Source organism: Phoxinus phoxinus (genome assembly GCF_949152265.1).
Source record: "Phoxinus phoxinus genome assembly, chromosome: 4".
NCBI classification, from domain to species: domain Eukaryota; kingdom Metazoa; phylum Chordata; class Actinopteri; order Cypriniformes; family Leuciscidae; genus Phoxinus; species Phoxinus phoxinus.
This window is the reverse complement of record NC_136879.1, coordinates 2,080,016-2,152,104: the sequence shown is the minus strand read 5'-3', so window position 1 is coordinate 2,152,104 and position 72,089 is coordinate 2,080,016. Positions and strand designations below refer to the sequence as shown.

At 39.9% G+C, this 72,089-nt stretch overlaps 2 protein-coding genes across 8 annotated transcripts; one reads left to right on the top strand and one right to left on the bottom strand.

Annotated features, from left to right (window-relative positions):
- Positions 1-14,604: 14,604 nt before the first annotated feature.
- On the top strand, positions 14,605-24,176 carry LOC306997372 (uncharacterized protein). 6 transcript variants are annotated; one of them, XM_079610671.1, is made up of 15 exons: positions 14,605-14,796; positions 15,087-15,185; positions 15,390-15,622; positions 15,719-15,897; positions 16,026-16,077; positions 16,184-16,261; positions 16,389-16,514; positions 16,647-16,763; positions 17,046-17,109; positions 20,656-20,710; positions 20,887-20,971; positions 21,783-21,900; positions 22,028-22,382; positions 22,494-22,664; positions 23,575-24,176. In XM_079610671.1, the coding sequence occupies exons 8-13, from the start codon at positions 16,731-16,733 to the stop codon at positions 22,294-22,296; spliced, it is 624 nt and encodes a 207-aa protein (XP_079466797.1). In that variant the 5' UTR covers positions 14,605-14,796; positions 15,087-15,185; positions 15,390-15,622; positions 15,719-15,897; positions 16,026-16,077; positions 16,184-16,261; positions 16,389-16,514; positions 16,647-16,730; the 3' UTR covers positions 22,297-22,382; positions 22,494-22,664; positions 23,575-24,176. The 6 variants fall into 6 exon arrangements, with proteins under 6 accessions (XP_079466797.1, XP_079466800.1, XP_079466799.1 ...); XM_079610674.1 differs by having other exon boundaries at positions 16,647-17,109; positions 22,028-22,135; positions 22,223-22,382; XM_079610673.1 differs by having other exon boundaries at positions 16,184-16,514; positions 22,028-22,135; positions 22,223-22,382.
- Positions 24,177-36,182: 12,006 nt separating this feature from the next.
- Positions 36,183-48,809, bottom strand: LOC306996662 (uncharacterized protein). 2 transcript variants are annotated; one of them, XM_079609401.1, is made up of 10 exons: positions 48,160-48,809; positions 46,634-46,790; positions 46,329-46,421; positions 46,109-46,183; positions 45,718-45,804; positions 45,248-45,328; positions 45,118-45,144; positions 44,803-44,879; positions 43,101-43,144; positions 36,183-36,254 (listed from the first exon to the last, which is right to left on the bottom strand). In XM_079609401.1, the coding sequence occupies exons 1-10, from the start codon at positions 48,373-48,375 to the stop codon at positions 36,218-36,220; spliced, it is 894 nt and encodes a 297-aa protein (XP_079465527.1). In that variant the 5' UTR covers positions 48,376-48,809; the 3' UTR covers positions 36,183-36,217. The 2 variants fall into 2 exon arrangements, with proteins under 2 accessions (XP_079465527.1, XP_079465528.1); XM_079609402.1 differs by having other exon boundaries at positions 45,718-45,795.
- Between the last annotated feature and the right edge of the window lie 23,280 nt (positions 48,810-72,089).

The window sequence follows — 72,089 nt, the reverse complement described above, 5'->3', positions numbered from 1 at the left end:
TCTCTCTATCTCTCGTTACTGAAAAACTGTATTTCACTTGAGAATGATTTCACTGATGACAGATGAAGTCATGAAGGAAGACAAAAACAAGCAAGCTTCAGACAAGAACCCACAGTGACCCCAAGTGGTTGGTAGGAGTATCCATAAATGCATGACAACTATATTAACAATGTTAAATAAATATAACTTCTAAATTAAATCTAGTTAAGTATTACTCGTGTATTAAGTGTCCCTATTATGCTATTTTAAAGGTTCCTATTTTTGTTTTGGACGTCTCCAAGACACAAAACACTCCAAAACTTGTATTTTCTCATTATATAAATTGCAGTCCCCGCTCTGTCTGAAACGTTCAAACAAGGATTCGGTCTCTTTAGACCTGTTCTGCTTTAATTGGTCACTCAATCTGTTGCGATTGCACTGAAAAAAATGTTCGTCAGTTCAACTTAGAAAATGTACTTCATGTGGTAACATTCAAAATAACTGGTTTTACTGAGGCATAACTCTCAATAGACATAAGCTGATTTCTCCAGCAAGGTAAGTGTGTGTGTGTGTGTGTGTGTGTGTGTGTGTGTGTGTGTGTGTGTGTGTATATATATATATATATATACATATATATATATATGTATGTGTGTGTGTGTGTGTGTGTGTGTGTATAATGAATGTCCTTTTATACATTGATGTTAATATATTTGTTTTATAATGTCAATTGTGATTTTCACTTTGATGCAACTTTATAATAAGCTCAAATCTTAATTTCACTTTTTTTGTGATGTTTTGTAACCTCAAATGACAACCATTATGATGTAACCTAATTTCTTTTATAAACGTAAATGTCATTTTCATATTGATGTAACTTTATTTGTTTTATAATCACAATTCACATTTTCATGTAACTTCAATAATTTTACAATGTCAAATCTCATTAATTAAATTTTTCAATTAAATTTACATTTATTTGTATAGCGCTTTTCACAATACATATTGTTTCAAAGCAGTTTTACAGAAAATGCATTTCAGAATTAAAAAAAATACAGTTAGTTATTCATGTATTAATTTAGGGCATAACATATCGCTGGCGTCGAGTTGTCTCTTCACAGGCGTCGAGTTGTCTCTTCACAGGCGTTGGGGCATCTGAAGTCTCCATAAGAGGCTGGAGGATACATAACTGTCTAACTCTAGTTTAACTCCACAAAATATGATCACAACATATGACACCACCCCCATATTTGCACGCCGTTTAATATGTATACCAACTCCTATTCCTTAAAACCACTAATGCCATGTAATGAGTGAGAGTTTACAGATTAAATAACTCTTTTTTTTTTTTGTCATTTATCAAAATTGTAACTTATTTATACAATTTAACTATACTAATAGTTCAACAAATCCAACTTTTTTTTGCAGACAAGCGATTGCGATGGACGACAGTCTCTTAATAGGCATTTTCGTTTTAACCAGAGCTGTTATTTGACTAGATGCACAGAACTGTTTGTGTTGTTTGCTGAATATAAAAAATCCTTCGGACTGAACGATGCATGTGGTGCGGGCGCCGGCGTGGGTGCCCATTTAGCGCCCTGAGTTCACAGGACAGGTATCCAATATCCATGTTGGAAGGCAACCCAATAATAAGAAGGGGAACCAGAAACAGCACAAGTGCTAAAGCCTTTGAAGTGTTGGCAATAGCCATGAGATAGCCAGTTATTGATGCGTTCAAGTCATCTCGTAAAGATTGTATTCACGAGTTGAACGCACACAAACGCTACTACAATGTCGTAAATACGACTTGGAAGCTCTGGATATTTTTCTTCAAAACAGAAGCACCCGTTCACTGCCATTATAAAGCATGAAAGACATTTCTTAACCCTCTGGGGTCGGCAATCACGCCGGCGTGATTTTTTTCACATAGCAGCTGAATAGACTTAAAATACTCCGTCATTTATGGTCATACAGACTTAATAAATATGAAAAAAGAACCTGTGAGATGTTTACTTTTGTATGTATCCACTTACAATCAAAACAAAATGTGCTTTTGTAAAATAAAGAAATTAAACAGGGTGTGCTTTCTGCCTCTCCGTCTCGTGAACTTTTTTTTCTTGATCATGTCTCTAAACATAAACAAAACTCAGCGAATACTTGTCACACATTTATGAGCTCTATATATTTATAAACATTTAAGTGTGTAGTTTTAAATGATCTGATTCAAAACAAAAACAAATATTCTGTTTAAGTAATTTGTATAAAACCAACAAGATATCCAGTTTCTCTAACGCTTGCTCATTAGTTTTAATGTGACCACACCCACACGCGCAAAAGATATTGACATGCAAATTGTCCATGCGTCGCGCCCATTACCTCAACAACAAAGCGCCGCCAAACTTCATCAGTCCTCTGCTGTCGTCAAGTTTGGAAGACACGCTGTGAGATTATTGGATTTACATCAGAAGAAGAAGAACACGATTTGAAGACAAGAAAGATTTTAAGGTAAGAAATAATTCTGAATTATATTAGTTGGTGTTATTGTTGCATAAACTTCAATTGCCATTGAACTGTTGCTCGATGCTTCAGTGAATGTTCCCTGCACGCGCTGTGAGTTTGAGTCAGACGTGCGTTTTAACCCTCTGGGGACTGCAAACGCGCCGGCGCGTTTTGCTCGTTTTTTTACATAGCAGCAAAATAGATTTAAAATACTAATACAGACTTAATAAATATGGTCATACAGACTTAATAAATATGACAAAAATAAGCTGTTAAATGTCTACTTTTAGCGTGTGCGCCTATTACTATGAATACGGTACATAGAGAGAACGCGCTCTCAGAGAGTTTGAGTTGCCCAGATCGATCTATCTATTTTTTTCCTTTTTTCTGTTTCTTATATTCTATTTATATCTATCTTTCTTTCTTTCTTTTTTCTATCTATCTATCCATCTATCTATCTTTTTTCCTTTCATTTTTCTTTTTTTTTTCTTTTTTTTTTCTTTTTTTTCAATCTATCTATCGGTCTAATATTTGTTTTTTCTTTATTTTTATTCTTTCTTTTTTTTCTTTCTTTTTCTTTTACTTTTCTATACATTATTCTACTTTAAACACCTATAAAAAACCTTAATTCTAATTAGTAAAAAAAGTAATGGGTACGTTTAGTTTAAACATTTAGCTATCAATAGGGGACGTCCCATACAGTATACACACCACATTTGAAAGCATTTTACTGAGCATTTTGGAGATATGTCACATTATTAGACTTCAGAGGCCTATCAAGACCTCATTTCTAATAAGTAGAAAAAACCAATGGTCAGTTCCTATAGGGGACGTCCCATACAGTGGGCACAACTCATATCAAACCATTTTACTGTAGCATTTTGGAGATATGTCATATTATTAGACATCAGAGGCCTATCAGGACCTCATTTCTAATGAGAGAGAGAGAGAGAGAGACTGTCAGTAATATCATTACGCCAATAAAATGTATGTTGAATGGCTTGTTTAGACTGCAGTGGAAGGATGTGACACGTCACTGATGGAAGACAATATACATAGACACCCAGTCTGATAAAAATAAATGTGAAAAGGTATGAATACAGTGTTGACACTTAACAATTATGGACTAATACAATTATTGGACTGCACATACATATATAATTTCATAAATTAATTAATTACTTATTCATACCTTTAAAAAAATTACACAGCCTATAAGCAAGATTGTTCAAAATGTTATTGGTGTTTATATGTATTAATTAATGTACGGCCATGTACCCATGGTACGGCCGCACAGTTCCTTGATTCTTTTGCCGGAATGAGAGTAGTTCCTAGCCATATAGGCTTGGAAAATCGCAGCTTTTCATTTTCCGTCGATCTTAGTAAACGGTTTAACTACAGAAGAGTCAAGTTTTAAATAGGAAAAATATTGAAACTCGTCGGTCATTTTGAAAGAAATGCTACTGGTCCCATCAGAATCAATTATCTATGCTAAGCTATGCTAAAACTGGTACCGTCAGAACCGGAGTTCGGCTGAATGGATTTGAAAACGGTAAAACTCAACTGTTTAACTCTGGGGGAGTTGTAAAATGAGCCTATTTCCAAAAAAAGTGGAGTATCCCTTTAAGATCGCTAAATTCGAGGCTTCTGGTCGTACCTAGGATAACTAAGTCCACTAAAGGAGGGAGGGCGTTTTCACATCTAGCTCTTAAACTCTGGAATAGCCTTCCGGATATTGTCCGAGGCTCAGTCTCGCTCTCCCAGTTTAAAACTAGATTAAAGACGCATCTCTTTAGCCAAGCATTCACATAATGCATCTCATACCTTTTATACTACAGTTAAATCAGATCAAATGCATTCATATTATGAACAGCAGCTACGCTAATTATTTCCCATCTGCCTTTTTTGTTGTTATCTCGGGACGCCAGATTGTTCCAGCAATGAGACGCCTGTCCCGAGATAACTCAAATAGAGTTCGTCAGCTCCAGTTATATATCCAGACTCTCATGGAGACTTCAGATGCCCCAACGCCTGTGATGAGACGACTCGACGCCTGTGAAGAGACGACCCAACGCCGGCGATATGTTATGCCCTAAATTTATGATTAACTAACTGTATTTTGTTTGTACATTTTTGAAATGCATTTTCTGTAAAGCTGCTTTGAAACAATATGTATTGTGAAAAGCGCTATATAAATAAATTTGAATTGAATTGAATAGATAGAGAGAATATAAGAAACAAAAAAAGGGAAAAAAGACAGACAGATAGAAAAAAGAAAGAAATATAAGTAGAGATATCATATAAGAAACAGAAAAAAGGAAAAAAGAATGGATAGATAGAATAAAAGAAACAGAAAAAATTTATAAAAAGAAAAAAGATAGAAAAAAGAAAGAAAGATAGAATATTAGAAACAGAAGAAAAGGAAAAAAGAATATATAGAGAAAAGAAAAAAGAATGAAAGGAAAAAAGATAGAAAAAAGAAAGAGATAGATATAGAATATACACTCTTAGAAGAAAAGGTTCTATATAGAACCTTAAAAGGTTCTATAGGCGCTTCGTATTTGGAACCCCTAAAAGGTTCTACACTCTTAGAAAAAAGGGGTTCATTGGGGTTCTATATAGAACCATAGGGTTCTTTACTCAACTCCAAAGAACCTTTTATGCTAAAAAGGTTCTATAATGACAAGAAAGAACCCTTTCTTGGGTTCTGTATAGAACCTTTTAGGGGTTCCAAATATGAAGCACCTATAGAACCTTTTAAGGTTCTATATAGAACCTTTTCTTCTAAGAGTGTAAGAAACAGAAAAAAAGAAACAGAAAAAAAGGAAAAAAGAATGGATAGATAGAATAAAAGAAAAAAATAAATAAAAAGAAAGATAGATAAAAAGTGTTACGTTGAGGTGTATGTTAGTTGAAGCACAGATGAAACAAGATCCAGTTGCAGCTAGTGATGTGACATTTGAACCGAGGCGTCGGAGCTTGTGTCGAGAAAAAATGGGCGTGCCAGATGAAGCCGCGATTCGAGGCTTGTGTTGTTAACGTGAAAATCACGTGACTCATGACAAACGAGGCCTCGGTTTGTGTGGATACGTCATCGGTTCGTTCTGAGTGTCGCTTCAAGATAAAGGGGGTTCGAAACTCGCGCCACCTTGTGGGTGTTGGCAGGAGTAGTAGAAGCATGTGTAGTGTCAGAGTAAGAGCGTTAGCTCTCATTGTCATTATTGTCATATATGTGCTAGGGCTGTATATTATTGAATTATATCAGGTTAGAATAGTTATAGTAAATTGTTATTATTAATTATAGTAGCTATATTATAGGGAGTAGCTATATTATTAATATATTAATTAGATAAGATTATTCTGTTGCAGTTTACTTTATTACACTCCCTCCAACATAAGCACTGCACCCGTTTCACTTTTGTTGTTCATACTGGCACTATCCAAACAAATTATGAATAATTAATGAATTGTGTGTGTGTGTGACAGTTGTTTCTGCACAAGTAAATTCAGTCAAAGAAAGATACATATTGTATTTTATACCCAGGCAATGGACAAATGTCTGCTCATGTACTTTTACTATTGCAAATGAAAGGTTACAGATATTACAGTGAGAAGAAAATACATAAATAAATGAAATGGGGGATCGGGATACGGACATCATAAGTCTGCTCAGGTCATTGGTTCAGAATTACTTAATTTGTCTGCTATATCATTGCACAGTAGCTAGGTGTCACTAGTGAGCAATAATAAATGAAGCTTCGAGTAATGAACCTTTGGGTGAAGCAATGGGCTGCGAGGTCTCAGTGGTTCAGGAAGCCTCATTTTGCCATCACTAGTTGCAGCACACTTTATTAATTAAATTCTAAACTTAAACAAACTAGGACAGGGACACAGGAACAGACCAACCGAACGACAGCATAACTCTAGACACGTAAACAGTCCAACAAGAACTCACAAAGACAGGGCTGAAACACCGGGCTTAAATACAGGGGTAAACGAGCTAGACAGGATAACAAGGGGGTGTGGTTAATGGGAAACACCTGGGATGATTAATAGACAGACAGGGAACCGCTGATCATGACAAGACACAAAACCCAACACTGTAACATAGCCCACCCCCTATGGGCGGCTCCTGACGCCCATAAGAACAAAAACATGAAAGTTCAGGAGGGCGGTGAAGAGGAGGCGAACTCGGGGTAGGCGGACTCGGGGGAGGGATGGAGGGCCAGGTCCGCACATGGAACGGGACTAGGGCCTTTCAATGGTGTGGCATGGACGGGCCTGGCAGTTCAGGTGGCCAGGGCGGAGAAGGATGCGCAGGAGAAGCCACGGCGGAGAAGACCCTTCGGGCGACCACTCGGGCGGCCACGGCAGAGAAGACCCTTCGGGCGCCCACGGTGGAGAAGACCCTTCGGGCGGCCACGGCGGAGAAGACCACTCGGGCGGCCACGCCGGAGACGACCACTCGGGCGGCCACGGCGGAGAAGACCCTTCGGGCGCCCACGGCGGAGAAGACCCTTCGGGCGGCCACGGTGGAGAAGACCACTCGGGCGGCCACGGCGGAGAAGACCCTTCGGGCGACCACTCGGGCGGCCACGGCGGAGACGACCACTCGGGCGGCCACGGCGGATTGATTTAATTAGTGCACTCTGAAATTGTATGTTCATTAATTACGATTAGAATGATATGTTGCACCCATGCATCTTGCATGTGAACATTTTTAAAGAAGGTACATTTGTGTCCTCATTGACTATTATACAAAATGGTCCGAGGCATATGCAATTCCCAATAAATCTGCAGCAGTTGTCTCACGCTGCATTATTAAATTTTTCTACAGGTTTGGGGCACCAAAGAGAATACTCACTGACCAAGGCACTGAGTTTGTAAACCAGGTTTGTAGTTTGTTGAATGAACTAAATTCAATCTGCACAAGAATTTAATGGTTTCACACATTTATTTTTTTTGTAGATTAATGTTAATGTATGTTTTGCAAACAGATCAACGAAGAGCTCTGTGCCTTCTTAAATGTTGAGTGAAGCCTCTGTGCCCCATACCATCCACAAACAAACGGGCTCGTGGAAAAACTAAATGGAACCATTCAAAGGTGAACCTTCATTAACTGGTTGCTTTGTGGGAATGCAATATTCCGGGAAATATTGGTGTCTTTGAAAATTGGTTACTCATAACTTTCAACTCCTTTCTCCTTATGACTCTAGAGCCTTGTGCAAATTAGTGGATGCAAGACCAGAAAAATGGGACGAGTACCTAGATGCAGTAATGTTTGGTCTTAGAACCAAGACACAGCTGACAACTAGGTACTCTCCATTTTTCTTAAAGTTCGGCATGGAGGCACGATATCCTTGTGAGGTGCCTGAGATGTATGAGGTATGTGATCATTTACATTGTTCCATATAAATATCTATCAATTACAAGTTAGTGAAATAATTTCAATGTTTCCGAAAAGCTCAACAGCACAGTGGAATCTGTGATAGCAGAGGACACCGTATCAAATGCCATTTCTCTGAAGGAGAAAATGCACAACATTGTAAAAAAAAATGTAAGAAAAAAACAGGACAGGAGACAGAGGGTGGCAAATGAGGCACCATTTTTTGTAGGCCAGAAGGTCCTACGAAAAAATATAAGGACCCAGCAGAGGAAAGGGGGCAAGCTTGAGCGCAGCTGGTTGGGACCTTATGAAATTATCCATCTGCAAGAAAAAAGCGCTGATTTAAGGGATGAAAATGGCAAGATATTCCCCAAAATCAACACTGACCATCTCAAACCATTTAATGAAGACACACCCCGGATACCCCATAGAATTACCCAAGAACCACAACATAAAAGAACACGTAAAGAAACGTCACCCCCTCCACTCACACCTGTAGACCTCACCATCACCAAATCACATGAAAACCAGCCCCCACCATCACCTCCATCCTCACCAATTGACTTATCAATTGGATCAAAATATTCTATATCCTCTCCCCTGTCTCCATTGAACTTTTCAATGAAAATGCCACTTTCCTCTCCTGTGTCCCACACCACTACGACGACGACAGAGGTACCAGCTGACACCACAGACACCGTGCATGGCTGTAAGTGTTGATGTAAAGTCAGATCTTATAATTTATCATTATTAGTCTAATTTCTAATATATTTGTGAGATGGTTGGTGCAATGCTGTTTTTGGTTATCCTCTGTAGGTATCAAGAGTGCCTGGGCTGGAAACGACAGTTATGTCCTGCTGTCCAGAGTGGGACCCTATAAATTATTTTATAAGGACCTACGGATCGGCCCTGGAAGGGAGTTGGAGAGTGAGCTACACATTTTATTGATTTTGACAGACAAGACTTTCATCTGCTATGTTAATATTTTGTATTAATGTTTAATTTTGCAATGTTTGTCAAGGTTATAAATGCGTATCTGTCCCTGAAAGTAAGGGAGCACAATTTCACCTCACCGGGCAAAGCATTCCATATGGACACATTTGCCATGACAGACATGTGGAAAGGCAAATATGAAAGGATCAATTAGCAGAAAGGCCTGCTAATTTTATCTATTTTGCATTTTATTACTTGTGCTAATGCCCATTTTGTTCAAGGCTTTGTGTACATTTGTTTGTGGTGTTGGTACATACTCAAGGCTTTGGTTAGCAAGGTCATAATGAGGTGGTTTTTTGTTGTTGTTTTTTTTTCCCAGTTGGACCCAGCAAACTATGAGGTCATAGTGGGCGTTGTAAATGAGGGCCACCACTGGTTCCTAGTTGTAAGTATTTGTGGTATAGAACAGTTTCCCTTGAGTTTTCCCTTATCCCCCTGATTTACAATATTATACCACTATCGTGTTGTCTGGATATTTTTGCATGTTACTTAGGCTATATACCCATCCCAACAAAAAAACATTCTGCTTGACTCAATTGGAGAGTCAAACATAAAGAAGAAAAGGTGTTTGGAGACAACCAGGTATTTGTCATGCACCACAATCATATGTAGTGTTATTGTACAATATGTAGCTACTTTATGCTTGAAAGAGAACATACAATCTTGTTTGTAGAGCCCTGATGATGGCAAAGGGCGTTTCAGTTACAAAGTGGGTGTGTGAAAGCTTGCCTCACCCCCTTCAGAGGGATGCAATATCATGTGGTGTGTTCGCTTTGAAGGTGTGTGATTTATAGCATTGTAGCAAATATTAAATGTTAATTAAAATGGGATGGGATAATACTATTATTTTTCTTGTTACTTCCTCAGTTTGCAGAACTCATTCTGCAAAATACCAGAATTGACTTCTCCAATGAGCCACAAGAAATAACCCGATTCAGAATAGAGATTGCTTTAATTCTGCTCCGCCAATCTGGTATGGCTTTATAAACTCATGAATGTTATTGACATGCCAATCTGGTATGGCTTTATAAACTCATGAATGTTATTGACATGCTTTTTGATGTGCATCACTTTCATTAGTAGGGCTGTAACGATTTACGATATTAAACCGAAATCGCGACACTCAGATCCACGAACCTGTGTCGCGGTGTGAGAAGGCAGATCGCGATCGACACACCTCTTCCCAGACTTATCTTTCTCGTCCAGAATAGATCCTAGGGCTGTGACGGGGTCTTTTACATATTAGGTATGGGAATTTCAAGCAAAAATAATATTCGAAGATCGCTGGGTATCATTTGATAATTATTCAAAAATCGCACCTCTCCCCCACACGCACGCGCGAGCACACACACACACACACACACACACACACACACACACACACACACAAGCAAACACCAGAGCAAGTGAGCAAAGCGCGCGGTGTGTGTGTGTGTGTGTGTGTGTGCGTGTGGCACCGGTGCGCGCGTGAACTGGAGCTCACCTCATAAACGAATCGAAACTTATATAGAAAGCTTGAAATACTTTTACTTGATTTAACGTTAATTCAAAACATAAAGATATGGCTGCTTATGCTAATTCGTAGGAAGTGTGCATTTCTCTATATAGGCGCGTTCACTTTGTGGCAAGCGTTATTCCTGCGCTTGAGATGCGGGTCATGCGGAATAGGCAATATATTATTTGTGGTTTACAGCACAGACGCCTCGGTTACCTCAGAAGAATTTTTAACATGCTCGAATCATCTCCACAATGGAGTATAGTTCTGTTTGTTTTTCAAAAGTATTTTGTTACAAGACAACAGAGTTATAGCTTTAGCTATTTATTTATTTATTTGGCTTTTAAAATCCTCCCTCCTCGCAAGAATCGCGGTTTGTATCGAATCGTGGGTCAGAAATCGGGATACGAACCGAATCGTGGGTTTGCTGTATCGTTACAGCCTTATTCATTAGTGTTGTACTGTACCTCATAGATGACCTAAGTGACCTGTGGCACTTTTGTGGAGAGGCAGTAATGTTTGATGACTCTGAAGGAGAGGTAGAAACAGTTCATATTTATATATATATATATATATATATATATATATATATATATATATATATGTGTGTGCGTGTGTGTGTGTGTGAGTGTGTATTTTGTAAATTTTAAAAAGCAATTTTAACCAGAACAAATCTAAAATGTATTCCAAAAATAGTCCAGCCCTAGTTTCTTTTGATATCAGCATGTTCACAGGTTTTATTTATTTTTTAAGTACCAGTCCTGCTGACTTCAACATGAGCATGAAACTAAAATAAAGTGAAAAATCAAACACCTGGAAAAATGACAGGTATGCACTATGTTTCAGGAATGGCACAAATGTGTGTGACTGGTTAAGTCTCTGTCTTTAGTTCAGTGTGTTAAATACAACCTGATCTCACACGGAATCGCCGAAAATTCCGTGATGTGCCCACGGATGTGATGCCTATTGTAAGTCAATGACAGGCAGCATCCGTGGTCCACACACGGACTGTTACAACACATGCGTTCCCCCACTAGACGTCGTTTTATAATTTGGAAAGGTATCGCTTTAAATATTCTTAGTTCACTTAAAGTACTTTACTTTAAATATTTAGTTTTAAAGTGATTTTAACTTGATATTGCATTGTTCTGTCGTCGTTTGATCGCTAGGATAACTTCTGGTCACCCTTAATTCCGTGACGTTACCACGGAATATTCAGTGGTCGCCACGGATTGTTTCACATTCACTGGACGATATTACCTGCTGATTTTAACACTTTAAGTAGGCTATTCCAGTTGACTGTGTTTGCAATGCAATGCAGCTTAATTAAACTGTGAACCTATTCTCCCCTGATCAGTTTGTATAGCCTTTTGCTTATTGTCAAATTCTGTGATGGCACCACGGATTCTTTTTCCGTGACGGAACCACGGAATATTCAGTGGTCGCCATGGATTGTTTCACATTCACTGACTGGACGATATTACCTGCTGATTTTAACACTTTAAGTAGGCTATTCCATATTAGTTTGCAATGCAATGTAGCCTAATTAAAATGTGAACCTCTTATCTCCCCTGATCAGTTTGTAGGCTATCCTTTTGCTTATTGCCAAATTCTGTGATGGCACCACGGGATTCTTCTTCCGTGACAGGACCACGGAATATTCAGTGGTCGCCACAGATGTTTTCACATTCACTGGACGATATTGCCTAAATTGCTGATTTTGACATTTTAAGTAGGCTATTCAAGTTGTCTGTGTTTGCGATGCAATGTAGCCTAATTAAACTGAACATCTTATCTCGATCAGTTTGTATAGCCTTTTGCTTATTGTCAAATTCTGTGATGGCACCACGGATTCTTTCGTGGTGGACACACGGATAACCGGATCACTAGAGGCAGGCTTGATCAATCAAACTCCCATCCATCATCTTAGTGTAAATAATATTTGGACTAATTTACTATTTTTTTTTAAATGTTTTAATTGACAGATAGGCATATACAGACAACGAAAACAAAAAACAATGAAGACTAATAATAAATTAATATTAAATCGGACGAGTCTGTTGCCATGACGGCGAGACGTCACACTTCCTTGCGCGCATCCTAGAATTTTGCGGTTTTTCCAGTCATTGCGAGGATCCCATCTACAAATCGGTATGTATCTCAGACCTGCGTTGCTTATTTACTATCTATAAATGTTGAGTTATAAGTTTTGATTCGTTTTAGATGGGTTGTATTGTTCATTACTAAAGATTTGACAAGATATTGTGACTTTTTACATTACAAACATCTCGGCCTATGTAGCACCTATGTACACCAAACTTTCCAGTTGTTATATACTTAGCAGTATTCTTATTATTTTCTTAGTATTCTAAATATTCTAAGATATTTTCTAAGGGATTTGTAAATCATTCCTGGCCTGATTTATGTGACATTTTAATTAAAACAAATATGGCGAAAATAGATTTTATTTTTTGTTTTAGTAAGTTATATTTTTTGATTTCCTAAGTAATGGAAGCATTTAGGCCGGATCCTGAAATCCATCTGACATTTATTTTTTCATCTTGTGTGTAAACATAAGTTTTGCACCTGGCTTTATCATATGTTCAGATTTATGTTACCGAAAATATATGCAAAATTGCGCATTTTTAATTAGATAATGCCTACTATGCATAATTAAACATAAAAATTTCAAAAACTTGTAATACATTGTTTTTATATACTTGTGTATAGTAATCAACTGAGGACGTTTCATGGTGATATCTATTATTTTAAAATTGTACCCTATTCACCTGTCTAGTGTCTCGCGTTAATGTAGACATTATTATATTTTTTCTCAGAGATATATCTAATGATGCTTTCTTGTCTGTTCTACAGATTTTTTGCTGTTCTACATCATATCTCCATATCTCTATCTCTTGTATACATAGAACACAAAGGCACTTTTAAGAGCCACTCTTTCAATCTCTCTCTGTCTCTCTCACTCTGTTTTTCTCTAGTTCTCCCTGTCTCTCTCTCCCCCACATCACCCCCCTCCCCCCGCCCCGCCCCCTCTCTCTCTCTCTCACACACACACACACACACACACACACACACACACACACATCTTCATATCTGTATTGTGTGTCTATTATTGTCTGTATTTTTGTATTGTATCTGTGCATGTACCATGTCGGAAAACCACCCAGTCTTTGAAGATCTCAGTGAGGCCAGGGTAAGACATTTTGATAATTTTACACCCATGTCTATGAAAATCACTATTGGTATTACATATTGTTCTCATAGTGTAATAACGATACTTATCTAAATGTTGTGAGTGAAAAGATGGTTTGAGCTCACTGAGCCAGATGTATGATTGAATTTTGTGAATTTTCAGGACTAAAATATATGATGCTTTAAGACCCTGATAGAATAGATAACCAAATGTATTGGCCTTTACAGCTTCCGAAATTCAATTGAACACAGTGTCTGAGGAAGTCCCTTAGATAGAAGAAGAGATGACTGCAAGTCTTGGTGAGTATGTCTATTTTATGACTATGACTACATTTCCTATTCCTCCATATCAACAACTTTTCTAATGACTTTGCTAAACTTTTCCTTGATTCATTGTTGTTGATGTCTCACACTTCTCCACCTAACTACATTAAAAGTGGATTGTGTTTGTATTTTGTTGTTGTAGACGTGAATGTGCATTATATAAAGATTTTTGACAATTCTGCACTTTTTTCAGAGCTTTTGGAGAGGAGTTAATTCTTGCCTAGTTTGGGAAGTAATAGACACTCCAACTCCCCTTCATTTCAAACTGGTCTATTATTGGAAGCATATTACATGGTTTGTGATAACATTGTGATACAATGGTTCGTGATACCATGAGCAAGGCCATATACAGTACATTAAACCAACATTGAATGGACACTGTAGTGTTTGGCAAAATGTAACCAAATCAAAGTCAGTTTTTAGTCATAATTATTGTCGTACCATTCACTATTAAGTATCTTTTATCTATTGTGCCTTCACTCAATCGAAGGATTGTTTAGTTATTTATTTATTTTCATTTATTTTCAGAAACACGTCTTCAAGAGTTGAGGGACACTTTTGACTCAGTTGAGGTAAATGTGGCAGCAGAAAAAAATAGAATGGGCACAGCGGCAGCTACACGCTGATGCAAGGGCAAAAGCAGCAAGGCCAGTGCTGCTCGATGCTAAACTGTCCGCTGAGAGAGATGTCAACCAAAAATGCCACAGGTGCGGTGCTGGAGAGGCAGTAATTAGGTGCCTGGATTGTGTGCCACTGGACATGGAGTTTCTATGTGGAGAATGCGACTTGGAGGCTCACAAAAAGAATGTGTTCCACGGCAGGGAGGCACTATTCCATGGCTACCTGGAGCCTATTCCCCCCACTAAGGCTGTGGTGATGGGTGAAAATGGCCAGCCTCACTTTTGTGAGCAGGGTATGTGTTTATTATTAATTTCTGTTGACTAGTAAAGAGTTACACACATATTCTTGATTGATAGACTTTGTCAGTGGAAAAGGTTTAAACTCTTAATTTGAATCACTCTTTGACTGAAGAAATTGTTTTTGTTTTTCTTTGACTATGAAACGTGCTATTAGTAAGAAAACGGTGATAATGATATGGTAGAGTTGTCTATTTTGTACATGTTGGTTTTGAATCACTAGTATGACAAGTATAGATATACCTTCTCGATTGAGGAAAAATGTAACAACCTCTTTGCATTGCAGTATGTCAGTTGCCATTGCCTGCACGTAGGGCAATATGTGAGTGCACCCATGAGATTGAGGTCACCGCTGGCAAGCATATTTCTGTGGTCACCATGAATGGTAACTTTGGAATGTCCTGCTTTTTGTTTTGTTGTACCGCAGAAGTTAACAATTGCAATCAAGGCAAAGCTTTTCTCTTGAGAAATATGCCAATTACCAAATGTTAATGTGCCATATGAAATACTACAATGAATGTTTACTGGTCAGTTGAGTTGGAAAAAGTTGATTCTGTGAAACACGTTTAATGTGTCTCTTTTTTCACAGGACGATATGATGTCTGTTTGCCCCGTAAAGTTTGTCCTACCTGCCTTGTGGAATGGACCCCAGGGGTGAAAGAGCTCCTTAGGTACCGTTACTGGCCAAGCACAACAAACTGCCAGACACTATATAGTTTTGACGTCTTCGAAGCTTTTGCTCACAATTAAGTATCGGCTCCTGCGATGTCAAGGCATGCCTTTTTAAAGCTACTGGAGCACCGTTCTGTTAAGGCTGGAAGGGTAAATCTGCTTTAATCATTGTAACACATAATCATATTACTGTGTCTGTAATGTAATATTTATTTTCTGTAAACACAAATTTTTTTTATGTCATAGCCGGGGAATGTCTGTGCAGATACGTTACAGAAAAGCTTTTTCAAATATTGTTTTTGCAAGCATACAAAAGAGGTGATGTGTGAAGTAAATCACTTTTATTGTCCAGCATGTCACCCAGACATGTTGGCAGTGTGTTGCGATGGCAATCGCAAACATTATCGCTTCAAAAAATCAAGGAGGTATGTTAATATTACACAAGCATTAATGTCAATATCAAAACCACAGCATTGTCATAGAAATAGTTGCATGTAGAGTAATGTTTGGTCAGTTAAACGTGTCTTTTTTTGTGATCAATTTTAATGGACAGGAATGAGGAACCCTCTTTGTACAAGGGGTTATTTCTTGCCAAAGATGAGGAGGTATCAGCCTTTATCATCAAAGTCAGAGGCTGCAGCCTGACAAGAGTATGTCTAATATTGCATTGACTTTATAGGCAGATAACAGTGGAACATGTGGTGTTTCAAGGTTCAGGGCGAGTAAGGAGACGTCAAAAAAATCATCATCCAAAATAGATGAAGAGGGGATTCAAGTGGCAGTCTGCAGGTATGTGGGTAGAGTGTGTGTGTGCAAATGGAATTAAGCTTTGAATAGAGGGTTTTGATTAGCTTTGTTTTCCACAGGTCTTATTGTGTAATTTGATCATTAACCATATTGTCCTCTTGTGTATCAGACACAGGATATTGCTGCGAGGACTGAACCACTACCGTGGCGAGGTCTTCGCCTACCCATTGTTTTTACAGAGGGAATTGTCAGAGAAGGCCAATGTCACTTTCTTCTGCATGGATGTTGTCTGCAGGTCATTTTTCTCTGTCATATTGAAACTCGGTCAACCTACTGTACATTAAATGACAGTTTTTTTTCAGTCGTTTTATATTGATGGCCAGGCAAAGTGTTAGTTAATGCCTACTAATGCTGTGCTTCTTTTTAGGTACTGGCCATACCTAAGCAAAGTGACTAAAGAATCATCAGATCTTCAACCGCTGATGGAAATGAGGCCATTTCTCACTGCGTGATGCATGCCAAAGCTCATACAGCAAAATGCGAGGTACCTCAAATTACTGAAATTCAGATGCAACAGTAGCCAGCAGGCAGCTAATGCGAAAAGTCGGGCAAGGATTGTTTTTTATTATTTTAATCTGGTATTAGTGGCAATAGACTAAATTGTTAGTCTGTGATTATGATATCTGGTGTAGTTTATTATGCAGATAAAATATGACATTTAATGTGAAAGTGATTTTAATGTGCATTTAATGTGCTTTAATCCATGATTGCATAACATTAGATTTTTAAAGTTATGGTATGAAACTAATCAAACACTATGTGTCAGGTGAGATGGGGCGGCAGGAATCAGGATGGAGCAGTGGAGCACTGTTGGAGAGGAAGTCGAGCAAGTATGTTATTACTGACATTATTGTAAATATATATAGGAGACTTCACTGATACATTTATGTGAGAGACAAGCAGAGTGTGAAGGATAAAGTACATCAGGGTATCAAACAAAGATATATGCTTGCTCGAATGACCATCAGAGCACGATCTGAACTATAGTTGCAACACACATTGGCCCTCATTTATCAATCTTGCGTCGAAACGGGCGTATATGTTGGCGTAAGATTATGCTTACACTCCTCTCACCGCCTGATTTATGAAGCTGTGCGTACCTTTGAAATTCAGGTGTACGCAAACCTGCCTCTTGATAAATGCCGCGGCTGAAACCGATCGTCATAAGATTAACACGCCCCTATATATTCACGTCTCCGCCTCCCCCACGCCCTCATTTTACGCCATGGACACACGGAAGACGGCAAAGAGGAGAAACTTCTCCGGTGGAAATCCAGTTTAAATCGCTGGTTGGTTGAGCAAATTACCTATCACAAACAATGCATTATTTTACAGCACGTGTTTTGAAACTATTAGCGTTGAATTTCGTATGACGTCACATGTAATAGGGTGTACAATAGTGATGATGATGTGAATAATTGCATGACAATTTGTAATATTTTTCTTATTAGTAGCCTATTATGATTTTGATTATTAATGATGCTTATTGTTATTTAGAAGAAGAATGTCTTTGTCATTATTATTATTTGTATTATTATTATTATTTAAAAGAAGAAGAATGTCAAATGTTTTGCGCTATTATTTAAATATCGATAAAAAACTATTGCGAAATGACGGCGTTTCCATTAACCGATGTTATGCAACTAAAACGTCCTTTTTTCTCTCGCGATAAGTCATTCCAAAAATCACGGCAACGGACGTTGGTTTATATAATATCACAGCCACCGCATTAAACATTATTATTATTAATGGAAGGAGACGTAGGCTACGTGTTATCCAAGCATTAATGTCAGGGCCCTTATAGGCTACTCCGAACGATATATAAGGAGTTTCTGGGTGTTTCCCCTCATTTCTGCTCTGAGGTTTTGATTGTGACATTTCTTTGAGGTTTAGAATCCAGTATTCCTATAGGCTAATTATTGTTTATTTTATTAATTTAATAAAGAACTCTGTCTCTTATTCCAAAAGATCCATGTAGGCTACTTTTGTGTCCATTCGTTTTTCCTTTTTAAACCCGTAATTGAAAAACGAAAAATTAACGGTTGTCTTTTTAAAACGCAAAGTTGAACACCAAAAGTTTAATTTGAACTGGCAACACACACTGCTGCGCAAAAAAGTAAATATCGACGAATTTTCAGATTTTTGTTTAATGACTTTTTGCCCCTTTATTAAACATGTAAAATATACACAAATTAATATGGAAAACATGTCGATTTTACTGGTTTTCTAAGGCCAAATTAGAATCTGGAATTGATATTTTCCCGCAGTGATGAATGAGAAGAGCCAATATTAAACTATTGTTTTCTAACTGCACCCACACACCGGACGCGAATAGCGCGTCAGGCGCGAGTGATTTCAATGTTAAGTCAATGCAAAGACGCGTTTTACGCGCGTAACGCGTCTTTGCATTGACTTAACATTGAAATGACTCGCTCCTGACGCGCTATTCGCGTCCGGTGTGAACGCACCATAAGTCGGCTAAGATCTCCATCTTCGCTGTTAATGCGCTTTTAGAGAGAAATGCACCTTTCATACGGATTACTTAATCAGAACAAAATGTATTAGCTTTCGATTCGAATTTGTTCGTTTTAAAGTGGACATTTCAAGCTTTAGATAGGCTATTTTGTTTCAGTTCTCGCGCTCCAGTTCACGGAGATCATGAAACTGATTGTTTTATTTTATTTTACAAAAGCACAACGTTTTCTTGTAGTTACAAATAATGTATTATTATTTTCAGTATGACCAGAAATGATGGAGTATTTTAAATTGTTTCACTATTGATAGGAAAAAGTGTTCGCGCGCGCGCCTCCGTGCCATCCAGTGCGCGTTCCACACTCCGCTCCACAAACCCTTGGATATGCGTCAAAATCTTGTGTTTATTTGTGATAATCTTAGTCCTGTATTATTATTGTCTAACCCGTATTATGAATGTCATTTGACGAATTGCTTTGTTCCTTTTTTGGATAAAAGCGTCTTCTAAATATAGCCTAGTAATAATGATGATAATTATTATTATTTGCGGACACGGACTTCAAACACACCGCGTCTTCAGGTGACTGTAAATGCGCAAAAACTGTTTCCATTGCAGTTTTGCGAAATATTCCTTTTTCGAATTGCCTGAAAAACCACCTCATGCGAGCGTAAAAACTTTTTTTGCGATAAACGCGAGTTTTTGCGAAATTGACGTGTTTCCATTGGGCGTATTTTCAATTCGCAATTTCAATTTGCGCAATTTGAAGGGTAATGGAAACGCATTACTGAACCCAGTCCGTGCGCACATGCCGGGCTTAACTCACAAAAATAAACACTGAAGTTTATAATTTCTGTTGTTGTTTTTTTACAGGGTCATAATATATCATATCTTTAGTTTGTCAGTGCGTTTTGTGGTGTTAGGAATTGTTTTTCTGCGCATTTCAGCACTAACTCAAAACGTGCGTACATGTACACCACCTCCTGAGCTGGCGTAGGATTTGAGCGTGCCGTACGCCAACGTCCATATTGATAAATCGCAAAGTCACCGTGGTTTTGGGTGTACGCCAGGTGTACGCTGGAAATTTGGTGTACGCACTTTTGATAAATGAGGGCCATTATGTCTGAGTAAAACGTGAAGTCAACAGTTGTGGTGTATGCATGATGCATCACTATTTCAAGCTATGTTCCCTCTGAGCTGCACTATTTAATTATATACACTCTTTTGATCCTGTTAGGAAAATTCAGTCTCTGCATTTAACCTGTGAATTAGAGATGCACATACACTGCACACAGTGAGGTAACACACACTAACTCCTAACCACTAGAGCAGTGGACAGTCAGCTGCAGAAGGGTTTGGTGCCTTGCTCAAGGGCACCTTAGCCGTCGAGGTGGACGGGACAGCGATGTTCAACAACTTTCCCCACTCACTTTCACTTTCATCCTGGTCGGCATTCGAACAAGTAACATGCCCGAAGCCCTAACCAGTAGGCCATGGTTGACTTTCCAACCTACCAGTAGGACCCCATTTAAAATACCAGCCTGGTGACAGTGCACAATCATCAAGTTTCATGGGTTTCTATGAAAATGCCGACTGTCACAGCTCTGGCATGCCATAGTGAGGTTTTAAAATGTAGACCCAATTGGCAAAATCCAGCGTTGCTCCCAACTTTGAAAAATTGGGCTCGATCTTTCCAAATTTGCTGTCTATGTCTATGGCTGAAAGGGTGTGTTGTTTTAGTTTCCATGGCATTCTAAGGTGGAGAGCTAGTTGACGATAAGATAATAGTTAAACAATAAGTATGGCTACATGTTCACATATACATACTGTATGTTTTTATTTATTTGTTATTGTTTGTTTGGTAATGTAATATAGAAATACATTCATTTCTATATTGTTTATCTAGGTAAACAGCTTTCTCTCCAGGGCAGCTCTTGTCACAAAGTACATGACAAAGGCAGGTTGGTATGACACATTACAAACCATACGCTATGATGAGGTATTTCTGGCTTCTAAAATGTAATTTTCCTGTTCTCCTTGCACTAAAGTAATTGTTGTGTTAGGTCGTGTCTAACTGCAATGGTCTTTCCCATGTAAATTGATCCAATCACGCATGCAGATTTATTTTTTTAAACAGGGAGAGAGAATATGCTCACTCAACAGGCCATGGAGTGGAACAGAAAAAAAACCTTCACAAAGTCTTGGCCTGCAGATACATCAAAGTAAGGACATTTCTCAATGGTCCTCTTGCCTGACACAACATACATTTTAACAACAAACAGCAGAGCTGGAGTCCATCCATCTGTAATAAGCTCATTCATCCATTGATTTATAAACTGTAGATTAAAGGACAAGTTCGGTATTTTACACTTAAAGCCCTGTTTACAGATCGTATCTGCTGAAATAGAACGGTTAAGATTAAACTTTGGACACATGCTCCTGTCCCGAGAATTTTAGGTTTATTTAGCTTCCCCCCCCACCCCCACAATGGTTGTCTATGTGCACTGGCAGATTCCTTCCTAAAACACATTAAACTTTCGTTTACAAAGACGTGAAGCCGAGTGGTCAGGGGTGTTCACTGATATGATCCCAAAAAAAATCGCTGAAAAAGATGCATTCCAACAGGTTTTATCGTAGTGTTTGTCCACCTCCATTGACTTGTATTGAATGTGCTGTGTGAGGTACGATATTCCTCCGCCGCTTCTTCTTCTGCTTCTTCTGTGTATTCAATGAAATGCCAGCGGTTTGCTTGCAATTGGCAAAGGTGCATTATCGCCACCAACTGTTGTCTATTATTCAAGCTCTCAACGGAAGAATCTGGGTGTGACGCGTTCGGCAAAATAGGTCCACAAAAGCTAAATAAACCTAAAATTCTCGGGACAGGAGCATGTGTCCAAAGTTTAATCTTAACCGTTCTATTTCATCAGATACGGTCTGTAAACAGGGCTTTAAGTGTAAAATACCGAACTTGTCCTTTAAGGAATTTCTTGATCCCGGTATTGGCTGAAAGCTTGCATGATATATTTTTTAAAGATCTCCGAGAGGGCAAAGCTGGAAACTACCAGCTTCAGTGATTTCTGCCAGAAGAATGACATCACTGAACAAACAGCACAGCAGTGGGTGTGTGATGTTCAGCACTGGGCAGTCACAGGTAAATCATGTGTAGCGCTCAGACTTTTCACAATTACAACTGTTAATTACTTTGTTCAAATATGAACTACATAAGGTGACCTGAAATTTTTTAATGAAACAATCGCTTAATTGTGGTACCTATTTAGAGCCAGGGAGCACAACAGAACAGGGAGCAACAGAGGATCTCAGGGCTGAGATAGAGAGCATCATAGTGGCCCTGCTACGCAAGAAGCAGGACCTCTATCGTCAGAATGGTTGGTTGACTGATTTTCAAATGGCACATTGCAAATGCAAACAAACAAAAACTGTTTTCATGATAGTTTTCTTATTTCACTTTGCAGATAGCAACCAGACAAGACAAAGAAAAAATAAGAGAATTAAAAAAAAAATTGAAACAAAAGAGCCTGCAGTATAATGCTATTGCAGAGGATACAATTGACGAGGAGTTGGCCTCCAATTTGACAGAGGACTACATCCTGCCTTGGGAGAGATGTGAGGATGGTATGGTAGACCTGACATGTTCTCTAAAATGTATGCCTGTCTGTCTACAGTATTGCAATGAAAATCTCTCTCTCACTTTTTCATATTTCCATCAATTCCCTCTACCTAAAGGCCACTCCTTCAGGTTAAAACGATCTCTTTTTGACCAAATGATGCTAATTAGACGCTTAGACGACGAGGAGGAGCAGAGCATCCTGGTGAAGGAGATGTCTCAGCACATCACGTCTCTCCGTAAGGAGATAAAGGGAGTGGAGAAGCTGAAAGAGAACATCAGAATGGGCTGTAAGTCAAATTTGGATGTTTTTTTTTTTTTTAACCAAAATATGTATAGTCCCTTTTCTACTTACTGGTGCCAGTTCAACTCACCTCACATGACTCTACTCGGTTTGGTTTCAAACTTTTAATTTTCACTGCATAAAAGTACCATTTCATGTAACTGGTTGCTATAGCGACACTGAACTAAACTACCTTAGCATCAACAATGTGGAAAAGGTGGTAACAGCAATCACTACAGCAGATAAAATCAACAGTATTCTGAATTCATCACACTACAGACACGGTTTTGGGGAGATGGCAATATTTACTCTATCAGCCGTTCTTTTGTGCTAACACTGAGCTGCTGTTAAGGGCATGCTCGGTACGTTAACATTATGATGTTAGCAATAACAATGACCACAGTGTAATCTCCAATATTTACACATCATTGTTGGAACTTCAACAGAGGTGTAACCAAAAGTAGTTGGTACCAGAGTCAAGTGCAGCTGGTACAACTCAGTGGAAAAGAGCCACAAGTTTTCTTTTTTTTTCTTTTGTGTTTTCCCACACCCATAATAGTCATACCACTCTGCTCCACCCTGACACTTTGTTTGCCCTATCCTCACCTCAACACAGCACCCCCTTCCATCACACACAGACAGTCAAACCTTCTGCAAACCCCCATCCCTCCCCGACTGCACTATATACCCCCAATTTATGCAAAGTATATGATGTCAAACACATGCCATTTCAATGAATTTCTTACACCCAGTAACTATATGCATATGACAATAAAATGTCATTGTATTCTGTGTATAAGTTTTCTTGCAACAAAAAAATAAATAAATAGAAATTGAGTAACTTTCTATCATATGTGGTTCTACATGCTATAATTTTGGAACAATACTTGTAATTCTTATGTTTATGTATGTTACAGATTTTGGTGACATGTCAGAGGATGCTGCAGCTGGTTTGAAAAGTGTCCTCATGCAGAGGTCGTCTGCACTGGAGAGTTTATGCCAACAAGCTGTGAGCACGTATAGTGCTATAGTTCATGACCTCCAGATACAGAACACAGAATGCAGAACGGACACTGATGACGAGTATGACCTTAGTAGTCCAGAGTCAGAAGATTAGGAAGGAGACCACTCTGTTTTGTTTTGTTTTTAAAATCTGTCAACTTTCCATTATCTCTCACCTCCTGAACAATAACAACTCCTACCCAGAACATTGCTTGTTCATTCCTCACACATCAGGCAAAAGATACAGAGGCATCACTAGTAGGAACATTATGATTCAGGGATAGTATCTACCCCCAGGCTATCAGACATGTAAATATGCACTAATCCTATGATAATTAAGTTATCAACATTAGGTGTTGTTAAATGTGGAATTATTTTGCACTGCAACTTCATATACTACAATCACGAGTGTGTACACTATATCAATGCAATATCTACTGAATGGATTGGCCCTCTGCATGGACTGTTGAACATGGACTGTATTATGCATTCGGGACTGGGCTTTTTCAACTTCAACTTCAGCTCTTAAAGGACAATATGGGGCTCATTTATGCTCTATTGAATTTTCTTGTGTGTTGTGGTACATGTGAGAACACAAAGAGATTTCTACTGATTCAACTGTGAAAATGGCTACAATAAACTTGAATAAATTTGAAAATGTCGTTAATTATCTGTGATTGTAATTGAAGTGCATAAACTACATAATTGCCTAGTAGTCTTCATTGAAAATCTACATTTTACAGTATACCGTCACAGAAAAAACCCTAAAAACTCTTCAGGATGTTGAAGTGGCACTGGTGAAATTTAAAAAAAAAAAATCATTAATTGTCCATGGGACCTGGTGTCACTTAGCAGTATTTAACAGACTCTGTGATGGACTTGACAGGTTAGAGCTTTGATAAGAAGTCATGAATCTGTTATTCATATATTCAAAACCAATGTAATTAAGCAGGATAGTATTTAAATTAATATGAAAAAAATTTACATTTCAGTAAGGGTGGTGATAGGTTCAGAGTTAGAAACGGCAACAAGATCATAACCAGTGTCTAAAAGTATAATAAAGCTGCATGCCAGATGTCCACCACCACTGTTGTTTCACAGCCTCATATCTCTCATCCCTGGACATTACTCAATTTACCAGTCGACCAACTCCTCATTGAGTAGGCCTATACCTGCCAGACACCCTCTTTTTACAGAAAACGCAAAGTAGAATGTGTCTTTAAAAGCTATGGTAAGCTCCAACTCTAAGTTGATTCTGATTTAACTTGATTTGGATACTCATTTTTTTATTGACTTGATTGGGCTGCCGCTGCATTCAGGCTACACGCCATTGTATCATCACCCATGGACCCCAATCAGTTTGCTTACCAGGCTGTGGAAAATGCCATCAACCTGGCTGTTTAATCTGCTACATTTGGAGTCAAATAACACATGCGTGCATAGCTTAGCATATAACATGATAAGTCCTCTCAATCTGTTCTCCAGCCTGCAAGTCATGAACAGCAATATAGCCCCATGTGGGGAGCATGCCTATGTCCCACAGCCCTATGTCCCCACAGCTCTTTGTTCCCACAGAGGGTTAGGGTTACCCTAACCCTAACCAGCTATAGTAGTGTAGACTAGCTGCTGAAATAATAGGGAAATGTATGAACACAATACTCAAGACAGTTTATGAGTGGCGCAGGACAGGTAACGAGACAGTGAATAAGTGGTGCAAACCACCAGCAACAGTACAGTACAGTTATTGCTCCAAATGCTGGAGGAGAAACAACCACTCTGTCAAGATCAAGTTTGCAGGTGATACCCCCATCATCAGTCCCATCAGAGATGAGTCTCAGTGCCCCATGGAGGTGAATTGTGATGTAGAATGGAGTACGAACAGCAAATTTCATCTTGAGAAGGAGGCCCAAGTACATAACACTGATACCTCATACATGTATCTCACATCAGACATAATGAATTGAAATGGGATATTAACATCCCATCTTATAAACAGGCACAAAAACAAAAAAACATTAATCAGACATGATCTGGAAATGTTATGTATAAACAAACTCTTTTCTTTAAAGCCATATATCTTATTCATCACTGCCTGGTATGGAAGGTCTGACAGACAGTTGCACTGGATGAAAATTAGAGAGGAATGACACAAAAGCTCCTGTATTTAGAAAAATATATATATATGCATAATTTCCAGTGAATAAAATACAATTATGAAAGGATATTTAAAGGTTGTCTTGTTGTAGTCCCCCTTCCCCCCTAATTAACCCTCTACTGCACAGCGTTGCCCTCAGGCAACGGAAAGATTTCTTAAGCCCTATGTTCAGTACATTTTTCTTTAAATGATTGCAACCAATTAGCATGTTTGAAAAAGTATCAAAAAACAGTCCAATAAGGTTTGGAAGTCACTATCATGCACCATTTGAAGGTGGGACGTCCTTTTCTGACACATGGTCACATGAGCACATGTGAGAAGTGAGAAGAAAGCAAGATTATTTGCTTTAGTAATCTTATTTAAAATGACATGAACTGTACATAAAAAATATATGTGCGTGTATGAAGGTGTAGAGAAGCCTTTTGGCAGGTTCACAAATTCAGTTTTTCTTTTTTAAATTACTTTTTTAACCCAACGTTTGGGACCTAAGGGGCAAACCCAACCCCTGAAAAACAACCCCACACCATTACCCCCCCCCCCCAACCAAACAACCCCACACCATTACCCCCCCCCCTCAACCAAATAACCCCACACCATTACCCCCCCTCAACCAAAAAACCTCACCATAATCCTCCCTCTACAAAACTTTACACTTGGTACAATGCAGTCAGGCAAGTACCGTTCTCCTGGCAACCAGACTCGTCCATCAGATCGCCAGACAGAGAAGTGTGATTGGTCACTCCAGAGAACACGTCTCCACTGCTCTAGAGTCCAGTAACAGCATGCTTTACACCACTGCATCCCACGCTTTGCATTGCACTTGGTGATGTAAGGCTTGGATGCAGATGCTATATTATGTACTGACTGTACCTGAGCTGAGCCCCATTTCATACATAACTTGAACCATGTTTGAGAGACAATGTGTCACTGTCTGTCAACTGCCCACAGCCTGGTTGCAGTGGCGTGTCCTTTTTTTACCTGGCAACAGAACCGGACCCCGAGTTCCCATTTTAGAGACTAAAGTAAACGTTTGTTACTTAACAGCCCAGACTCTTCTGCAATGTAACCATTGGTACCACAATGAAGACTGGTGTGCGACTTAAAAGGGACTTTATATAGTGTGTACTAGTCTTTGACAGCAAGAGGAAGGAATGAAATGAAAAGGAGTTCCAGTACTGACTAGAAGTAGAAACTGTATGTAACCGGTCCAATTCTGACCACCAATTACGATCTGCGTTGTGTTGTGTAGCTGAAAGGAGACACGGGACAACTGGATCTGCTGCTGATCTGAAGAATTTATTTTTCTTGGAGCATGTAGATGGTGCTGGATGGAATAAAGAGAGTACAGCATGAAATGCTTGCTTCTGTGATTTTATCACCTCTCCTCAGCGCGCTCAAAGCAGACCGAGCACATCACAATGACAGTAAATAATCAAATTTACAATAAAATGGATGAAAACACATTACAAACAATATTTAAGGAAAATAAATGGTCACAACAATTAATAAATTGTCACAATGAACAAATGTGAGCCATACCTGGATGGAATAAAGAGAGTACAGCATGAAATGCTTGCTTCTGTGATTTTATCACCTGCACAGATCAAAGTCCAATTAATTGATCGGCCAAAATCACCGCATTCAGTCGACGCACACACATACACTCAAACCGCTGTACTCGCTATAAAGCTATAATATCCAATCCATCCATGCATAAAACACTTCGTAATACGTTTCTAACACTCTTAACATGAATATACGTAAACATTATGTACTCAATCCAACTTCTGGAAACTTTAACACTTTATATTGAAAGAGCACCGCTAGCTGCTTACCTCTCCTCAGCGCGCTCAAAGCAGACAGAGGACGCAGCGCGGGTAGAACAGAAATGACGTCATGACGCCAGTACAATTAATCAACTTTTTCCGAAATAATACTGATAAATGTTCAAAACTAAATTATTATGTCTTTTTAAACAAAATAATATAAAGTAAATAAAAACTGACAGGAAGGATTATTAGTGAAACATTAATTTACATTGTTAATATACACTATGAATATAAACATCCGTCACATTCACCCCTCCTGAATTTCACTAATATCCTGACCAAAGGACACATTGATCCAACGGAACCAGATTTTCAACGAATCTCATTCGCAGTTCAACATAGTAAGTTACCTGCTTTGCAGGTTAAGAAAAATCCAAGGTTGATCAAGTCTCAGATATTCTTAGAACAGTATGCTGCCTTGTACAACATCCAATAATCTGGTCTGTATTTCACTTCATGAAATTCACATGTTCACAGTATTTTCATAGAAACAATACCTTTTAAAATAAAGAAAGAAATGACCCTGATCTCTTTGCTAAAGATGACCCCATTCTCTGAACATAAAATGGTCTCTGTGCCATTGACTCAATCAACCGGTTAACTTTTTTGACCACCCTTCCTGCACGGGTCCTAACACCCAATGTGTCAGTTGGAATTTGTGCTTGTGTGTCAGTAATACTGTTATCATGTGTGTCATTCACAGTTTCTGTTAATGAGCCAGGATTACTAGCAGAAGATTCGGTCTCTATGACAGGTACTTCATCAGAATCCCCAACAGCCTCATTTTCACTGGGATTTTGTTCGCAGACAGTTCTGCGACTGTGAACTGAATGATCAGATTGCGGAACATCATCTTGACCTTCAAGTACCCATGCCCTCGTTCTATCATCAGAACTCTCCTCTTCCAATGAGTCCGACAACTCAGACACACAAGACTCAATCTCCATATTGTCAGCATTAGACTGTATGTCCTTGTCATCTTGAGGTGGTTCAACAGGTAGGAAGCTGATATCCAGAATCAGATTTCGATGCACCACTTTGGATTTGCCTTGTTCGTCAATCAGTCTATATATGTTTGTTTGAAGGTTCCGGTCCTTTACAGTATAGACAGTTGGGTCCCACTTATCGGCAAGCTTTCTCTTTCCTCTTTCACTCTTGTTTGCAAGGAGCACTCTGTCTCCGATGTTCAAACATGTGCCCTTGACCTTACGATTGTAACCCTTGGCCTGCTTTTTCTGCTCTTTTTCAGTGTGTTTCTGAGCAATGCGAGTTGCTTCATGCAGGTAAGACATTAGGGTTTTCGCATAGCTGCCATGGTCAACAATCACCGGGTCATGCAACACCTGCCCAAACATGACATCAACAGGTAGCTTTGGGATGCGACCAAACATCAACTGGAATGGGGCATAACCAGTGGTCTCATGTACTGTAGCATTATATGCGAATGTCAGAGTCTGTATCTGCTCGGGCCACTTGTGCTTCTCCTTGAGAGGCAGAGAACGAAGCATACTGCCCAGAGTCCGATTAAACCGCTCTGTCCCACCGTTTCCCATCGGGTGGTATGCTGTAGTGTGGGATTTCTCAATACCTGCCAGCTTGAGCAGTTCTGCTATGAGGGTACTTTCAAAGTTGGTCCCTTGATCCGTATGAATGCGTGTTGGAAAACCATAAACACAAAAGACGTGATCCCACAGCTTCTTTGCAACTTGTTTTGCCTTCTGGTTTACACACGGAAAGGCATGGGCCAACTTTGTGAAGTGATCAGTCACAACTAATACGTCTACAGAACGCTGCTTGCTGTCCTCAGCACTCCAAAAATCCAAACACACTAACTCCATAGGGGTAGAAGTTCTAATGCTCTCAAGTGGGGCTCGTGCAGATGGCTCTGGTGTTTTGGCCAAAATACATCTCTGACAACACTTGACATAGTCCCTTATGTCACGCTCCATTCTAGGCCAGAAAAAGCGTTGTCGAGTTAGCTGGAGAGTTCTTGACTGTCCCTGATGTCCAGCAAGATCGTGTACACCAGTTAAGGCTTCAATCTTAAGACTAGAAGGAAGGACAAGTTGAAACCTCTTGTGCTTGCTTAGAGGATCTTTAGAGACACGATAGACTACTCCATCTTGAATCTTCAGCCGATTCCATTGCTTAAGAAGAACCAGAGCCCTGGCATCCATTCCAGCCCTCTCTCGCCTTGATGGTCGCTTTTTCTGACTCAGGTAGGGCATAATTTTTGAGATTACTGGATCTGACTCTTGGCTATGTTGGATCTCCTCAAGGGGGATTGCTGAAATAGTGTCATACCCAAGCGGCACAGCATTCTGAATAGCCTGAATTGCCCTCAGCTCAGTTACAGTCTCCCACTGATTATGGAGGTTCAAATGAGTTCCGACTGCTGTGTGATCACAGGACGCTGCAGAATTCGGCTGAAGCAACACATGAAGACTGTTCACTTGTAACCGGAAAGTGTCTTGAATTCCATCTTCAGTTACACCTGCAGCTTCAGTGAGTAAGCTGCCATATCGCTCTGTGATGAGCCTGTGACTGACTGTTTTTGCAAAAGGATCTCTGCTCAAAGCGTCAGCCACAGTGTTCTTCTTTCCAGCAATATGTTTGAGGTCAAAGGTGTAAGCAGCAAGCTTAGACACCCAGCGCTGTTCACAAGCATCAAGTTTAGCCTTGGTTAGAATATAAGTGAGCGGGTTATTGTCCGTCCATACAGTGAACGTGTGGCCCTTTAGCCAATGACTGAATTTCTCACACACGCTCCACTTTAAGGCTAAAAACTCGAGTTTGTGTGCCGGATATCTCCTTTGAGAGTTACTTAGGGACTTGCTTGCGAATGCAATGGGACGAGCTTTCTCCTCGCTTGCTGGTATTTGTGATAACACAGCCCCCAGTCCATCCAGAGAAGCATCAATTGACAAGATTAATGGAAGCGAAAAGTCAGGATGTGCTAAGACCACACTATGCAGTAGGCTCTCTTTCAGATTAGAAAGGGCATCATCACACTCTAAAGTCCAGTCAGTTGGCTTGAGCTTCCTGTATGTGCCTGCCTTAGCCTCGGTTCTGAACTTTGCCCTCTTTTTCTGTCCAGCTGTTAGGGAGAAGAGTGGTTTAGCTATGGAGGAGCAATTTGGGATGAAGTGCTGGTAATAAAGGATCATTCCCAAAACAGACTTAATCCTCTTCACAGATGGAGTACACCCATCTTCTTCCATGAGATCAGCTTTTGACAGCTTGACTATGGCCTCAACCTTTGAAGGATCAACAGAAACACCATTTCCATCAATGATGTGACCTAAAAATTTAACGGATGCCCGCATCAGATGGCACTTTTTTGGACTTAACTTGAGATTGTGGCTCCTCAATCGTTGGAATACTACCTCCAAACGCTCCAGAGCTGCATTCTCGTCAGGCGCAAACACCAGTAGGTCGTCTAAGTAACACAGCAGACTACTAAAATTCAGGTCTCCAAAGATACTCATCATCATGCGCATAAACGATGCTGGGCTATTGCACAACCCTTGAGGCATCCTGTTGTACTCATGAAGTCCTACTGGAGTAGTAAACGCTGTGTACTTTTTATCTTCTTCAGCCATGGGGATGTTATAAAAACCTGACGTTAAATCCATAGTACTGAAGAGAGTGTTTCCACCCAAGGCAACCAGACAGTCAGACTGGTGTGGGAGTGGGTGTGCATCCTTAATGGTCCTGGCATTCAGCCATCTAAAGTCCGTACAAATCCTCAAACCGCCATCTTTCTTCCATACCAGAACTAAAGGCGAAGCATACTCACTCACTGATTTTCGAATTATTCCTTGCTCTTCCATTTCTGAGAGAACTTGGCGTAATTTCTGGTAGTGAGCGGGTGGTACTCGACGGTATGGCAGTCGGAATGGACGCTCGTCTGTCAAGCGGATGCGATGGACAAAACCGCTGACTTCCCCACAATCCAGAGCATGCTTTGAAAATACATCATTGTAATTCTCAAGCAGCTGAACAAGCTTTTCTCTTGCTGCATCCTTGACAGAGCATGTGTCAATGTCGACGTCACCGAGCCCTATGTCCTTTAGTCTTTGTTTAAGGTCAGCTGTGGCACCAAGTGGACAAGAATTCCCGGATGTGGGCAATTGTACATGACTGAAACCCTGCAACAGCTCAAAATCTTCTACAGCCAGACATGGGAACACATCAGCAAGCTTACGATTTCTTTTTAGGGTGACTGGTTTGTCTGAAAGGTTGGTGACTTTTAAAGGAACCCAACGATCTCCCCACAACGGTGTAACAACTCGGCCAACGATGATGTCCCGTGGCATGGATCTGGAAGAAGTGGCCTCCACAATCACTGTACTCCCTGGTGACATGGCAGTATTACTCGGCAGCCTCCCCCAGACAAGGTGCTCTTTTTTGGCCATTAGGGTGACTGACTGCTGAAGCTTAACAGTCCCAACTTTGTCAGGTGGATCTCCACCTCTCCAGCGGCAAGTATTTGCCATGATATCCAGGAATTGTTCACACGATGAAGATGGCTCTGAGACACTGTTAGACACGATCCTCCAGTAATCATCACTGATCTTCCTCCTGTGCATGAGGAACTTAATCACGTTGGTACCAATGATCAAGTCGTCCCTTTGTCCAGGCACAACTAGAACAGGTACCAAACATTTCTCGCCATACACTTTCAGCTCAACTTCATACATGCATTTTGGCTTAGTTGCTTTACCTCCACATCCTATTAACATTATTTCTTGTGACAATGGTGTGGGCTTTGGCAACACATCCTCACTCAGCATTCTACTCTCTACTGCTTCACTGAAAGTACATGCCATAGATCCGGAGTCCAACATTCCCATCATCTGGAATTTTTCGTTGACACAGACAGGAGCATAAAACAATTGATCAAACACTTCAAGGGTTTGCATATTCTGTGCAATCACTTTAACCTCAACAGGAGCTTGTGCACAGGCACTTTCATAAACTTGCATAAGATCAGCATCTTCGAGGGTTTGCTCTACTCTACCCACACGTCCCCTCTCCAGGTGTGGGCTGACTATTTTAAAGTCGGTGAACCTTGGTGTGGCTGTGCAAACTGATTGCGATCGCTGGGTTGGATATTTGCACAATCCCTCTTTATGTGACCAGGTTCGAAACAGGCAAGACAAAGTCGTTGTTGTCGACAATGTGCTAAAGTTGAATGCTCAGGGGAATGGCATACCTTACATGCTCTCACAGGGGGTTGGCTTGGCCGAGGGCGCCTCATCTCTGCTTGACTATTCTGGGAAAGAGCACGATCAAGTAAACCGATGAGGGTCTTCATGCAGTTATCATTCTGTGGATGAGATGGGGAGCTTGCATTAACGTTATCAGGTGACACAACAGGAAAACCACTGGTGGCGACCTCACACTCCATAGGTGACTGGGTATGAGTTGTAACATTTCTCACAGCAAAGTTACGCTTGGATTTGACCGCCAACTGTTCCTTTTGCTCAGTCTGATATCTGTCAAGGTGCTCTTGTACCTCACTCGCTGTCCACTTATCTGGTGCTTTCAAGCGGAAAATGGCTGACAGAGTTGGGTCCGGGCAGTGTTTGACAAACATCATGGCTGCCTCCTGGCATGGATTATCCATCTTTCGCCCAAGCCTAGTTAGAGCCTCCTCTGCAACATCCACAGCCTTATTTAACCGGACCCAGTATTCAACTGGGTTTTCCCCGGCGACAGGCACTGTGCCATAGAAATCAGCTAAAGGCATGTAGGAATATCTGACATCGCTGAAATGCTGTTTCAGAATATCAAATATCACTTTGGGGTTCTCAGAGGGTCTTAGGGAAGTGTTACTGCGAAGGGTAATTCTAACAATGTCTTTGGCTTTACCCATCAGCCTTGAAAGGATTTCATGATGGTGCTCCAACATTGGTATGCCTCTTTTCCGCAGGTAAGTGTCCATCAAATCCTCCCACTCATGCACACTGAACTTATCTGTCCCATCCCCTCGAAAGACAGGGGGCTCTTTTGCTTCAGACTGCATGACCAGTTTAACTCCTGTCAAATTTAGTGAGGGTGCCTCTGAGAATGACTGACCTGCACCTAAACTTTGAGTCTGTGCATTGCTGGCTTCTCTTTCCCCATACGCCACCCCACTTTGGGCAGAAATTATACTCGTTCCCACTTCCTGAGCAATGTGTGTGATAAGGTTATACCATGCTGGATCACTTAAGTCTGGGCAAACTGATAATGGATTACCCCGTAACTGACTAGGTGTTTGTTCAGTTACCCGAGTGGAACAAAGTTCAGGTGATGTTCGGTCTACATTACCCCTCCCTGCAACAGGTGTGAATGTACGGTCACTGAAAAGTCTACCTCTCCCAAAACCTGAATCTGACATGTTGCTATCAGCATTAAAACTGTCTGGATTGTAACCATGTGCCATCATTCCTCTTTAACATACAGGTCACCAAACAATGAGTAATGTAAACCCCAAATGTAAAAAAAACATTTAAGCGCCAACACAACAAATGGATACTTAAAGTAAAAAAGTAAAAGTACTGGCACTAATTATAGTGAAATGTCCCGTTCAGCAAAAATGAACCTATTCGTGTTACTGTTCATTGAAACCTTGAGTAAAGTGCAGCGTCCAACGGCGACCAAACGGCATTGATCCTTGGATGAAGATCCTGGAAGACGAGCTGATCTTCATCCGGGTCACGGCACCACTGTAACCGGTCCAATTCTGACCACCAATTACGATCTGCGTTGTGTTGTGTAGCTGAAAGGAGACACGGGACAACTGGATCTGCTGCTGATCTGAAGAATTTATTTTTCTTGGAGCATGTAGATGGTGCTGGATGGAATAAAGAGAGTACAGCATGAAATGCTTGCTTCTGTGATTTTATCACCTCTCCTCAGCGCGCTCAAAGCAGACCGAGCACATCACAATGACAGTAAATAATCAAATTTACAATAAAATGGATGAAAACACATTACAAACAATATTTAAGGAAAATAAATGGTCACAACAATTAATAAATTGTCACAATGAACAAATGTGAGCCATACCTGGATGGAATAAAGAGAGTACAGCATGAAATGCTTGCTTCTGTGATTTTATCACCTGCACAGATCAAAGTCCAATTAATTGATCGGCCAAAATCACCGCATTCAGTCGACGCACACACATACACTCAAACCGCTGTACTCGCTATAAAGCTATAATATCCAATCCATCCATGCATAAAACACTTCGTAATACGTTTCTAACACTCTTAACATGAATATACGTAAACATTATGTACTCAATCCAACTTCTGGAAACTTTAACACTTTATATTGAAAGAGCACCGCTAGCTGCTTACCTCTCCTCAGCGCGCTCAAAGCAGACAGAGGACGCAGCGCGGGTAGAACAGAAATGACGTCATGACGCCAGTACAATTAATCAACTTTTTCCGAAATAATACTGATAAATGTTCAAAACTAAATTATTATGTCTTTTTAAACAAAATAATATAAAGTAAATAAAAACTGACAGGAAGGATTATTAGTGAAACATTAATTTACATTGTTAATATACACTATGAATATAAACATCCGTCACATGTAGTAGAACAGAATGTAGAAACTGTCAACATTCAAGAGATTAGAAAATAAACTGCCATGTGCAATACAAATGCGTCCCCAGTCCTGCTATTCCCCAGTTCTCCATACCAACAAGCCTAAATGCTGTTAGTATGATGCCTACTAAAGGAAAAGCTTAGTATATTCATTCAAGTCTTCATGTACATCCTAGTATTAAAATTACTACACAATGATCTCTGCTAGGTCACTTACATGATAGAGTGCGGATCGGGCCGACTTTTTCAGTCCGAGCCCGGCCCGCGTCCGACAGAGCAGTAACCGAACCCGACCCGAGCCCGACAGGCATAAAGATATTTATGTTCGAGCCCGACCCGAGCCCGACAGTTAAAATCCCATTTTTTTCTCATACTAATGACAATTGTACGATTGTTTGTGTGGAAAGCACGCTTTTATTAAGCAACTGTAGGAAGGCAATCGGAAATGTCAACAGGACAAGCGCATCAGCGCGCGGAGCAACAAGCGCTCTTAACACAGGCGCGCGCACATTATGCACGCGTTTCGTTGTCACGGCTACATAAACAAATGTCCGCACACAGAAAGACGGATGTTATGGTAATATTTTACATGTATTTTAATCACAAAAACGAACGTTTGCATCAAGTGAAAGCATCAGGCACATCGGCTGCCTACATAAGCTGTTTTAAATTTAAAATGTTCAATGCCTTATCGCGCTGATGTGACCGAGCCCGACCCGAACCCGAACATAATTTCTAAATATCTGTCCGAACCCGGCCCGGCCCGTCGGGTACCGGCGGGTCCCGTCGGGCTCGGGTCGGGTATCCATCCTCTATTACATGAGTGTGAGTGATGTTAGACATGACATGGAGTAAATAAAAATCTTTATTAAATCAATACAAACCTAACAAAAATGAACAAATAACATAAAAAAAATAAACTAGACAAGGATCAATTTGCATAAAAATAAAACTGGAGTGTGTCTCAAGCCGTCTGCCAGGTTGGAGGCCAGGTTTTCCCGCTGAAAAAAGACAAGAGATAGGTGGTTAGTGAAAAAGGTATGAATAATGACTTACCATTCAATGCTGTAACGTCTACACTACACTATTACACAATATTAGTACAGTAATTAAGATGTAAGTCAAGGTGTTCAAGTCAAGTCAAGTCATCTTTATTTATATAGCGCTTTTTACAATACAGATTGTATCAAAGCAGCTTCACAGTGATAACATGAAAATAATACAAAAAATAATTTCATCATCATCCACCTTTAAGGCAGATCTATAATATTGTTGAATATTGAATGTCCCCAACTAAGCAAGCCAGAAGGTAAGGCAACAGCGGCAAGGAACCAAAACTCCATCAGGTGACAGAAGGGAGAAAAAAACCTTGGGAGAACCCAGGCTCAGTCGGGGGCCAGTTCTCCTCTGGCCAATGAGTAAACAGTGTATGAAGTTCAGAATGAATCAGAGTATTTGTCCAGTTCCGGTTGTTTGAAGTCAGAGTGGAGAGGAGGAGAGACTGGTTGACACTTCAGGTCAGCGGCGTCGTCGTCGTGTCCTGGCGCTGGTCCTTCATCAGATCTGGATACGGCCTGGTTCCAGTGGACAGCGGTAAACCTCGGGATAGACAGAGAGACTAATATTAGCGTAGACGCCGTCCTTCTTATGATGTACCAAGTACATCAGGATTACGGGAAGTGTTCCCGGTCCCGGCTGTTCTAAACTATGCAGCCTAATTATATAAGTCTATAATGTGTTATGTGTATGCTAGGCTGAAGAGATGTGTTTTTAGTCTAGATTTGAACTGACAGAGTGTGTCTGCTTCCCGGACAATGGTAGGAAGACTGTTCCAAAGTTTTGGTGCTAAATAGGAAAAGGATCTACCGCCAGCAGTCGATTTTGATATTCTAGGTATTATTAACTGACCGGAATTTTGAGATCGCAGTAGACGTGAAGGACTATAATGCGTTAAGAGCTCGCTCAAGTACTGCGGAGCTAAACCATTTAGTGCTTTGTAAGTGATCAGCAATATTTTAAAATTTATCCGATGTTTAATAGGCAGCCAATGCAGTGTTGACAGAACAGGGCTAATATGGTCATACTTCCTGGTTCTAGTAAGAACTCGAGCTGCTGCGTTTTGAACTAGCTGTAGTTTGTTTATTAAGCGTGCAGGGCAACCACCCAGTAGAGCATTACAATAATCTAGCCTTGAGGTCATAAACGCATGAACTAATTGTTCTGCATTATTCATTGAGAGCATATGACGTAATTTAGATATATTTTTAAGATGGAAGAAAGCGGTTTTACAGATACTAGACACATGACTTTCAAATGAAAGATTGGTATCAAAGAGCACACCCAGGTTCCTAACCGACGACGAAGACTTAACAGAGCAGCCATCAAGTGTTAGACAGTACTCTAGGTTATTACGTGTGGAAGTTTTTTGTCCAATAATTAGAATCTCTGTTTTTTCTGAATTTAGTAGTAGGAAATTACTAGTCATCCAATTTTTTATATCGGCTATGCATTCCGTTGATTTTGTGAATTCGTAGGTTTCGTTAGGTTTTGAAGAAATATACAGCTGAGTATCGTCGGCATAACAGTGAAAGCTAATTCCATGTTTCCTAATGATATCTCCTAATGGTAGCATATACAGAGTGAACAGCAGCGGTCCTAGTACTGAGCCTTGTGGTACGCCATACTGAACTTGTGATTGATAAGACATCTCTTCATTTACTGCTACAAACTGATAACGGTCAGATAAGTATGATTTAAACCATGCTAGTGCAATTCCACTAATGCCAACATAATGTTCGAGTCTATTTAAAAGGATGTTGTGGTCAATGGTGTCAAATGCAGCACTAAGATCCAGTAATACTAATAGAGAGATACAACCACGATCGGATGATAAGAGCAAATCATTTGTGACTCTAACGAGAGCTGTCTCGGTACTATGGTACGGTCTAAATCCGGACTGAAAATCCTCGCAGATATCATTTCTTTCAAGAAAGGAACACAGTTGTGAGGATACTGCTTTTTCTAATATTTTTGACAGAAATGGCAGATTAGAGATCGGCCTGTAATTGACTAGCTTTGTAGGATCAAGTTGCTGTTTTTTAACAAGCGGTTTAATCATAGCTAGCTTAAAGGTTTTTGGTACGTATCCTAGAGACAAAGATGAATTAATGATATTAAGAAGAGGATCTATGACATCTGGAAGCATCTCTTTCAGCAGCTTAGTCGGTATAGGGTCTAACATGCACGTTGTCGATTTAGATGATTTGACGAGTTTGCAAAATTCTTCCTCTCCTATAGCAATGAATGAATCAAATTTTCCCTCAGGGAGACTACAATGCACTTCCTGATGCGATACTGTATTAGACGGTTGCATAGTTATAATTTTGTCCCTGATATTATCGATCTTATAAGTGAAGAAGTTCATAAAGTCATTACTGCTGTGTTGCATGGAAACTTCTGGGCTTGAAGCTTTCTTTTTCGTTAGTTTAGCCACTGTTTCAAATAAATACCTAGGATTATGTTTATTATCTTCTAATAGGGTTGAAAAATAAGCAGATCTAGCAGCTTTTAAAGCCTCTCTGTAAGCAATCGAGCTCTCCTTCCATGAAATCCTAAACACCTCTAGTTTTGTTTTCTTCCAGTTGCGCTCCATTTTTCTGGCTGCTCTCTTAAGGGCCTGAGTGTGCTCGTTGTGCCACGGCGTTGGACTATGTTCTTTAATCTTCTTTAAGCGCAGCGGAGCAACTGTGTCTAAAGTGCTGGAAAAGAGAGAGTTAAAAGTTTCTGTTGCAATATCAAGTTCTTCTAAGCTATCCGGGATGCTGAGATGATGAAACTGATTAGGAAGATTACATTTACATTTACATTTATGCATTTGGCAGACGCTTTTATCCAAAGCGACTTACATTGCTTTATCCTATACATTTATACATAGGTATGTGCAATCCCCTGGGATCGAACCCACAACCTTGCGTTGTTAACGCAATGCTCTTACCACTGAGCTACAGGAAAGCAGATTATTGATAAAGCAATCTTTAGTGGCAGAAGTGATCGGTCTAACATATTTATAACACGGAGTCGGCTTTGCAGCCTTGGCTAAATGTAATTTACACGAGACTAGATAGTGATCTGAGATGTCATCGCTCTGTTGCAGTATTTCAACGGCATCAATATCTATTCCATGTGATAGTATTAGATCTAAAGTATGATTACGACAATGAGTCGGTCCTGACACGTGTTGTCTAACTCCAATTGAGTTTATAATGTCTTTAAATGCCAATCCCAATGCATCTTTTTCATTATCTATGTGTATATTAAAGTCACCAACAATTAGTACTTTATCTGCAGCCAATACTAATTCTGATAGAAAGTCCGCAAATTCTTTGATAAAGTCTGTATGGTGCCCTGGTGGCCTGTATACAGTAGCCAGCAGAATTTTCAAACGTGATTTATCGTTTACACTAGATATTTTTACATTAAGCACCAACACTTCAAAAGAATTATATTTACAACTAGATTTCTTAGTGGTTTTGAAAATATTACTATAAATTACAGCAACACCTCCTCCTTTGCGTTTCAGACGAGGTTCATGTTTATAACCGTAATCTTGTGGGGTTGACTCATTTAAAGCAATGTAATCGTTTGGTTTTAGCCAGGTTTCTGTTAAACACAGCACATCTAGGTTATAATCTGTAATCATATCATTAACTATTAGCGCTTTTGAAGTAAGAGATCGAATATTCAGCAACCCAAGCTTTATCATTTGCTCATTTGTATTATATCTGTTTTTTATTTGTTGAACATCAATTAAATTTTTTACCTTAGATGGGTTTGAACGTATTTTGGATTTCCAAGTTCGGGGAACAGACACAGTATCTATATGATGATATCTCGGTGAAAGAGGCTCTATGTGATGGGATTTATCTGACCTTGGTGACGTGAGGCCGCTAGCAGACGGTCGGGTAAGCCAGTCTGTCTGCTTCCTGACCTGAGGCCCAGATTGTCATGTTTTAGCTCTAAGACTATGAGCCAAATTACTAGAGAGAAGAGCAGCACCATCCCAGGAGGGATGAATACCATCTCTTTTCAACAGGTCAGGTTTGCCCCAAAAACTTTTCCAATTGTCTATGAATTCTATATTATTCTGCGGACACCACCCAGACAGCCAGCCATTGAGTGAACACAATCTACTAACTATCTCATCACTCCGGCGAACAGGAAGGGGGCCAGAGCAAATTACAGTGCTTGACATCGTACTTGCGAGTTCACACACCTCTTTAATATTAATTTTGGTGATCTCCGACTGGCGAAGTCGAACATCATTAGTGCCGACGTGAATAATAATCTTAGAGAATTTACGTTTAGCATTAGCCAGCACTTTCAAATTTGCTTTGATGTCAGGCGCTCTGGCTCCCGGCAAACATGTGACTATGGTGGCTGGTGTCTCTATTTTCACGTTCCGTGTAATAGAATCGCCAATAACTAGGGCACAATCAGAATAATTCTCAGTGGGTGTTTCACTGAGCGGGGCAAATCGATTTGTTATCGGAACGGAAAAGGGGTTTTTTGATCCGCGACTACAGCGATCTCTCACTGTCACCCATCTGCCCTGCTGCACGGGCTCTACTTCAGCCGGAACCGACTCATGTAAAGAGTTCACTAGGCTAGGCGCATCCAAAATAGTATCTAAAGCTCTAGCACTCTTCTTACTATTCTCGATTAAAGTTTGGATGCGTGTCTCTAGTTCTGAAATCTTCTCCGTCAGCCTGACTGTCTCCTTGCATTTATCACATATAAATCCTATATTGCCGACAGAGAAGGCTATGGTAAACATGTGACATGAAGTGCAGGTGACAATAACAGGAGAAGACATTACTCACCGTGTTTGTTGACTGATTCTTACTCACCTGGGCTTTTATGAACTCAAAGGCGCGGGCGCGCGAGAGAAAAATAAATAACTGAGCGCACGGGTGGTGCGTTAAAAGGCTAGCGAGTTAGCGTATTGTGCTGACAATAACGGAAGCTAGCAATGTCAGGTTAATCTGAGATGTTGAGTAAGATGTATTTAGTAGTATAAACAACTAGAATTTATAATAAATGATGGTTCAAAACAGAAAGAAATACGAAGCTAATACGAGGCTTAGACGCAGCAAACAAACTCACAGCAGCAGCAGTCACAGCGAGGCAGACAGGAGCAATCGATCCACACATTCAATAGGAGAGATGTTAAGATTAACCATAGGCCTAAACATTTTAAATAGCATCTAGAGTTTTTAATAAACAAAGGAAAATATCTAGACAACACCGTTTACAACTGGTAACTGGTAACTCATAACCTAATACAATTAAAGGGTTAGTTCACCCAAAAATGAAAATAATGTCATTAATGACTCACCCTCATGTCGTTCTAAGCCCGTAAGACCTCCGTTCATCTTCGGAACACAGTTTAAGATATTTTAGATTTAGTCCGAGAGCTTTCTGTCCGTCCATTGAAACTGTATATACAGTATACTGTCCATGTCCAGAAAGGTAATAAAAACATCATCAAAGTAGTCCATGTGACATCAGTGGGTTAGTTAGAAGTTTTTGAAGCATCGAAAATACTTTTTGGTCCAAAAATAACACAAAATAAGACTTTATTCAGCATTGTATTCTCTCCCGGGTCTGTTGTGAATCTGCGTTCAGGACTCCGCAGTGACGCTGCTGACGTAAGACGCTGATGACGTGTTATCTGGTGCGCCCGAGCTTTGTTTACAGTCTGAGGGAGACGCACGCTATATTCAAGCTATTCTACATTGTTTGCGTGGATATCATTTTTTAATGGTGCGTAAATGTGCATGTCGCGGATGAGACACTTTTACAGCGTGCGTTTCCCTCAGTCTATAAATGAAGCTCGGGCGCACCAGATAACACGTCATCAGCGTCTTTCGCCATCAGCGTAACTGTGAAGGATTGACAACAAACCCGGGAGAGAATACAATGCTGAATAAAGTCTTATTTTGTGTTATTTTTGGACCAAAAAGTATTTTCGATGCTTCAAAAACTTCTAACTAACCCACTGATGTCACATGGACTACTTTGATGATGTTTTTATTACCTTTATGGACATGGACAGTATACTGTATATACAGTTTCAATGGACGGACAGAAAGCTCTCGGACTAAATCTAAAATATCTTAAACTGTGTTCCGAAGATGAACGGAGGTCTTACGGGCTTAGAACGACATGAGGGTGAGTCATTAATGACATTATTTTCAATTTTGGGTGAACTAACCCTTTAAGATAGTAGTATAGAGTATACAGTAGTATACAGTAGATTGCAAAGACTTAAAAACAGAATTTTGATAATGCAATCTTGTCTGGCCTCGCTTAAAGCCCTCATTTATCAATCTTGCGTCGAAGCGGGCGTATATGTTGGCGTAAGATTATGCTTACACTCCTCTCCCTGCCTGATTTATGAAGCTGTGCATACCTTTGAAACCCAGGTGTACGCAATACCTGCCCTTGATAAATGCCGCGGCTGAAAACGTTCGTCATTAGATTAACACGACCCTATATATTCACGTCTCCGCCCCCCAACCCCCGGTTACAAGGGTGTGGTAAACACAACTTTAGGTATATCCATTACAACCATCATGATCACAAGCTACGGCTATAGGTCAATAGTTCTTATTCAGCAGTTCCACTTGACTCTAAATGTCAAAATACACTTGAGACATGTTTATTTTCCTTTGTTTTCCATGCAACGTGTTGTCTTTGAAGTTGCTGGAAGGTTTGTGTTGTGCATTGCAATGTAAAATGGGGTATAATGTAAAAAAGGGTGAACTGTCCAAGCAAGGGTACCATACCATAGATCGCAGGGCATCCAGTCGTACAGGAGTTCGGTCTTCCCCTGTGGAAGGCAAAAAAAGACATGGAAATGTGTTACATAAAATATTTCACACAGAATTACAATGCAAACTTAAATTGAATGATTTGGAGTGACATTAGGTGATCAATTTTCAAATAATTTCAGTAATTTCAAAATTATTGTAAGATGAAAACCCCTTGAGATGTGACATCTAGTTTTCGAGGGGGCCTCTAATGCATGATTGTTTTTGAGAATGCACCAATAAAAATTAGTTTCCCTCCCTACACAAACAATTTCTCACTCAATTTAGTGTGCTTTTTAATAATTGATCTAAAAAAAACTTTGCCTACCTTCCTTTGTGTACCAGTTTTCTCTAAACTTCTAAAAACCTTATTACATTTTGCTTTACTTATTTGTAAATTAGACATTTGTACCACTCACTCTGAGACATTTTAAATGATACTAAACATAATACTCAATGATAATCATTCACATTAAACCATATGTATTCTTGTGTGATTTGTTGTTGTGCATTAGAGAGAGAATGAAATGTAGATTAGGTGAGACTACATGAGTGCAAATGTTCATTTCCAGCAAGGTCCTTTGTCTTACTGAGCAGTGGTCGTTCTTCAACCAGTTTTTCCAGTCTTACAAGACTAAAGATAATAGGAACAATAATATTTCCCAGAACAACAATCAGGTCCATATTCTGATTACTTGCAAGCAATAGTCTGTCAGGATAGCAACCATCATGTAGTTAACAGGGAAGAGGGTTCCCACCCTTTCTCCTCATCAAATATAAGGACCTTTAAAGGATATTTCTAGGCATTTAAAAATAAATGTTTAGAGACATGGATCATGGGCAAATCTTATCGAAGTGACAACAAGAATTCCCTGGTCATACAATTGCCACTAAATTTCACTATGGACATGCATTCGAAATTTAGCAATAGGACACACTCCACTGTGACTACAGGAGATACAGTGGTTAGCTTTGCTAACATCTAAGCAGATGATGCGGGTCCCACCAATTAAGGTTCGCTTAGTTCAATTTATGATTAACTTGATAACTGAGTACTTGTATATGGTTCAGTGGCATGCTGCTGGGGTACCTGGGCTTCGAGTAGTGTGTGCCCAAGAAGGAGCACTAGCATTCTCAGTTACTTTCTGAGTTTGTCACAGGACAACTTCTAAACTAGCAGTGCAAGAGCCTTAAGGTTTTTTTTTTCACCAAGATTGTATTTTTTAAATCAAATACCTTTTTTACAGTTTTATATGATTTTAGTTGCAGTTTAAACCTTGCAGAAAAAGTATGCTGGTTGCTGGATGGTCTAAGCTAGTCTAAGCTAGGGCGGGCTGAAAGAGAAAATGGTGCACTCCAGCGCTTAACATACGTCACGACCAAGTAGCGATTGGTTGAAGCAGAAAGCCCAAAAGGAAGCAAATATCCCAATGGATAGGTTCCAGGTGCTTTGCAAAAAAAGTGAAAGATTGTGAAAGCGTTTTGTGTATCAGGCTAAGAATGGCCATCATAGGATGGTCAAACCAACTAAACCATCAAATCTCATGCAAAAACATCAACTGGTAAAAAAATGGCTGATCAAACCAGCTTCAAAACATGCTTAGGCTAGCCAAGATGTATTTTCTGTAGGGAAGACATAATTTCAGATAACACAATCTAACTACCTCTCCAATCCTACCTTTCTCTGCCTTGTCCGTATTATCCCACGGTATGGGTGCACATCCCGATTGTTGTGGGGGCAATCTTTTGTACTCACTGTAAAACATAAGTACATAGAGTAGTGAATGATAAATGATAATTCAAATGCATGTAGCTGGAAAAATACTTAATACTTGAAAAACTTACGTATCTACAGCACGAACACTATGCATACAATTCATATGGAAATTAATAAAACCAATAATATTAGGAAGACCTGCACAACAATTCAATTAATACTCTGAGTTGATAATGTAAAAGATGACAGAATATCAGATGTCAGATTTTAATTCACCTCTCTTCCTCTGATTTCGTCTTTTCCCTATATAAACAAATAGACTTGGTTCAGAACAGTACAGAGATTTGAAGCTTAAGCATATTCTTTCAAAGATAAAGAACAGAAATACAGCTGAAGAGCTTAAGACCTTGTCCTTTAAGAGGTTGATCAGCCACATCCACAGCCACAGTCCCAGCCCCCTGGTCCACGGATATTATGGCTACTGAATCTGAAATGAGTGAAGAGATAGCTTTGTCTATCATAATATACAATTAGGTCATAACAGAGATCTGGAAAAAAAGAAGAGCTTAAAGTGATACTACAGAGTACATCCAACCACAGCCCTGTTGTTTGAGCCTCCCAAGTGCTGTTGGTAGGAAGAAAAACAAGATAATTTAATACAGCATAGACTACATAGCAAACCATCTGTTTACGCTAATACAATGACACCATGAGCTCATTTTCAGTTTAATTTCTTATGGTACCATTCAGTGTAAAGTTCCTGTTCTCTATTTGGCTCATGTTGTACCAAATTATCTCGTTCTTGTTCCCACTGACAGCATACAGTGAGCTCAAATGACAGGGCTATGATTGGAAGTACTCCGGACACTGTAACACCTTGTACTGTAGGAGGAGGGCTAGGCAACAATTCTGGACCATCCTCAGTCCCAGCCCCCTGGTCCAAACTCTCACCGCCTGTCAAATCTGAGGATGAGAATGAGTGGAAAGAAGATGTTGTCTCTCCAAAGTGTATACACAGATGACATAATATACAGTACAATTAGGGGCTGTATTCACAAAGAATCTTAGGGATAAAAAGTATCTCAAGATTTTAGGAGAAAATTTTGTGCTAAGCCTTAGTGAGGACATTTTAACGTCATGTAGGAATTATTTTTGTGCTAAAATGAAATTCTTTGTGAATACAGCCCCTGGTCAAAATAGATATTTGCTGCTAAAGGACATCTCACAAGGATATAAAGAACAGATATAAAGCTGAAGAGCTTAAGACCTTGTCCAGTAAGAGGTTGATCAGCCACAGCCACAGTCCCAGCCCCCTGGTCCACGGATATTATGGCTACTGAATCTGAAGATAAGCGGAGAGATGGTGTTGTGTCTCATAAAAGTTTAAATAGGTGTAGTGAAAATACATCTGCTGCTAAAGCACATTCTCACAAAAATCTCAAGGAGAACACAATGAAGTGAAGGCACCAAATCTGGGCCAAACGCACCTTGTTCTCTTGTTAATGGGGTAATCTCAAAATTTAAAGTGACAGTAGCCTCCCCAGGTTCATGGCTACTGTCTGTTGCCTGGTCTGTATTTACTAGAAGAATACACAGAAACAATTTATTATACGCAATTAGGTCACAATGTGAAAGCTAAGGCAAAATAAAACAATACCCACAAGCCTCAGATACTCAGTGAAGCACAGTTGCCCTTACTATTTCCAATCATTGCTCAACACCATCTATTCCTAAATAATAATATAAAAAAAAATACATAGATAAAGTTTATAGTATATAAATATAGTCTTACCTTCAACCATCATTTTAAAAATTTCATAAATGTTTTGCACACAGGTCTGTGCACCTTTGCCCAACACTTGATCTTTAGGCAAGATCATTTTGGCCTTTTTTTGTGGATATTCCACCAGGAGCAAAGGCCTCCAGCCGACCGCGTGCAGCTTCTCTATCTAAAGATACAAAATAAAAAACATTAAACCAATTACAAGTGCTTTGGTGTGGCTGTGTATGGATCTTTGTCTGTTTATCACAATATCACAAAGCTAGGACACAAATGCAGGTCCACACGAAATACTTAGGGTCAAAGCAGACTTTTGTAACATCACAAGGAAAAGCTGTATTCAAGATCCCAGAAGCCCTTTGCATGGCTGACTTAACAGGCATGATCAAGAGAAAATTAGCTTGATCAACTTAGCTGAATAGTAGGCTAACTACCGGTAGGTATGACTTTTTTGTTGTTGAAATAGTGTTATTGACCCACAGAATGCTTTGCATTAAGCCAGACAGACAGCCAGTCAGCCACCCATCTGAAACAAGCCTAAAATAAACACAAGCGAGAAAACTACAAGACAAGAACACAAGACCAAAAGAGTAAAAGTATGCACATGCACCTGCATAAACGTCTAAGGCCACATTTACACATAGCCGGGTATTTAGAGAAACGAATATTTCTCCCCCTCCGTTTTCAATAATAACATCGTGCACACAACCCGCATAAATACGCCGTCGAGCGCCTTTATAACTATGCCAAACCTATGGGCGGCAGTGTAGGGAGAAGGATAAAGCCATGCAAGCCAATCAGAATCCTCAGAATCGACAAGAGAGAACCTAAAACCCCGTTTCTCCCAGTTGACACGACAACATATAACCGGCGTTTTCAGAAATCTCCACTTTGGCCGGAGTTTTTAGAAATGATCGTTTTCTGGGATAAAAACGGCGTTTTCGTGTAAATGACAGGCCAAAACGCAGAGAAATATCTGCGTTTTCCCATCGTGTAAACAGGGCCTAAGTAGCAATGTCGCAAGGTTAGTAGTGCTTCATATCAAGAACAGTGTTAGTAGTATTACTTTTGGTGAACACTAAATGCCATTTCGTATGAGATGCAGTTTGACTGACAGTCACAAACAAGGTCAGATGGTAGCACCATTAGATTTCAGTGTGATATCTAATGCACCTGTGTCTTATTGGCCAAGTTCAGTTCACGTGTCAAATAGCTCACAAAATGTGATGTCAACTGAGCGCCATGTGCTTACATACTGGTGCTTGTTGTGCACAGGGGAAAGTCAACTGTTCTTCATATGAAGCACTGTGAAACATCTTACAGTGCTGCAGCCTCTGAGCTCAGTGATCCTGAGAGTCTTTGGTCTGTTTGCAACGTTTTTCAATGACAGTAGAGTACAGTTAAGATGCTAAAACTGTTGAATAAATAGCTTTCATAAAGATGTTATTGCATTATCTTGTCTCAGTCAAAATCAGAAAGTCCCCTCAAGTACCCAAAAATAACTGGACTATGGTGACAAAACAACAAAAATTACTTACCAAAATGACGGCATCGTCCCACAAATGTGAGGTCACCTGATTTTTTTTGGTGTTGGCAACCCATGTTTGTTTTTTTTGCTCAAATTTTTCGATCTTTTTGTTTAGGCGGACATTTTTAGGCTGTGGAGCCTTGCACATGGGGCACTTCTTGAAGCCATTAAAAACTTTTTTTTTACACGCTGGGCAGGTCTTCTTGAGCCCTCCACCTTTTGACATGTTTTGATGCTGTAAATCAGACAGAAGGCATATTGTCTATTATTAAGGCATGTCTATTACCATTGTAGAAAACTACAAATTCCTTTATTGCTAAGACATTTTAACTACACAACAATGGTGTCAATCTTTTAACAGTTATTTTGCAGTTATGTCGAAGTACGTTTGTGACTAATTCAGAGAATCCAGTATAATCGTTGTGATTTGCTGTGCCTACATCAAACATGTTAGTAGTAAGGCTACACCCCTAATGCTACAAAAAGATATGCACTGCAGATGTGCTGACAAAACATAGGGCTATAACACCGCTGCATTTTGAACCTTTTGATGATTGAAATTTGCATCAACAAGCCTGTCTATTATGCTTTAGTTTAACTTGTCTTTATAAGTTTTATGCTTATATCTATCACCTTCTCTGGTATATACCAGCGTCACAAACATGACTTTGTCCTGGTTCAGTTATGATACAATTTTAAGACACTGGATTTACTCCAAACATCGGAATGTCAGACTAACTGATGGTTATGTTTGATGGCCGCTTTTTTAGTAAGTAACCATAAAAAACACAAATCAAAAACTACTAAATATAAAATAAAATACTACACTACTTCAATGTAAATTAAATGTCTAGAACATCATACCTCAACAGCAACTACAAAAAACAATATGTAATACCAATAGTGATTTTCATAGACATGGGTGTAACATCTTCAAAGACTGGGTGGTTTTCCGACATGGTACATGCACAGATACAATACAAAAATACAGACAATAATAGACACACAATACAGATATGAAGATGTGTGTGTGTGTGTGTGAGAGAGAGGGGAGGGGAGGGGAGGGGAGGGGGGGGGTGATGTGGGGGAGAGAGAGAAAGGGAGAACTAGAGAAAAACAGAGTGAGAGAGACAGAGAGAGATTGAAAGAGTGGCTCTTAAAAGTGCCTTTGTGTTCTATGTATACAAGAGATAGAGATATGGAGATATGATGTAGAACAGCAAAAAATCTGTAGAACAGACAAGAAAGCATCATTAGATATATCTCTGAGAAAAAATATAATAATGTCTACATTAACGCGATACACTAGACAGGTGAATAGGGTACAATTTTAAAATAATAGATATCACCATGAAACGTCCTCAGTTGATTACTATACACAAGTATATAAAAACAATGTATTACAAGTTTTTGAAATTTTTGTTTAATTATGCATAGTAGGCATTATCTAATTATAAATGCGCAATTTTGCATATATTTTCGGTAACATAAATCTGAACATATGATAAAGCCAGGTGCAAAACTTAAGTTTACACACAAGATGAAAAAATAAATGTCAGATGGATTTCAGGATCCGGCCTAAATGCTTCCATTACTTAGGAAATCAAAAAATATAACTTACTAAAACAAAAAATAAAATCTATTTTCGCCATATTTGTTTTAATTAAAATGTCACATAAATCAGGCCAGGAATGATTTACAAATCCCTTTGAAAATATCTTAGAATATTTAGAATACTAAGAAAATAATAAGAATACTGCTAAGTATATAACAACTGGAAAGTTTGGTGTACATAGGTGCTACATAGGCCGAGATGTTTGTAATATAAAAAGTCACAATATCTTGTCAAATCTTTAGTAATGAACAATACAACCCATCTAAAACGAATCAAAACTTATAACTCAACATTTATAGATAGTAAATAAGCAACGCAGGTCTGAGATACATACCGATTTGTAGATGGGATCCTCGCAATGACTGGAAAAACCGCAAAATTCTAGGATGCGCGCAAGGAAGTGTGACGTCTCGCCGTCATGGCAACAGACTCGTCCGATTTAATATTAATTTATTATTAGTCTTCATTGTTTTTTGTTTTCGTTGTCTGTATATGCCTATCTGTCAATTAAAACATTTAAAAAAAATAGTAAATTAGTCCAAATATTATTTACACTAAGATGATGGATGGGAGTTTGATTGATCAAGCCTGCCTCTAGTGATCCGGTTATCCGTGTGTCCACCACGAAAGAATCCGTGGTGCCATCACAGAATTTGACAATAAGCAAAAGGCTATACAAACTGATCGAGATAAGATGTTCAGTTTAATTAGGCTACATTGCATCGCAAACACAGACAACTTGAATAGCCTACTTAAAATGTCAAAATCAGCAATTTAGGCAATATCGTCCAGTGAATGTGAAAACATCTGTGGCGACCACTGAATATTCCGTGGTCCCGTCACGGAAGAAGAATCCGTGGTGCCATCACAGAATTTGGCAATAAGCAAAAGGATAGCCTACAAACTGATCAGGGGAGATAAGAGGTTCACATTTTAATTAGGCTACATTGCATCGCAAACTAATATGGAATAGCCTACTTAAAGTGTTAAAATCAGCAGGTAATATCGTCCAGTCAGTGAATGTGAAACAATCCATGGCGACCACTGAATATTCCGTGGTTCCGTCACGGAAAAAGAATCCGTGGTGCCATCACAGAATTTGACAATAAGCAAAAGACTATACAAACTGATCAGGGGAGAATAGGTTCACAGTTTAATTAGGCTACATTGCATCGCAAACTCAGACCACTGGAATAGCCTACTTAAAGTGTTAAAATCAGCAGGTAATATCGTCCAGTGAATGTGAAACAATCCATGGCGACCACTGAATATTCCGTGGTTCCTTCACGGAAGAGTTACGTGGTTCCGTCACGGAAAAAGAATCCGTGGTGCCATCACAGAATTTGACAATAAGCAAAAGGCTATACAAACTGATCAGGGGAGAATAGGTTCACAGTTTAATTAGGCTGCATTGCATTGCAAACACAGTCAACTGGAATAGCCTACTTAAAGTGTTAAAATCAGCAGGTAATATCGTCCAGTGAATGTGAAACAATCCGTGGCGACCACTGAATATTCCGTGGTAACGTCACGGAATTAAGGGTGACCAGAAGTTATCCTAGCGATCAAACGACGACAGAACAATGCAATATCAAGTTAAAATCACTTTAAAACTAAATATTTAAAGTAAAGTACTTTAAGTGAACTAAGAATATTTAAAGCGATACCTTTCCAAATGATAAAACGACGTCTAGTGGGGGAACGCATGTGTTGTAACAGTCCAGGTGTGGACCACGGATGCTGCCTGTCATTGACTTACAATAGGCATCACATCCGTGGGCACATCACGGAATTTTCGGCGATTCCGTGAAACTGCCACAGATTTTGAGTTAAGGGGCCGTGTTCATTTCACGGAATTCTGTGAGATCAGGTTGGTTAAATAATGTGCTTTTTTGCCATTTGTTGTGTATCTTTGGATTATGTTGTGTTGTAAATAAATCCAAACAATCATTCTTTGTGCAAGGTTCCTCATAATGATAGTGCCTGAGAGCTCCTAATAGGGCCATTATGGGAGGGTCTTTGTCTCTCTCAGGTGTGAAACACTCAATATTCATGGGTGGTTTACGCCTACTCGCATAAAGCTTTCTTACACAAGATGTCTTAAAAAATTTAAATCAATATATTGTCTTGGATTCAAGATGAATGGCGTCCTCCTTTTTAAGTTTGATTTGGGTGCTCTTCGGTCCAAGGTAGAACATCTTAACATCTTGTGCTGAATGCAGTGTAATAAGACTTTAGCCAGGAAAATGTCACAAGTAACAGAAATAAGCACAAATGTTAGAGCATGTCAGAACACCTCCAGGACCCAGAAAACACCTCAGACCCCAGAGGGTTAATATAACTCTGATTGTGTTTATCTGAAAGAAGAATGTCATATACACCTATGACTTGAGGGGGACCGAAAAATGCAGAACAATTAGTTCATAAATTCATGACATCAAGGCTAGATTATTGTAATGCTCTACTGGGTGGTTGCCCTGCACGCTTAATAAACAAACTACAGCTGGTCCAAAACGCAGCAGCTCGAGTTTTTACCAGAACCAGGAACTATGACCATATTAGCCCAGTTCTGTCAACACTGCATTGGCTCCCTATTAAATATCTTATACATTTTAAAATATTGCTGATTACTTACAAAGCACTAAATGGTTTAGCTCCGCAGTACTTGAGCGAGCTCTTAACGCATTATAGTCCTTCACGTCTACTGCGATCTCAAAATTCCGGCCAGTTAATAATAACTAGAATATCAAAATCGACTGCTGGCGGTAGATCCTTTTCCTATTTAGCACAAACTTTGGAACAATCTTCCTAACATTGTCTGGGAAGGGAAGCAGACACACTCTGTCAGTTCAAATCTAGACTAAAAACACATCTCTTTGGCCTAGCATTCACATAATACATTATAGACTTCTATAACTCAATGTTAGGACCTGGAGTTTGCGGAGAACCTCGGGATAAACAGAAAGACTAATATTCGCGTAGACGCCATCCTTCTTATAATGTACCAAGTACATTTGATGTCTATTTTACAGTAAAAACTTTATAGTCTATCCAAAACTAGTCACAACTAGTAGCAACACCGCGCATATGTGCTGTTCATTCATCACACACGGAAACGCGATTCATATTTAAACAGTCTTTTTGCGGTTTACAGATACTATTCCATGTCACGATTAGAACAAAGCATATAAGAATAAAAACTTACTACTAATCCTCAACTGGATCCATTGCTCCTCGAAGTGAAACCAGCACTTCTGAGGCAAGTTTCCCAGGATTATTCCTCGCAAGATGACAGTACATTCATCTGATTAAACTTGGTGTGTTTTATCTCATTTGCGTTTGAATAGCGCGTCCGTGGGTGTGGTCACATTAAAAGATAACAAGCTATAATGAGCTGAAATGAGAACTCGCTGTTTTTTATATAGATTATATAAACAGAGAAAATTTGTTTTAGTTTTGAATTAGATAATTTAAAAGTACACACTTAAATGATTATAAAGATATATTGCTCATGCCTGGGTGAATATTATTCACTGAGTTTTGTTTATGTATAGACACGTGCACCAGAAAAAAAGTTCACGGAGACGGAGAGGCAGAAAGCACACTCTGTTTATTTTCTTTATGTTACAAAAGCACAATGCTTTATATAGATTGTAAGTGGACACATAAAAAAGTAGACATTTAATAGCTTAATTTTTCATATTTCTTAAGTCTGTATGACCAAAAATGACAGAGTATTTTAAATCTATTTTGCTGGTATGTAAAAAAAAACGTGCAAAAAACGCCGGCGGAATCCGTGCGTACAGTTTACAAACCCGTGGGAACGGATTGCGAAAGCGTGGGCTCGGTTTATTAATTTTTGGGTACAGATTGCAAAAACTGAAGGCACGATTTTACAAATCTGAGAGCGCGGATTAGAAACTCGTGGGTACGGTTTATTAATCCGTGGGCATGATTTGTTAAACCGAGGGAACAGTTTGAGAATTCGTGAGTGCGGTTTATAAACTGAGCGGACGGATTGCAAAACCGTCGCCAGGGATTGTTTTTTTTTCTCCCACAGGTGACTTCCCGGGCTCCGTACTCCTCTTCTCATTCAACAGTGTTTTTCTCTTTCTGACATTTCATACCTGTTGGGTTTACATTTTTAAATAAAATTTGCTATTAAAAGGATTGCTTGTGTGCGCTGGTGTTTATTCCAATCTTTTAAAATAGTTGAATGAATGAACGCTCACGAGGGTCCTGTAACGATGTTAAATAGGCTGAGCTATTTAATCAATAACGCACTCAAAGTAGAGGAGAATGACAGTCAACTACTTTGAATATTAAGCATTTTTGGGCCTAAACATGTACATAGTGAAAAGATTGACATTGAAACATCAAAATAAACCTTCTCCTTTCAAATTACCACATGTTAAATTATAAATTCATGTAAAATGTTAAATTGCCACATTTTTTTATCTTATTGCGGACACTCATTTTAGGTGGCATTTGTTCAACTCATTGACCACAGTACATTTAAAGTAAGTATAAATGATCATAAGTAGACGTACTCTTTCCAAACGGAAGTGCGTCATGAAGCTCAGTGCAAGTGGTCACATGACGTTGAAAAAGTCTCTAAAATAGTTTTGGGCAAATGAGGACAAGTTCAATTAGACAACTGCATGTCCGCCCATGTGATATTAATTAAAAACTAAAATGACCAACTGGTTACCAACACATGTCTGTTGATCCACAAAGTCGCAGTTACTTACTGACAAAGGTACGTTGTAACTTTTTTCAGTTGTACATCGCCACGACGAAAGTTTGGTCACCAGATTACGCTGCAGTTATGTAACAGTCACGGATTTATGTTAGCTGCGTAATCGATCCGATTGAGAACCATCCGAATTAAATTTTGATCGGATTTATATGGGTGGTTTATTCCTTTTCTTACATGTAAACACTTGATCGGATTAAAAAAAGAAAAAAAAACACGCACGTGCAATGACTTAGAAATAGCGTTTGACGCGCGGAATGAGCTGTTGTTGTTCAATAAAGTGTCATATAAATGAGTGTCCCATCATTCTAAAATTCTCCTTTCACTGCGTCTGTGAAGTGGAGCAGGACAACGACACCCACCAGTCCTTGTTTCAGATTCTCATCTACAGATGAATGGTTTTGGGCATTTTTACTGCGTGATCAATATAAGCAGCGGCACAACGGTTAATATGTATGAAGCTTTTTTTTGGTGCAAATCAACTGAACGCCTGTGACAGTGAAATGTGTATCTGTAGACAAAAGCCACACATGTATCAGTAAATTTTAAGTCACAGAAAGAAATATTTTAAGAGTTGCAAACTTGTAGACTTTTTTTCTCTTCCACAAACACAACACAACAGTTACACCTTCTCGAATTCTTCATTGCAGGTACACATCCTATTCTACAAATCACAAATTAGGAAACTCATACGCTCACATTTTTGCTACAGTTGCTGCAGTGAATATGGTGCAAAACGCATTCACACACCCGCATCAACAAATGTGAAGTCACAGAGAAATTTTGCTCATCCGCAAATCAGTATGTGCATTCATCCAATGAGAGTTGCACACTTGTGGAATATTTTTCTCACAAATGTCTTGTATATTTTTCTAGCACAAACACAAGTATGCAACTACAGCTGCTTGAATCTGCCATTACGAATCTCAAACACTGTTTTTCGCTTTCAAGTTTCGCTCGCTCTCCCTTTTGCATCATTGGTCTGTGTGAAATGTGGAGCAAAAATGAGTGCTCTGTAGTGAGTTGTGCATCTGTAGTGACCTCGACGTCCATGTTAGCGTAAGCCGTCAGGCAAGTGTTATTTCACGAGTTCACACTTGCATACAATTACAGGGAGTAAAGTCTCTGAGCTTGAAGTTCGGCCCGAACCCAGATTACTCCAGATTAGTGTGGAGAAGGACTGGTGGAGGGATGCTGCTAAACTGTCAATGGATTGAGGTGAGACTGCTGAATATATACATATACCTCTTATCATTGATTGCTGAGTGCTCTCCACTCATGTTAATTATCTAAACCTGCTCCTCCCGAACTTTGTTAATAAAACATAATTTTAATAAATTCCTAATGTACTTACAAACTTTCCAATGCCTCGTTTTAAGAGTACGGAACCTATTTGTACTACTGTATTAGTTTGGTGCCATTCCGGGCATTATTACTGGGGTAATTTACCAGATACAACCTTGGATCCGTTTTGTGCCTGCACTAAACCATTCGACTGATATCTCTAAATTAGCTCTAACTTTAATAATGTTCGACCAAGGGGAAAAAGGTTTCTGGGGGGGGGGTGTTTGGCTTGAGGTCACGGTGCTAAGGACCCTAGGTTGATTTTACTCCGAACCATCCCTTTAAGTCAACAAATAAACAAATAAAGAACCAATGTAGTAGAATGGTTATTATGTGCAGACAGCAGGAAACTGTATATTTGTGCAGTGTGCGTATGTCAAAAAAAACATTCCGATTTGAAGCCTATGACATATAAACAGGCACATCAATTCCATCACATGTTTAGCGTTCATGTAATCACTATGTTCAGATTCATCAACCGGAATGAATTCAGTCCAATTGAAACAAATTTGAGCATGTAAACATAGCCAGTCAGTCCAACAGATGGAGGATAAGGGTGATGAAGGGTCGGTCAAAATCCCTTGTCTCTTCAGTCAGTTATATTTATATATATATATATATATTTCCTTCCATATCCTTTTGAATGCTTACATTACTTTTATACAAATCAATAATCAAATATATATATGCATTATCACATAATCATTTCTATATTCTATTGTGCTTGTGAAATTATATATTTTCTCTAGAGAGCAATGCCATTTCTCTGCCTTTCTTCCTGAGGAGCTATGTTTTGGCTAACTGATAATACGAAGCTCAAGCACTCTTCGGCCTTGGCGATGTTATTTGGTGGTGTTCTGTGTGTGTGTGTTTGACTTTCTACGTAGGTATTTGGGACACAACGCTCAGCCTCATCGGCGCTCTCTTCTAACCTGCGAGGTTAACGCTGACCTACATCTAAGGATTGGCGACAGCTATCCTGACTAATGGCGATAGGCACCTTTTATCTGCTCACATGTGTGAAATTGTTTATGGTCTTATATTCTCTTAGCCAATCAGATGTATGATGATGCGATGCTTGCCCTTGCAAAATGGTATAATTGGTGTATTATTTTGTGTAAGGTAGAGTTGGCTTGCGACCTCCTCGTGAGACTTTGACGCTCGCTCTACCAATGAAACTGCAAACTATTCTTCAGTAAATTTTTATCTTTTTGATTGAACCTCACGACTCCTGGTCATCTTTTCTACATATCTGGTCTCGGGTCTTATAACTGTTACCCCCCTAACAGTGAGGATAAGGGTGAGAGGGCTCGCTGACAACAGAGAGTTCCCAACGGCAACAGAGAAACATGCCAAGCCAAACAGAAAAAAGTAAAGTCCAGTTTGTAGAGGAATGCAGAAAAAGCCATGATTACTAGTTCAGAATGACTGCCTAAGGCACACCAAAATGATAAGTTATTTAGAAATAAATAAAACAATCTAATGTAAAATAATCATATAAAATGTGTTCTGTTGCAAGTTCAGCAACAGAAAACTTTTGTTTTTGAAAACTTGATCAAATATGTTATTTTTTATAAATAATTTTGAATAGTAAAGCTAATTGAAATGTTTCTTTTTTTTCAAGAAGGGCATTTGATACAGTTTAGAGAAGTTTGACGATGTAAGATATAATTTTAGATATAAGTTTTAGTTTTAGACTTATATTTATAAAGATAAAATTGCTGTTGGCATTGTTTTATACATGATTATATTTCATAAAAAAATTCTAATAACTTTACAAAATGTTGAAGCTATTTATATATATATATATATATATATATATATATATATATATATTTTTTTTTTTTTTTTTTTTATTATGACAATAATTAATTCTGACCTCACAATAAACTGGCAAGTGTTTGCTTTCTTATGCTTCTCTTCATGAACTGTATCTGTTTTAGTTTGTATATGCCATTTCTTGATATTTTTTCAAAAGCGTGGGGGGTCTGCCTAGCAGGTGAAATTTGCTGTAAAAAAATAAGCATTTAGAAGAGTTAATAATAAGACTACAGAATATAGAGCATATTTTTGTAGTATGCTTGGCTGACTAATGAAAAAGCATAACCTTCGAAATGCATTATATAATAGAACATTTATTTTTCTAGATTTTCTGTTTTTCTTATAATTTATCTGTGCGGTTACATATTTCTTGAGCAGCATTTCTGATTCTGATGTTTGATCAATTCAAATAAATGAACTAATGTGTTGTTTTCTTGTTAACAGAAGGTAGAAAGACAGATATTTCTCTGACACACTCAAGCCCCAGATACGTGTGCTGCTTTCTGATGTCCTGGCCACTGGACTGAAGCCGCAGGAGGGTGAGGCGAGTTTGGCTGCAAGCGGATCCAAACCCTCAGAGAAAGTGCCACGGACTGGCTGCTTGCATGCTATGTATGCAGAGTTGTTGGATGGAGATGGGGAACGTGGTGGCAGTGACACCGGCAGCTCAGCACCAGTGCAGTGGAATCTCTACCTGTCAGAGCCAGTTCAACAAGTTATGCACATATGTTGATAGAGAGTGACTTTTTAGCACATCGGGGAATATTATAGATGAGAAGAGAAACTAGCTGTCAGCCAAAAAATGCAGAGATGTTTATATTTATAAAGAAAAATCTGACGTAATATGTAAACTTTGGGAGATATTAATATTATAATCGCTCTCTTTCTCTACCTCCATCTCTAATCCTCTTTCTAAAAGCCCACACGATCTGACTGAGCTTCCCAGAAAAAAGCACCTACTCATGATAGTGCAGCTGTAGTTCTGTTTCTTCTTGAGATGTGAGCTTGCACTGGGCCTGACTTGTTAGGCCTGCTCTGAGAAGTGAGGGATAGATAGATAGATATATTTTTTATAGATAGATTCAATTTGTTGCAGAATGCTTCAAATAAACCCTGTAATTTGTACCCCAAAAATCCTGATCAGAGCCCTCATAATGTACGAGTAGTGACTCTGCATGCAAATCTCACCGACCAATTGTCTGCGCCGACATGTAGCGTTGTTGTGCTTCGGGCGACCAGAGTTCGAGTCCCGGCTTGTGGGCCTTTCCCGATCCACTCCCCCCTCTCTCTCTCTCTCCCCCGCCTCACTTCCTGTCTAGCCAGAGCCGATCCTGACCTCCCTGGGGCCTTAAGCTAAATTCTGTTAAGGGGCCCTCCTACCTGACCCATGGAAACCATTTGCCATTGCCACACAGTCACACCTGACACCCCAGTGCTCCCACTACAATCCCTCCTTTAATGAAAATGTAATTCCTGATGTCAGAAATAGACATTGTTACCAGAAGAAGTATATTTTAAATGTCACATTTTAAACAGTAGCCTACAAATGTAATTATTGATATAAAAAATGCATCCTGTGAATTAAATGATTAAATTAATGTTTAAAATGATAAAAGCAATAGGCCTACTTGATGGTTATTATTGTGCATCCTTATTGACCAGTATGTCCAGCCAATCAACATTTAAATGAAATATAGCCTATAAATCAATGGTCAATGTCAATACATTGCTTTCCATCTTGCTTTATTGCAGAGCTGTGACTAAACTGACTCATGGACTAGATAATCATTGTCTTGTTTTAGAAGTATGTGTGCCTATAATGAGGAGTGCCATCACACCCATACTGTACTGAAAGTGCACGTTTCATTTCGTGCACGCTGTAATATTTTCCGGGCTGCAGTTTGTAAACAAACACCGTTGCCCTTTGTCGTTTATCAAACGTAATAAATAGTTGTATTTCACTCTCACTTTTTTGTCAGGAACAAAGTCACAGAACACAGCTCTGGAAGTGGCCAGCATTAGACACAGAAAGACCAAAAAGATGCACTGCCCAGCTTAGCAAGACAGGCAGACATACAGACAGACAGACAAACAGGCAGGCAGGCAGGCAGACAGACAGACAGACAGACAGACAGAGAGACAGGCAGACAGAGAGACAGGCAGACAGAGAGAGAGACAGACAGAGAGACAGACAGGCAGAGAGAGAGAGAGGCAGACAGACAGGCAGACAGAGAGACAGGCAGACAGATAGAGAGACAGACAGACAGACAGGCAGACAGAGAGAGAGACAGGCAGACAGAGAGAGAGGCAGACAGACAGAAAGAGAGAGAGAGAGAGACAGGCAGAGAGAGAGAGAGGCAGACAGACAGAGAGAGAGACAGACAGGCAGAGAGAGAGAGAGAGACAGACAGACAGGCAGACAGAGAGAGACAGACAGACAGACAGTCAGGCAGACATGCACATCAACTTAACTTTACTGTTCTTTGCTGACATCAAACGTGGAGAGGAGAGAACACAAGTCTGACTGATTGCTGTTCCCGCAATTCACTCTCATGGTGTTTTTTTCTCTCTTTTTGTGACCAGAAGGGTTAGTTCCGCTTAATTTTCTCATTGATATGGTAAACTTTGATTGACATGCTTTGACACGAGGGGGAGGCGGGGCCTTGAGTAATTAGCAAAGCCCAACGCAGCTTGCGTAGTGTGTGTATAGGGCTGATCGGCTCTGTGTCTAGCTACTGTCCTATCCAGTAAAAAGTAAAAAAAAAAAAAAAAATCTCACTAGCCAACATCCATTGGCCACTTGAGGGTGATTGGGCTCCCAGGCGAGACTGCACAATGTAGCGTCTCTGTTCCCTCGTTCAGGGACATTAGTAACCTAGACGTTCCCTCTCCAAGATTACAAGATCTTTCCAAAGTGGTTCCAGAGCCAATTAATGTCCATGTGACTTTCGGGTTGTTTTCATTTGTCAGATTGTCACGGCTCCTCCAGGCATGATCCTGTTTTGTTTGTTCATTTGTAGTTTTACTTAGTTCCCACTCGGTCATGTTCACACACACAGATTTACGCATCCCTGGACTTTACACACACCTTACATTATTACATTCTCACACCTTATTTCTTTTTCTTTGTTTCAAAGTGAATAGTTTTTGGTTTACAACAGTGATGCGCGGGTTGATCCAAAATGAGCGGGTGCCTGCGGTCACCCGAGTTACGAGTCATCCACAAATATTTTTAATGATATTCGGGTTGCGGTCGGTCGGGTCGTTTGAAATAAAGATGCCAATTAAACCTTTGTAATTTATATAGTACTAGACACAATGTTCTATGAAATACATAGGTCTACACTTTATTGTCTGAGTAACTGCGCGAGGATGACGCACGAGCTCAGTCAGAGATGACAGTGGGAAATCCTTATTTACCTTTTGAATGTTGAGCGCGTTATTAACTTTTGAATAAAAGCTGACGCGGGACAAAATGCCCGATTTCCCAACGCGTTGAACTGAGCAATGCCATTGTGCCATTTTAATTGGCTACTTTTAAACGCATATAGATCAGTAATGTCAGTTTTATGTATTTGCTGAGAGGGGGCGGGATTTTGTTGGGAAAGTCCGGGGTGAGACGCACACTTCGATTGGACTGGATAAACACATGCAGCATCTTAATTGTTAAGAAAATGAAACGAAATAAATGAATAAATCAAGCCTTTATTCCAAAACACTAGGCTATATCATACAGCATTCTGAAAAATGCGCACCCCTAGTTCCTCCGTCTATGGCCCATGACGCGATGAGCATTTACTAGCTACTTTAAAAAAACGCGGGTCAGGAAGCGGGTCGGGTACAATATTTTCTTTCTTTTTTTTGCGGTCCGAGTTGCGGGCGGGTTAGTTGAAAACGTCGGTCGGGTGCGGGTTGTTTATACATTGACCCGCGCATCACTGGTTTACAATAAAGAAAACCTTTTTGATTGGCCTATGCGTGTTGTTCGTGTCCCCTCTTTACCACAGCATATGACAACATGTTTCCTTGTTTTAACTCCCGCCTCTTGTCTGTCTCCATAGTTACCGTCACTATTAGTTAATTGGTTTCAGCTGTGTTCTATTAATCATCCTTGTTTGTATTTGCTATAAGTTGATCCCTCCAAATCATTCTCAGTTTGGTCTACATTGCATTTAGTGTGTTGCCCTTCCTGTTGTCTGATTATTATTTTGTATTATTATCATCATCATCATTATTAAACTTTTTTTATATATTATTATTATTAAATAATAATAATCTAATAATCTAAAAAATATTAAGTGTATATATGTGATTTTATCAATTGTCAGGGTGTTGTTTTGTTTATTCTATGCAGGCCACATATCAGGTAAAACACCCAGACACTTGTTCATTAGTTCTCAGTGACTCCTCATGATTCATTAGTTCCCTATCAAGCAGGCGCGCGGGAAGTCATTTTCGACAGGGGGTGCTGGCGGCGGCGGGGTGGGGATACTGATACACAATCAAAGACAGTACAGTTTATTCCCCGTGCTATACAGTTCTGCAGGCAGGGGCGTTAGTTTTTAAAACAGGGTGGGTCGATAGGCAGCTTAGGGGGGTTCGGGGGCACGCTCCCCCGAGAAATTTTGGATTTCTCGGACCTACATATATGTGCATTTTAAGGTGTTTGAAGGCCAAAAAATTGGAATACAATAGAAGCAAATAATGAATAAAAATACGTTTATTTGTATTATGTACAAACTTTTGTTTCGTCATGTTTTCATAGCTCAATAGCGTTTCGGTGTGCTCAGATGTGCGTGCGCTGCGGTCGCTAGGAAACATGCACAGACGCGCGCGGACATGGATTTCTGTCGCGCAGGAATGTTTATTTTAAAACAACCACAAGTAGATTAAGTGTTCATAAACCGCATAACGGCCAAAAAAAGGCCTAAGTGCCACAAAGTAACAGACTATGCAAATCTGTCTTATCCGAGGTACATTCTTAAACGCTTAACGATCCTTAATATAAATCTGGGCCTGCACGGCGGCAGGAAAAAGACGCAGAGATGTAAGACACCGTGTCTCTACCTTACGATGATTTCAGTACACCAAAGGTACCGGGAAGTTCGCCGGCGGGAACTACAGAAGCTTGTCCTGCTCGTAGTAGTTGCGCAACTTGTGTGTGGGCCGTGAGTGTGCGTGCTGCGTAGGCGCGTCAAGGCACATCTGATTGGCTAATACTACACACTGAAGATAAATTAAATAATTTTTAATTAAATAATAACTAAAATGATCCGTCTCTTCATCCCACACACCAAACGTGACATACAAAATGTCGTGGAACAGAAACAACAACCAGAAATATTTATAAGCTATCATTTTATTGTCATCACAGTTTGCCAAAGGGGGTGCTGCAGCGCCAACAGGGGGTGCTGCAGCACCCCTAGTTCCCGCGTCCATGCTATCAAGGGAACTCCCGCTGCACTGTGGGGAACACCTCTGAGTGTTGCATCCTGAAGCACGTGTATAATCAGTCCAATGAATGAGCGAGACGTCATAGGCAGGTGACGTCATAGACCAGGAAACTATAAAGTACCCCTGAACGCAGTGCGTCAGCTTCTGTTTCTTCAGCGAAGCGCTCTCTGTGTATCTGTCTTTGTCTTATTTATTGTTGTCTGTCAAGTTGCAATATATATTTTATGGCAAAAAAGAGCAAGCAAGCGTTGTGTTGTTCCCTACCCACGTTATATCACGAGCGGGGACACACACTTCAGCTTGTTTGGGAGCATGCCAACAGTCAGTTCTCGAGGGGACTGACTGTGAGCATTGCGAGAAACTGTCCGTGAGGACCCTCCGCTCCCGCCGGGCGTTCTTCGAGGAGGGCGGTTCGGTTCGCGTTCCCCGAGGCGCGGGTCCAGCTGTTGCCAAGGCGCGTTGGTGACTCGCATCGTGGGGTTTGCAAACGGATCTGACAGCGGGGGTTGAGATGGGCGCACCCTATCTCAGCTTTCATCTGCCACATCCAGTGCCCTTTCTCAGGGAGAAGCACGCTCTGCGTTTCTCCTCCCTGCGACGAGGCACTTATGCTGCGATTTTCCAGTTCAGAGGAATTGGTATCGTTAGTGTTTTGTTAAGAAAAAGAGAACAAAACAATAAAAAATATAATGAATAAGGCAGATGTTTATGAGGTTTTTAATAATAAATAAATAAATCAGCTCATAACTCTGTTGAATAAAGAGGAGCTTATAAAAGGAGGTTTTATCTAGTGCTGTTGCTAAGTTAAATATTTACTGGCCAGCCAAACATTATGAGAGTGAGAATATAAGGAAAACTCTATATCTCAGCCTCCTCGTCGGGGAATGCCGTTTTTTACCTATCTCCACACTGAGGTGTCGAGATCGTGGAATAAACCGGTTTCTATTTTATGTGTTTAATCCCCAAACTTCTACTATAGTAATGTTATGGGTATTTAGTATCATGGTATGACAGAGCCTCGGGTTAAAGAGACGCTTTCAAGCTATCTCTCTCCTGAGTCGGTGTCATCATAACCCCGACGTTACCCACCAGCCATCATAAATGATAGATAAATATTATTACAGGGTTTCCGCGGAGTCATAAAATGTCATGAATTTAATAATAAGAATTTTAGGCCATAAAAAGTCATAAAAACGTCCGGATTTTACGTACAAGGTCATAAATTACATTTAGCCATGTCTTAAATTCATATGCTCGTTCATTCATTGGTTCTACCATTGCATTTTCCCCCCGAAAATGTGCTGGCAGCATAATGTTAAATGTGCCAAAAGCGGAACGAAAAAAGTCATTTGAACCGCGCGCCACACGGACCGTTTATCCGCTCGGCTCAAAGTCCAAACGGCAGCGCAGCACGAGCTCATTAGAGCTGATGTGTTTACTCTGATCGCTCTCGGTAAGAGATCCAGTGAGAAGCGCTTGAATTCAGCGAAGAACACAAATGTCTCAGTGATTTAAACCAGTTTAAAGGCAGATGAACAGCGCTGACGATCAGGAGAAACACTGTGCGCAACGATACAGTCAGAAGCTTTTCCGTCTACAAATTCCCATTATTTACCATGGATTTACTATAACGTTAGCCTATTAATATTAACTGCACCATGTGGGATATACATATTGAATTGTATTATATTATTATTGTAGACAATGTATTAAAGGACTAATGGAATATAATTACAGTATTTAATAATGTATTTAGGCTACTGTTTTTCATACATTTCATGAAGATATCAAAGTCAACACAAACCTGTTTCAAGACTTGAGCACATGCAGAAACTAAGAAATTAGTTTTCCAACAAAGATATTTATTTTGTTAAAGACCTAATGTCAAATATGTGTATGTTCTACCTTAGATATGTGAAATGTTCACCTGTTTGGCAAGTGTTTGTCATGATATGTTCTGACAATAAAGAGTAGGCCTAGTCTAAAACGACAATTAACGCTCTACAACTTTCACTTAGGAGCAAAAATATGCCTTTAAACTTGAAAGAAATAAAGATTTGACATTTATCGTGATCTATATCGACTATATAAAAGTTCTTTTTCGTAATTCGTGTAGGTCATAAATTTAAATCATAATGGTCATAAAAAGGTTTTAAAAGGTCTTAAATATGATTGACTAAACCCTGCAGAAACCCTGTATTAGGCAACGCTGGTCGGTAAAGTATATAAGGACATGGATGAATGTGAGGATGTCAGCACTGACGCTATTCGAGAATTGCGTCGCGCAACAGATAAACTTTACCGGGGAGGGACGGTTTCGAGAAATCATTTCTCCTTGACGTCCTCTGGGGGCCGAATCTCTGAGGAGGGTCGCAGCGCTGCCAGTGCGGTTGTTTCCTGCTGGTGGCCACGGAGTGATATATTAAGTTTTTCTGATGTAAAGAAAAATAAATATAAAATGTCTGTTCTTCTGAACGCTCCACTTTTTAAAAAACGAAGAAATAAACTATTCAGCGGCGTTCCAGAGGTTTCTTCCTCAGCGATCTAATGTTCCTGAGACTACTCGGCTGCAAAGATGAAGTTGACGATCGCCATCTCCGTGTGAACGCGCTTATAGAGAGAAATGCACATAAATAAGCCTAATAATGGATTACATAATCAGAGAGTAGCCTTTTTCTCTTTTCGTTTTGAATTATTTCGTTTAAAGACATTTCAAGCTTTGTGTATTTGATGTATTTGTCATGTCTGTGTGAGGCATACACTGAGTTTCGTTAAGTTAGGATGTGCTCTAGTAGTTCACGTGCAATACAAGTGAGCGCGCGGGCGCCTCCGTTATATTAGTTTCGTCGGCCTATTCATTAAATACAGGCAATTGGTTGATGAAAAATTGATTAAAATTAAGATACAATTTATACAAAACGAAATTCACTTTAAAGAAAAGCTTTCTATATCAACTTCAACGGTCAAAATCATGTCTGACCCGTTCCATGTCTCACATTGCGCATCTTACTCGGTCGTGCTGTTCACTTTTCATAAATCAACATAAATGAAAAAAAATATATATATTTTAACAAATATGAAAAGCGCTTTTTTTAATGGCTACAACAGTATAGTAGGCCTTCATAACCTACTCTCTATTTGAACAAATTTCTGCACATTAATTTAATTCTGAATTTTGCACACACAAGTTGAAAGGCATTTGTTCAAATAAAGTGGATAATTGTGCGTGCATTTATTAGCCTAATCATTATGATACTAAAATCCTAACAAATAGGCTATATGCTATGTACAAAAAATCAGATGAGCCCATAATATGAACGGTTAAGCATTTTCCTCCCATAGAAAACCATTAGGCTATAAGAACGCTTAATGTGGCTTAATGCAGATTAGAATGTCCCCTTATTTATGTCGAAATAACGAGATATCGATACTAGGCTACTGTGTCCATTTTTTTCTCCTTTTTGATCAGCGGAAACGATTTTTGCTTGTTTGGGATCTGACTGTCCAGCGTATTTGAAAAAGTTAAGCAAACTTTCCTGTCTTTTTGACATTTTTCACCTGAGTGAAACGATCGAGGCTAACAGCAATCTCAACTCGTACAACATGTCATGTGGCACAAACATTGAACATTACACAAACAGTATTTTTTTTCATTTAGGCAACTAATTTTAGTGACACAGGAGGTGCCGGATCCAATAAAAAAGGTTCCGGATCCAATGTCGGAGGTGACGGAACATGTTCCGGCGTGTTCCAGCTCAAATTAAGCCCTGGTAAAACCCATACTGTCTATGGTAAAACCTGACTTTTCAAGTGAACGTGAACTGCGCGTGCTGCTCATTCCTGCCAGAGTGAGCGCCGCTCTCGTTCACGTTCATTGTATGAAAAGTGATTCGTTCAGTTCAGCGTTCGGCGAAAATATGAACGCGTTCATGCACAACACTGCCAGTCACTCACTGTGGAACAGTTTCAGACTGTTGGGTCTCATGGCAGCTGCGTCCAACGTATTACTTTTGGCCTTCTGTACACGAGACCCCTGCAGTGGTGGCTCAGGACCCCAAGGGGTTTTCTCCGAGGGGAAATCCGTTTTCACATGATCAAGGTCACTATGCCTACGTACCTCGGTCATGTGGAAAAACCTTGGTTCCTCGCCCAGGCCCAGTGTTGGGGGCTTCTTGTCGACGCATAATGCTATCGACGGATGCTTCCCTCACAAGTGGGGGATGATCATGAGTGGTCACTCGGCGAAGGGTCTCTGGCAGGACCATCTTCCTTTTTGCACATAATTGGCTAGAAGTGATGGTGGTATTCCGAGAATCTCAATACTTCCTGTCAGACCCGAGAGGTCACCATGTGCCTGTCCTTCTGGACAACACACTGATGTTCTCGTATATCAGAGCAGATATCATGTTGAGGCAGGGTCTGAGGCCCGGGGAATGGACACTTCACCCCGAGGTGGTGGAGCTTCTTTGGGAGAACTTCAGTGAAAACTCAAGTCTACCTTTCGCATCGTTTTATACAACGCATTGGAGCTGGATGCGATGTATCAGGTGTGGTTGAGGCTACACTTGCACGCATTTCCCGATATCTTTGCTCCCGGGAGTTCTGGAGAGGGTTTGCCGGGTAGGGGCTCATCTATTATTAGTAGCCCGATTCTGGCCGGCCCGAGTATGTTTCTCAGACCTACTTGTCCCTTCTAGATGGCTCTCACTTGCAGATTCCGATCAGGAGGGACTGAGTGTCCCAATCAGGGACACAATATTTCACCCTCTTCCGGAGTTATGGATACTGTGGGCTCGGCCTCTGAGGGGGCCCAGCTCATAGATTCAGGTCTCTCGACCGAGGTCGTGGAGACCATACTCCAGTCTAGAGCTTCCTCCACGAGAATACTGAATATGCATTGAAATAGAAACTGGTGCGAAGAACACCTTCTGAATCTTATCTGCCCTGATGGTACAGTACTTGATTTATGCAATGAATTTTTCTTTGCTGGGTAATCTCTGAGGAGAGATCCTTAAATTTAGTTTTCTCCGTGGTACATGAGGCTGAGGCCTGCACGTACTCGGATTTGGTATGGTGATAATCTTTCTTCACCCCAGGCCGGGTTGTATTCCTAGGTCCCTACTAAATTTGCGGGTCATTTGTGCTGCAGGCCTTCTGTCCTCCACCAAATAACTTAATCTGTTATGCCCTTTCCGGGCTTTGGATGCTTATGTCCACAGAGCTGCCCTGTGACGTATATGTGACCCGCCACGGACACAAGTCGGCAGCACAACTTACGAGCAAAATGAGAAAGCGTTTTTTTTCAAAACTGGTGATTTTTGCTTTTTTGCAGAATCTGTTAGTTGAGATCACGAAGAAGCCTCTCCATGTTTTAGATATCAATATTGGTATATTTAAAATCGTACATTTTTAGGTTGAAATCGGCTTGTTTTGTGAGATTATAGCTCGCAGTAGGGGCGTGTCATTGTCTGTGTGTATTTCCATACTAGATATGCCGGCTTTTGTTTCTTTTGTTATTGCCCCCGCCCTCCAAGGGAACAGCGTGGTAGGACTGGGCGATATAATATCGATATAAAAAATATATTGATATATTTTTTTAATGGGATATGGAATTAACAATTGGGGTCTCAACAGCCCAGTGTACAACGCGACAAATACTCACATTAAATGTTTACGCAGAGGAACAGGACACTGCAGTTCTCAAAAGTTCATTATTTTCATGTGCTTTAAAGCCTTGCCGGTTAAACATGTCATTCGCTGCTGAAGCGCTTTTCTAATGCGCTTTTCTGTGCGCAAACAGCCGACGCGCGCATGCACTAAAAGCCTGTCTAACAGCGCCTGGATACTGGACTAAGTTATCTTTCGAGTCTTTTTGAGCTAATACTGTCAAATACACTCAAGGTATACATAAAGAAAGTTGGTTATGTCTAAACTGAAAGCAAACCGAGAAAATTGAGAGAAATCTGCGTGTCATATTATGCGTACATATTAGACGCGTTGCTTTCAGGTCTTAAAGAGACAGTAGCCCTAATAGTAAACATGCAGCCGCTTGTCCTTAAAGGGATTGTTCACCTAAAAATAAACATTTTGTCATTCTTTACTCACTCTAATGTTGTTCCAAACCTGTATTTATTTATTTCTTGTGCTGAACACAAAAGATGATATTTCGAAGAATGTGGGTAACCAGACAATTGCTGGTCCCCATTGACTACCATAGGAAATAAATATAGAAGTCACTGGGGAACATCAACTGTTTGGTTACCCACATTCTTCCAAATAACTTCAACAGAAAAAAAGAAACTTATTCAGGTTTAAAACAACTTGAGAGAGTAAATGATGACAATTAAACATTTTGGGAGAACTATCCATTTAATGTTAATAAAACAACAAAACACAGAGGACATCACACACTGCTCTTGACTGAGAACTTTAATAGTAACTTTAATAAGAATCAATGTATAATTTATACAGTGAAGTCCATATTTGGCTTTGACTTTCACTGAACATTTGCTCTCACTTTGTGGAAAAAATATTGGTATATATATCATATATCGATACTCAGCCAAAATATACCGGGATATGACTTTTGGTCCATATCGCCCAGCCCTACAGCGTGGCTACTTATTATGCAGCGCTCTAGTCGGCTCTATCTGATATCAAAAGAGTTGCCTATACAGTTTTATCGGTAGATGCTAAGAGACATTTATTTATATATTACCTGTTTGCAAACTTTTTTTTTTCTTTGATGGCACATTGTCCTGACCTTTTTGCTCCCCCATGTGCTTTACAGCTTTACAGGGGGAGTTTTACAAGGGGTATGGCTTATCTAAATGAGATGTAAATGAGCCCTATTGTCACTCCCAGCAGCAGAGAGAGGTGAGAACTGCTCAATCTTTAGAGGCAGATTTCTCCACTTTTCATTTTTTTGAGTGCCTACCTTCAAATGGCCACAACTTCTCCAAATATTATCAGATTTCCATGTGTTACACATCGTTGGAAAGCTTAGAGACTACACTTTCAGAATCTGTGAATAACTCAAATGCCCCAGAACCGACTTGTGTCCCTACTTTCCGTGACCAGTCACATATAAGAGCAATTATTTGTTTGCTTTGGGTTAACTAGTTAGGTTGCCCTGCATCTAAACAGATAATGAGCAAGTGAGTAGTTTAGGCTATATCACTTGCTTATGAAGCGGCCGGACAGCCGTCACCTTTGGCTGTCCGGGCCCATTCTACGAGAAGTATTTGTCATAATGCAAAGATTGAGGAAGCAAATGCAGATGAAGTCAAAACTCAAATTTATTGTCCAATGTAGATATACAGACACAAAAGCAAGGGCGGGTGAAGCAGGGACTTCGATGGCCGAGTGCAGTGTCCTGGTGAGTGCTGAGTGCAGTGAAGAGTGAAAGATAATCCAGTCTTGCCACGAAGGAACAACACAATCCGGGGAACAAACACTCACGAGCACAGCAGAGGAAACAGGAACACAGGAACGAACAGCACGAGACATCAACAAACGATCTGATAACGGAGAGGAGAACACAATGAGCCTTTATAGGAGGAGGTGATGAGACACAGCTGGTGCTGACGCTGATTGCAGATTGCTGAATGAGCCTGATACTCCGGTAACACCCACACACACACATAACAATAACAAAGATCACGAGACAAAAAGAAAACAATGCATTCATGAATCGTGACAGTATTGCTGCCTCTATGGCTCTAATTTTGGAAGTTTCCCTTCACGACGTTTGTGATGCGGCAGGCTGGTCCTCACCGCATACATTTGTCAAATTTTATGATTTGGACCTCTCCACACCTGGGGCTAGGTTGCTTGCTTCTTGGTGTGCGCAAGGACTTCACAGAACGGGCACTTGTCATTATGGCGTAGTGGGTATGAGGTTCCCCACAGCGTAAACGGAGTTCCCTTGATAGGGAACGTCTCTGGTTACGTATGTAACCTTAGTTCCCTGAGAGGGAACGAAACGCTGCGTTCGCCTGCCATATCTCCTGCATGCCCTGATCGACTTGCTTCAGGCTTATCAGAAGCTGTCACGCACTGCATTCAGGGGTGCTTTATAGTTTCCTGGTCTATGACGTCTCGCTCTTTCATTGGACTGATTATACACGTGCTTCATGACGCAACACTCGGAGGTGTTCCCCACAGCGTAAACGCAGCGTTTCGTTCCCTCTCAGGGAATTAAGGTTACATATGTAACCAGAGACGTTCTCAGTGACTCCTCATGATTCATTAGTTCTCAGTGACTCCTCATGATTCATTGGTTCTCAGTGACTCCTCATGATTCATTGGTTCTCAGTGACTCCTCATGATTTATTAGTTCTCAGTGACTCCTCATGATTCATTGGTTCTCAGTGACTCCTCATGATTCATTGGTTCTCAGTGACTCCTCATGATTCATTGGTTGACAGAGATCACCAGCGATGAACTGGTATGTTTCGAAGTGGTTCGAAACAGTTATGACGTAATGAAGCCTCGTTTCAAAAGATTTGTAAAGGCTTCGAAGCTTCATGAAGCAGTGTTTTGAAATTGCCATCACTACTTGTAGCAGCCAAATTCCCCGAACACATCCCACCTACGCCATCTTGATCATATTCTGAATTAAGAAACATTATAATGCAGTCAAAAATAATTTACAGGGAACATAAATAATTACTTTACCTTCCGAGTCTTTCGTTCATTTGTCACGTGACAGACGCAATGAACACGTTCATGAACGACCCATCACTAATTGGGACTTTATTCTTTGTCTTCGTCTGCCTTCCTGTAACCACACTTGTACTGTACATCAGATTCACACACATTTTTGTGTTTTTCTTATCATTTAGAACTTTAGATTGTAATGGAGGCGGGCCCCAAAGATAATTTAAATCAGACATAATAAAATAATTAAATGGGGTAATCTCATTCAATAATTACAGATGGTACTCAA

Excerpts from the sequence above, each read along its gene's own strand:
- LOC306996662 (XM_079609401.1), bottom strand. The coding sequence starts at position 48,375 with ATGTCAAAAGGTGGAGGGCTCAAGAAGACCTGCCCAGCGTGTAAAAAA. Across the intron at positions 46,791-48,159 it reads GGGACGATGCCGTCATTTTG|ATAGAGAAGCTGCACGCGGT; the intron begins GTAAGTAATTTT and ends TTGTATCTTTAG. Across the intron at positions 44,880-45,117 it reads ACGAAATCAGAGGAAGAGAG|TGAGTACAAAAGATTGCCCC; the intron begins GTGAATTAAAAT and ends TATGTTTTACAG.
- LOC306997372 (XM_079610671.1), top strand. The coding sequence starts at position 16,731 with ATGCATGCCAAAGCTCATACAGCAAAATGCGAG. Across the intron at positions 16,764-17,045 it reads CTCATACAGCAAAATGCGAG|GTGAGATGGGGCGGCAGGAA; the intron begins GTACCTCAAATT and ends ACTATGTGTCAG. Across the intron at positions 20,972-21,782 it reads TGGCCTGCAGATACATCAAA|ATCTCCGAGAGGGCAAAGCT; the intron begins GTAAGGACATTT and ends TATTTTTTAAAG.